General features: G+C 45.7%; 1 protein-coding gene and 2 long non-coding RNA genes across 5 annotated transcripts in view; all 3 read left to right on the top strand.

Annotated features, from left to right (window-relative positions):
• Window positions 1-23,392: 23,392 nt before the first annotated feature.
• Window positions 23,393-29,721, top strand: LOC308176902. The gene is made up of 3 exons (XR_013938720.1): window positions 23,393-24,441; window positions 25,665-25,805; window positions 29,365-29,721. It is a non-coding gene; the product is annotated as an uncharacterized lncRNA (long non-coding RNA).
• A 20,153-nt stretch (window positions 29,722-49,874) lies between these two features.
• Window positions 49,875-61,041, top strand: LOC308176972. 3 transcript variants are annotated; one of them, XR_013938754.1, is made up of 4 exons: window positions 49,875-50,058; window positions 50,467-50,756; window positions 55,537-55,679; window positions 57,113-61,041. It is a non-coding gene; the product is annotated as an uncharacterized lncRNA (long non-coding RNA). The 3 variants fall into 3 exon arrangements; XR_013938753.1 differs by having other exon boundaries at window positions 55,537-61,041; XR_013938755.1 differs by lacking the exons at window positions 55,537-55,679; window positions 57,113-61,041 and adding an exon at window positions 51,039-52,812 and having other exon boundaries at window positions 49,876-50,058.
• A 3,306-nt stretch (window positions 61,042-64,347) lies between these two features.
• Window positions 64,348-71,340, top strand: part of HS6ST2 (heparan sulfate 6-O-sulfotransferase 2) — a 130,544-nt gene continuing 123,551 nt past the window's right edge. Inside the window, exon 1 of the mRNA XM_080553587.1 lies at window positions 64,348-65,036. Coding sequence (XP_080409713.1) covers window positions 64,519-65,036 — 518 coding nt within the window. The 5' untranslated portion in view covers window positions 64,348-64,518. The remainder of the gene's footprint in view (window positions 65,037-71,340) is intronic.

Here is a 71,340-nt window from a genome sequence, read left to right on the forward strand (position 1 = left end):
GTGTGCAGGTCGCAGTTCTGCCACACAGGTGATGGTGCCAACGTAGTCTGAGCAGAGGGATAACGAAATTGGTGAAGCAGAGAGAGCACGGGCCTTGATATGAGTCAGGACTGTGAGTAATGTGCGTGCTAGCAGCTAGCCCATGTTAAGCATTTGCTGCTGCTTTTGTTGGTACTGACCAAACCGTGCTGTCATCTGAGGGTGACACAGTTCCTGGGGCAGGCAGGGCTCTGCCACCCACGTTGGAGTGCTCGGCACAGGGTGCATCTTCTCTGTAATTTGCACTTTGTTTTCTTTGCAGAGAGCCTCTGCAGCACCTCAGAGCTGTCATGCTCTGCAGGGCAGGGTCACTGCTGTGTGGGAATGCCAGCAAGGCAGAGCCGGTTCCTCTGCACTGCAGCGCAGGGCTCCCTACAGGCACTGCTGCAGGCAGCAGCAGGAAAGCTGCAAGCAAGGGAGCTGGAGCCTTGCCTCGTCTCAGGGCTTTGAACTGTAATGCCAAGTTCCCGGATCATCCTGGTTGTCCTCATGCACACGCCAGATCATATCTCTAGACTAACTACCCAAAATAACCTAATGCATTTTTTTTTCCACCTTCTAAAACCCAGTGCTGTCACTGTTGCTCAACTTTTCATCCAGGAGAAGTGCTCCTGCTGACTGATGCCTTTCAAAGCCAACACCTCTTCGAGACCACAGTGCTGTTGCTTGTATCAAACAGGACAGAAGGGACTGGAGCCTTGGCTAGGGCAGTGGGGAGCATCCTCCTGTCCTCCCATGTGCCAGTGTTTTTCCCAGGCCTATCCGATCACCGAGGAAGAGTGCCATATATTTTTGCACTGCAAGTGGTCTGACAGTTGTACAGGAACAGAGCTCTCCATAGTACGCCCCAGTGAATATTTTCAGTTGGATTTCAAATCCAAGGTGGTGGATGGGTGGCTCTTCACAGTGTTTGAACTTCTATTTCACTTGACTGAATGAACATCTGGCACCAGGTAGGTTTGGAGGAGACCACAAAAAATCACATCATGCTACGTCACAGGTGATCTTAGACCCAAAATAAACTAGGAGAGCCATCAGCAAGCCAGAGAATTATGTCTCCTTTTGTCTATGAGGAAAGCTTTTTCCTGAGTTTTCAGCACTGCCCCAGGAAGTTGTTTTACCCCTGCTCTCTATATGTTGCCTGTGGTGTGGCAGGCTTGATGTCTTGGCCTGTGCTCCACCATCCCTGGAGATCCTTATGGAGTTGCAGGAAAGTCCATGGAGGGGCTCATGTGCTTGACATCAGGGGCTGTTGAAATGCAGGTCAGGTAAGCTGAAGAACGAGGCACTTGTAAGGTAAGGTCTCTTTTAATTGAAGATCTCAAAATGCTTTAAGTGGTGTGGTTGGCTTTTGCCTGATTCTGCATGGATAGTCTGCCTACAATAGGGATGTATATAGTGCTTGAAGGACGTTATCACACATGTACAAAGCAGGCACATGAAGTTTACCTGGACCTTTCAGGCGAGAGACCGTTTGCAGAGGATGCCATTGAATTAAGCAGAAGCAGGTGGCCTTTCAGTCACTTACACAACAGTGGTTTGGTTTTTCCTCCAAACAAGTACTTAATTCTGTCTGCAAAACACTAAAATATTTACTTTTTCCTATTTTATTTTTATTTTATTTTTTTATTTTTTATTTTTTATTTTTTTTTTATTTTTATCTCTTGCCATCACTGTCTGGCTTTTGACAGGTCTCAGGGCTGTTTAATTTGGGACTTCCTTGTTTTCAAATATTGTGAGTTTATTGAGCAGCAGGCAACAAAAGACGACCTTTCCCTTGGGGACGTCCAGCCCTGAGTGCTGTGTCCTTTACAGAGGCATGTGAGACTTGGAGCGCTGTCTGTCTTGTTCTTGTGCTTGCTTTTGTGTGAGGAGCAGGAGGGCAGGTGCTGGGGAGCAGCGTGAGCTCTGGATGTGGCAGGAGCGGAGCATCAGTAGGCAAACTGACAGAGCTGGTTTATGTCACTCCTTCAGCCCTGTCTGTGAAACCAGCTTGTTTCTGCGGGCTATTTCCGGAGGAAGATGTCTTATTAGAGTGTAAAGAAATTCTGTACAGTGAGCTGAAATGGTCAGATGTCCCACACTTGCAAGTGAAATGCAGCTTCTGTATAGATCTAACAAGATGTTGTGCAATGTGATGGATAGATGTGATACATGAAATGTGACATGTATCTGTGAAAATAACGTTAAAAATCCTAATTCTTGGTTTATTGGTATGAAACAAAACTGAAGAAGAGAAAATTGGCTATTGCAGAAAGATTTCCAACAAACATAAAAAAAAGAGCCTTTGCCACGTGTTATTTCAACATCACTAACCCTTTCTTCCCCAGAAGTTTTTGGTTTCTTGGTCCTCATTCTGTGTGGAAATTATAAGATGAGCAAGGGACCTCACAAGATGTCACCTAAAAGTAATCGAGTAGCAGAGGTGGAGTAAGGTTAAAATAGGGAAAAGACATTAGTACAAATGGTCTATTAACTTTGCAGAGTGCAAGATGCTAATTTGCAGTAGATCACCATCTGAATTAGCAAAGCAGCGGGAATAGAAATGCTCCAATCCAGGTTGCAAAGGCAAGTCAGTGGCCAGGGTTATCTTATTTGTCTCTTTTCCCGACCCATTTAGATTTCTTCCTCTTAAAGGACGTTTCTCCAAATGACAATGTTTAACTAATGCAGAATTCCTATGTCTGAAGGACAGTCTGTGATCCAGTCCATTGACTCCTGATTTCATTTAAACTGCAATTCATTATTTTCTTCCTGTGCTCATTCAAGAACCCATTGTTCATTACTCTTTCATCACACTATGATTGGAACAATTTGTATCTGTCGCTCATATATTGGCCAGATAATGAAATAATCATTTGTGCATCTACACAGTATTTTACATTTATTTTTCACAGTGTAATTCACTTGGTAGGGTCATTTTATCATTCTGGAACAAATTGTGATCTTGTTTAAGCGTTTGCTAGTTGGCAACAGTCTGCAACTGCCAATGTCAGGACACATCTGAATAGACAGACAGAATGACAGTGAAGATATTGCTGATCCACCATCCAACAAGACCAGCCTTTTTGGAGGAAGGATTCTGAGCTGGCTATGGTCTTGATCCAAAGTACACTGATGTTACTGAGCAAAGAACTGAAGTCTTTCCCAGGGTTTGGGTCAGCCTTTCAGAGAGAGACATAATAAGAAGGGATAAGATTACCTTAATAAAAATGAAACCAGATGATAATGCACCCAGAGCACAATTATGACACTATTCAAATGAGCTCCTATTCTCATAGAGGTCAGTGAGGTTATGATTTCTAGAGAAGTCAAGAGATTAGGAGAATAAACTAATTATTCTGACATCAAATAGATAGAAAGGTGATTGCTGATTGGTTAATTCATTTTACTTCTGTAAATCTATTTCTGTTCAATTAATTAAAATGACACATATGTTATACTCTCCAAATATCACACACATTATTATGTAAAGGTTGAGTTAGTCATTATGTTGGAAAAGGTCAGGGCTTGAATTTAATGCTGGAGGGAGATATTGTCTTCTATTCACTCGTCATAATTACCATCCAGTTCCTGTCCCTACCTGGTGATGGGATCTCAGCTATGGCTTTCAATGGACTTGCCAACAAAGTGTTTTGGGCATCCATCCAAGATCTTCTCCAGCAAAAGCAGGATTAAATCAAATAATAGTCTTTAAATCCATTGCTTTGTTATGGGAGCTGAGCTGCGACAGTGGCAGAATGTGTAATTCTGTTTTCTACCTATCTCAAGGTAACACCAGGAGCCTCTAGGATGTATGAAGACTCCTTTGTCTGGGATGTTCTGTGTGAACAGCTCTGGGGGGTGCTTGGTTGGCTGAGGTGTCGATGCACAGAACAGACCAGTGGAAGAAGAAAAGCAGATACACAGAGGAGTGGATGACTGTGAAAGGGTGACTTTGCTTCAGCCTCAGAGTCATTGACTTCAAGATCTTGCCCAGAGAAGCTGTGGATGCCCCATTCCTGGAAGTGTTCAAATCCAGGCTGGATGGAACTTTTAGCAACCTGGTCTGGTGAGAGGTTTCCTTGACTGTGGCAGGGGAGTTGGAATTAGATGGTCTTTAAGGTCTCTTCCAACCCAAACCATTCTATGATTTTATGATCTTACTGGATCAACCCCATGTTCCTAGGCAGGTCTGATGCTTTCAAGCACTAAGACACTTCATGGTACTAAAGCTTATTAATGACCCTTTGTTGATCCCTTCAGCTCCCCAGGGCAATGTAGCAGCAGAGATTATTTTTGCTACGGGTCAGCAGGTCAGTGCTAGGTGTCAGTGATGAATGACCCATAAAAATGAGCTGTTCCCACTGTTAAACCTGGAGTGTTTCCATACACTCATGGCTGGACAGAGAGATAACGTTGAAATAGCTAGAAAAAATTCAAATGGCCACCTCCACCAATGCAGACACAAGTGAAGAAATGAAAGTAAGCAACAGTGGGTTTGGGGTGAGTATGAACAAGGCACAGAGACTGGTGTTCCTTCTTTGTCCTGGGAATGACTCACCATGTCAAATGAATCCTTTGGGAGGGTGATGCTCTTGGTGCATCTTCTATACAGGTATGTTGGGTTTGGCCTTCAGGGTCATCACTCTAGGGCACCCCCCTATTCATGGGCTCTTCCCTCAGAAAACACTAAATCTAGAAATGGAGAAGGCCAGGTGGATATTTACTGGCCTTGTAAATTACTCACAAAACATTCCAGGTTATATCAAGTAAAGAATTTAAAAATTTTCTTAGACTGAAACAAGAATAACCGAAGGGGCACATGTGGTCACGGGGTTTGCCAGAGTCTATAAACATAAATTTGTGGTTACATTTATAAATTTAATGCATAATGTGAGATGTTTTACGCTTATTTTAATGGCCTAGAAATACTCTTTTTGTAAATATATTCATTCTTCTTAGTTACACTCCATTAACTGGTGTTTAGTTAACGTGTGTATAGACTGTATCAGCCATTTTAATAGAATGAGAATGGGAAGAAAAGCTATAAGATATGAGCTGGCATCAGATTCATCTGGAGAGAGAAAATATTGGCAGAAACAAACTGTCGCAGGATGTTAAAAAAATCACCTGCTTCTTAGAGGAGATACAATTGGGTAACGATCCATGGAAACATGAATGTTTCAGATTGCATATCTTCTATTCAAATTTATGACCAGCTGTCAGAGCACTGGTGCCCCTCACTCCACGAGAGGGATTGCTCTTTGCCAAACAGTAATGAGCAGATTATGGGTGGTGCTAGAAAAAGTATGGAACTCTTTGAGAAATTGCAGTGCATCATATTAACTTCTCTCTGATGTTAGCAATTTCCCATCATATTGTATTACCAATCACTGTCACTAATATACCATGAAATTCAGATGTATAATGTAGTGTACAACTCAACCTCTCATTTCAAAGGTTTGTTACCCATAATCCTGCATGAGTCATTAGTAATGTCACTGAACAGAGTAAAACTCATTCACTTCTTGCAGTGTTTCCCCTGCTGGCAAATAACTGACATATTACACGTGGGCACAATGCTTAATTCTCCAGAGAGCCTTGATTGCAGCATTGTGAAATGTGTGTCTCTTTAATGGGCAATCAGGTTTACATGCAGCCCTTGACTATCCCAGTCTAGCGTGCCCCACCGGATGGCTGAACAGCTGTGTACTCTGATAGAGCATCCATTTTCTTTTCTTTAAATTATTTATCTATACCACAAATGTTGTTTGTGGTATTTTAAAGGCAAGATCATGCTAAAGAGTAAAAATACACCCCTGAAAATGGAAAAATATAAAGGTACGGTTAAGATTTGGGAAAGAACATAATTTTTTAGGAGTTGGTCTCACTTGCAGAAGTCACTTAAAAGCTTTTGGCCCAAGCTCAGGGAGGAAGGCAAGCACCCAGGTCCCTCAGAAACCAACAGCACAGGTCAGAAATGAGGGACACTGCCACCCTCCTGAAAATGAAGAACAAATGAAACCCAAATGTTACTGGAAATGGTCTCAGTTGTAAGTGCAAGGTGAAGCTCTCAAGGCAGACTCAGCAGAAGGTTTCACAATGAATGGGGCTGCCTGATCCTCCAAAAGGAAAAGGGACAGCTTTAGATAGTCTCAAACTACCTGTTGTGGTGTTGTATTCCACAAATAACCTCACTGAACTTCCACCATGGTGATGTTGGGCTGTATCTCCTATTTGGAGAGGTCATTTGTACCATGATCCTGTTGTCCGGCATGATGTGCCCCCTCGCAGCCATGTGCTTACAGTTTTGTAGGTGAACTGTCCATCATGCTAGCAGAAACATGGGTTACAGGACAAGGCTGCGTGTGATGGAGAGCTGCAGATAGACACTTTGAAAGTGTAGATTTGCAGTGAATTTTCATTTAGTTCCCATTTCCTCACTTTGCTTATGTGAAAGTTAAATGGGATGGTGTCAAGAGCCTTCCTGAGACAAGATAGATCACATCCACTGCTCCCCTTTGCCTCCACACTAATTATCCTGTCAAAGGAGGAAACCAGATTGGTTTGATGTGATTTGCTTGTGAAACCCGTTGGTCATTTCCCACCTTCTTACTGTTGGACTACACGTGGAGTACTCAGTTGTTTTCACTATTGTTTTCGCAGGAGATAGTTTGTCCGGTGGGTCTGTACCTCCTGAGGTGCCTCCTGCACAGCCATGAGACACCATCCTCTGTGGATCTCCAGAGGAGAGCTGGTGCTTCTGGGTTAAATTCAGAGCCTGCACTTCTAGCAGCAGAAAAGGTAGGTACGGCAACAGCACAGCAAGCTAGTGGGTCAGAGCTGGTGGCAGCCACTCATGCAGGACTACGCGCTAGATCGGCAGTCTTTGTCTGCCAAACGTGGGGGTTGTGCTTCCTTCAGATTCACTCCATTTCACAACTTTCATACAATATCTGAAAATGCCATTCTTTTCCTGACTAATTAGAAATACATTGATAGATTGATTACCTATTCAGTTCATCATTTAAATTAAGTCATTCTTTTTACTTATTTTAGTTTTGGTCTTTAATGTAAGCTATTTCTGTTGTTTGTTTTGTTTTTGTTTGTTTTTTTGGTTTGTTTGTTTTTCACCAGACTTTTATCAAGTCTAGGATCAGGGCAAGAGCTTTATGGCTGGCAGGTCATTTTGTTCAAGAAGGCACTCTGACAAGTTGATACTGCAGTGTATCTGAGGCATTTAGAGAGGAAAACAAAAACCAGAACAAAACAAAAAACACATTTAAAGTAGCAAGTGAAGCACATGGCAGGCTCAGCAGCAGGATAGCAGCAAGTCACCCACCAAGGCATGGCTGTCACTTCTTAATTTTGACTCACCTGGGCCTTGTGGAGGTGATGTTGCAGCTGTATTCCCAGCCTGCAAAGCCAGCAAAGCTGCAGTCATTAATGCTGAAGGCAGCAGGGTTCATTGTTGATTCTCCCAGCAATAGTGTGTCAAATGAAGACAGGTCCAGTGGTTCCTGCATCGTCAATTCAAGTACTTAGCCTGCCATTCCCAATTTATTTCATGAAGTGTCTGCAGTCTCCAGGTTTGCTAACGTCATGATGGTGATGTATCTATTCTTGTCTCTGAAAGGATGCAAAAGGGGGACATTAGAGCCAGCACAGCTCTGTTAAATACCTTGTTGGCAGAGTATATCAGAAAAGCAATCTGTTTTTTAAACACAACTTGCTAAAAATTATATGTCATAGAGTGCATCATTATTAGGAATGATTCTTGTGACAGTAGCATACATGGCATTTTAGCTGTTCCTCTATGTGATCCGGCTGATGGTTTATGACCTGATTGGCGTGCCAATATTTTGCCTATACTAATAACCAGACAGCTATACTCAAACTGTAATTAAAAATGAGATCCAAGCTGCTACCAGTTTAAATCAGGCTAAAGACATACCAGCCCAGGAATGATAAACTGTCAGTGACACTATCAGCAACTTACAGTAAATTAACTCTTGCAGCCTGGCCTGTGCTAGGATGGAGGCAAAGCCGCTCGGTGTCACAGGGCAGAAATGTGTTATCTGGCAAAGCTGTGAACCCACGTCAGGGCGCTGCGTGATTCAGAGAGCCAGTCAAAAACTTTCAGCAAAACAATTTCTCATCAGAAAATATTAGTTTGTACAGCCTGGCAGAAAATACTAGTTATAGCAAAGCACAAGGATTATGGCACTCACCAGTGATGACTTTGTTATCTAAACCTTGTTTTTGGAAGCCCTGTGTGAATGCTCAGACCCGGGCTCTACTGTGCTGGTTCTCTCTCATCCCTAGTTTCTCAGAATTTGATTTTGACACTTTTGAAGTCTCAAAGCTATTTCTGGCTGCCTCTACCAGTGTACCCCTGCATGATGTTTAAATGGCAGGAGGAACAGCAAGTAAGACTTCACTTCAAATCCCAGCTCAGCTCAGCGCTTCTGTAAATTTAAGAATTTGCATAAAAACACTAAGTCTCTACTGTGATTGCTAAATTGGGCTTTAGGAAAAAATGATTAAAAAAAAAAAGGGGTGGAACGGAGGGATCTTTACATGCCTGCATACATCTTGCATCTCCACGCCTGCCTTTTGGCAAAATTTTCTGGTCTACAGCACAGAGTGGGTCTAAGATGTTCAGGTAAACCAGATGTTTAAAGGCTTCTCCAAATGCAGCTGCTGAGCTGTGGGGTCTGTGAGAAAGTAAAACTTTGACTGTGCCGAGTTTTTTAGTCCTTTATATTTGCTGGTCACCCTGGGGTCCTGGTCTTGTTCTGCCTCTAATGATTATTTCTGCCCATTAGAAAGCAGCCCTGGGGCTGGAAGACACAGGTGAGACCCCAGGGCTGGGCGTACTTTGTAGCCTGGAGGCTTGAAGGCTAGCAGGCAGGTGGTGCCTTGGCTAGCTGTGGGGGCTTTGAACATGGATGTGTGAACATCAAGTGTGTCACCCAGGGTGAAAAAACAAACCTAGATGTCCCTTGGGACTTTGTCAGTGCAAACAACGCTGTTTCCTATCACAACCTGCTGTTCGACTGTGGCACTCATTGCCACAGGAGGCTGTCGTTGCCAAAAGCTTAAATGGTGCAAAAAACAATTAGGTGAGTTCATGGAAGAATGATACAGCGAGGGCTATTACACACCCAGAGACTGCCTCCAGCTCAGAAAGTCACTAAGCCCAGCTCACTGGAGACTGTCAGCGCACCCCCAGGCAATTATCGTTGTGTGTTTGTCCTGTTCTTAACCTCTTCTGCGGACATCCACGACTCCTTGGTGTCAGAGACAGGACGCTGGGTAGAGGGACTTCTGCTCTGAGCCAACCTGGCCATTCGCATGAGACAGGAGGTGACTTGTTTTCATCTCTGTTTTAGGCAGCGCTAAAAGACATTAAGTTTGTATGATCTCATTGTCAAGTGATGTGTGCTCTCAGTGTCTCTGAGAGCTGTTTCTGTTACAAAGAGCCTCAGCTCACCTTGAGGAGACAGTCCCCAGGAGGGTGGCTGTCATTTGTGCATCCTGCTGAAGAGCATGTGCTGGGGTTTGCATTGTTCAGGTTAGTAAGGAAGAGGGGGGAAAAAAAAAAAGATTTTTAAAAAAAGCAGAGGGTGATTTGACAATTTCAGTGTCAGCAGGAGCTGATCCCAGCAGTTCAACGTAATCACTGAAAGCAGAGAAAATCCAGGAGATTTCACTGGAACTGAGCAAGAGCTTGACAGCTGGCAAATGCTAATGTAAGTAGGCAACTGGGAGTGCTGGGTGGAGGAGGGTGGTGTCATTCAGCATCGCTTAGGGAAGCGCCATTTACATCTGAGGAGACCCAGGAGAAAATTTGCCCCTCTTTGCTGAGCCTGCCTCCTCTGTCACAAGTTTCCACCTGCTCGCTCCTGGGGTGCCAGGTGGGTTTCTGTGCTTGCAGAGTCATCTAACGCAGCATGGGTGCAGCTGGCACGAGGAGACCTGCCTCCTCTGCTGTCCGGGTTGTTGGCGAAGAAAGGCTTACCGGGCTTTTTGTGGAACCACCGGTTCCTGCCCCAGGGATGGGGTGGAGAAGCAGTGGCTGCAGGGGTTAGCACAGGGTAGAACTGCATGTCCAGCCCTTCTCTCCCTCTCCTCCCTAGCATATTCCTTCTCATGAGAATCTCTGCTCAGATAGCCTCTCTTTCTTTTGGAGAACTAAAGGTAAGGGTACCGGTAATGGTGGTGTGAGGCTGCTGTGGTTTTCCTGCTGGCAAAGTTTTGGTGTTTCTTGCAAGCTGCTGGGGGGCTGTGGAGCCCTGCATTCTCTGGGAGCTCAGCATCCAGCTCCATTTCTGCTTTCGTGCCTCCGTGGTCTGGAAGTGGGACTTTGTCACTAAGGAAAGCTTTTTTGGGTAGAAGCAGATATGGCCATTCTTGTTGTATTGGAGGTGAACTTCTCACACAAACATCAAAACCAAAGCAATATTCTCCTAACAGCGACTTGGTGCTGTGCATCTGCACTGCACTGCTGGCAAGACCTACCCCAGTTTGGTCCCTGTTTGCATCAGGGCAGCGTGCACGGTATTTAGGCTGTCAGTACACCAGCAGTGCTGCCCTTTGCACTTAGCAACATTTCTCTGGCTATTGTTCCTCTTTGTACAATTAACTATTTAACATTTGACAGCTCAGAAAAGCTTGACTGCGCTCCAGAGATGGCCTACGAGCCACCACAACCTAATGGTCCGAAATTGCTTCCTGGCCTCTATTTCCAACAGCCTTGTCCAATGCGTGAAATAAAAAGCTGAAGTTATGAGACCACGTGTTAGAATACATCAAAATTGATTACTTCTGCACCCAAATAATAACTTTGTTGTCTCAGGATAAGCTTTTTTGGCCTTGATATTTGTGCTTCTGTCACCTGATCACATTAAATATCTTTGGACGCTTTGCTTTCGTAAATGAAAAAAATCAGCAGGTGACATTTTAAGCCTGTAACTGCAAAGCACAATATTCTCCAATTTCCTGAATGGCATTGTGCTATTCAGTGTTTCAGAGGTATCTTTTCCTATCATAGACCATATGTAGCATGGGATACACTCCAGTAATTCTCCGTAGAGGCTGAATACTGAACAGTTATATGTAACGTGAAAGAATTAGATTTACAGGATGTGTTTTGCTTTGTTGGCCATTGTTAATAACGAAGTTCTGTAGGAAGATAAAATTTGTTTTTCTGCAATCCAGACTGCTTTTGCACGGCTTATTTCTGTTTTCCTCTGAAATGTTTAGTCTTAAGGTTCTTGCTAATTACTTCTATTTGGACATTTCTGCAGGCATACCCAACTGACTGATGATAGGCTTCAGAAGCTTGTGGGTGTGTAAATTTGAATTAATTATACCATATATGTCTTGCCTTGGCTTTAAAATTGGCTTGCCTAATTTGCCCAGTAGAAGCTGTCGCTGTTAAATCCAGAAAGCTTATGAGGATAAACATCTTGGGATTCTGATGACCCTCCAGAACACTTCGATCAGACTGCAGCTAAAATCAGTCGGACATGAGGTTCTGTGCCTGGGGTTAGGGTTGATGGGCATTCGGAAATCTAGGTGCATGCAAAACCCAAGCACTTGACAATTTGATGTTATTGTAATTCAGAAGGTGTGGAGGCGTGATCTCCTGGCAAAGTGCATTAACCGTGGATTTTCACTTTGTTTCCAAAACCGGCAATAAGTGGCGCTGGCAGCAGGGAATAGAGGTGTGTGCGACCCTTGTCTCTTCACCACGTGAAAGCCATGACGGGTATACGTTCATCAGCCAGTGTGGTGGCTTCTGGGGCCAGCGCTGCATCTGGAGATCCTGAGTCTGGCAGACCCCTGAGGACGCAAGCTATCACACGGTGAAGGACCAGCTGCTTTGGTAAATTAAAAGGTAATATCAGTTCCCACAAGATGTCTCAGCTCTTGGGATATCAGTTTCTTTGGGATGGGGGAAACAGACTTGTGCTGAGCCCTCCAGCTCAGACATGCTGGGCCACGTTTATACCCTGGCCTAAGAGCGCTGGTGTGCAGCTGCAAGGCTGGCAGGGGTCCTGCCTGTGGTCTGCCAAGGAAAAGCTTTATCAAAGGCTGTGCGTTTCTAAGGGTTATTTCTTACCTGGAGTGTTGATGTTTCCTTAAGAAAAACATTGTGATGCTGAATTTCCAGTGCTGAGCCTGCAGCCTCCTAAATCTAAAAACTAAAGGGGGTGATAATCAGTGTTCATGTGAGGAACACAGTCAAATGGAGTAACAGAAAACCAGCCGAACAAACAAAACCATAAGGAGATGTATTTTTAAAAGGAGAGAGGAAGCCATAGATGTTGAGCTCAGGCATTTGCCTGGGTCCGGAGCAGATATCCTGTGCTCCTTCCCTGGGTTGTGGTGGCAGCGTTGCAGCCTGCAGAGCCAGTTCCCTCCGCACTGGAAGTCACCCAGGTCTTACACATCACTGTAAAAAGTTTCATTTCAACCTTTCTCTTTATTTTTTTTTATTTTATTTTTTTTCCCTTATGTGAGGAATAAGGATAGCAGGAAGGAGAGAGGAAATTTTGTCAGAAATCTCTGAATGAGCCCAATTGTAAGGCTTTTTACATTTCAGTGAGAACGGGAGAATTGTATACTGCCCTACGGAGCCAGACTTCTATATCCTGTCTAACTCACATGTGTGGCTAATTTGTCTTTTTATATTGTTAACTTTAAGATGCTTTACATCAAGATTAACTCTACTGGTAATTTGACTTCATTGGTGCCTAGAACAATGCACTGCATTTTTATAGCTAGTATATGAAAGATTTTTTTTGTCTTTTTGCATGTGCTCCTGTTGGGCTTTGTCTTCATTAGCCTCCAAGCATGTCTCTGACAGGAGAAAGATCTGCTCCTGGTCACGAGCAAAGCCAGGGGATTTTCACACAGGCCACGCTATGAATTTGAGAGGAGGCTCTGCCATGGCTGAAATTTCTTGTTCAGACTTCAGTGCTGTCTGATTAATAAAATGTGTTAATTTACATCCAGTTGGAAATTAAATAGCGGCTCTGATGGGAGGCACAAACAGCAGCAGTTCTTTTCAGAATATGTAAGACAATGTCTGGGGACCCTATATAAGCTACAGGGGTTTGCAAATGTGATGAGCTGCTTGACGAGCCCTCATGGGTCACAAATGCAATCATCTCATCTTCAAAATGATTAAACAATATATGGCAGGAGTTGTGCATAGGAGAGGTGGCACAGTCTGAACTCCAACACAAAGCTGGAAACAACACAGACTATCTTATTAATTTTTCAAGCTCCTTAGCTTCTTATATGAAAATTAAGGTGTAAATAGGTTAATTACACTGACTTAAGGATTTTTCCAGCTATGCTTTCCATAAGAATCTATATGGTTTGGCCAATGTAGAGTTGAAAATTTGAAAAGATCTTGTTTTAGACAGGGTCAGCATGGAACTTAAGGATAAATATTTTATGAGGGAGTAGAATCTAAATAGAGTTTTGAAAATAAGTTCGCAAAACTTAAATGAATAAATTTAACACGAAATAACAAAACTCAGAAATTATGAGATGTGATGAATTGGAAAAGCAGTCTGTGGCAACCCAAGTGACCTCAGTGAGTAAGTGTTACATAGGAGGAAATGAGCTTCCCAGGTAATGCTGGGCTCCTGCTCCTTCGTGGCAGTGAGGGCTCAGTGCAGAAGGCTGTCTGAGGGTAACATTGCAGGAAGCTATTTGAAGTGTGATTTCTTTCCTGAAACTTGCTATACCAGGGACTAACAATTAGGAATGATTTTGTTATTAGAGTAATTCCATATTTCATTTGTTGTGTTTATTGCAAAAGATGTTGGCACACCAAAAATGAACCTGGAGCAGCTGAGTGATTTAGCTAAGTGTTTGTTCTGATGCTGAAGCCAGTTAGTGATCAATTACAGTTCTGTTGTTCAAGAAAAGTCTGGTTTTCTTGAAAAGTCCAGGAACATTAATTTCTGTGTGTCATTACAGCGGAAAGCAATATGCTCTGAGATTGTTATTCTAGCTGGTTCTGAAAGTCCCAGTATTGGACAAAAGAAACTTGAAAGTTATGCGTCCTATGGTATTTTACGTTAATTTTAATCGTATTCTTCTCCCTTTTATGACATGCCTCTCTGGTGCTCATAAACCAAGAAATGAGTATCGTCTACTAACGCTACAAGTTTACATGAGAATTAGTTAGAAGCAGAATTTGCCTGTTTCTTTTTGAGATTTAATACTTGACAGTTATGGCATCACGAACCTTTTCCACAACTTTGTACATACATTCAATACATTCCCTGCTCTGCGCATCCTTCACACCTGTCAGAAACGCACATAAAAATCAGACATCAGTTATCTCAATATCAAATCACCCCACAACCACATGAATGCAATTAAGATAAATGTTCACACACACACACACAGATTCCACCTAGCCCTGCCAACCTCCCAGCTTACAATTAGAGTGAGAGGCACATATTTGTCTATAGTATATGCTTTTCCTATAAAACTACTATCTGTTTCTTTTCCTTTAAAATTATTATCCTTTTTTTTTATTATTATTATTATTCCCCCCCCCCCAAAAAAAAAAAAAAAAAAACAAAAAAACACTATTTTAGGTATTTGGTCCCAACCAATTGTTTTTTTAATTGGTTTGGGAGTTTTCTGTTTTTGCATGTTTTTATCTGTTTCCTAGGGCTGTCTGTCCCTGAGCTCCCAAGCATGTGTGTATCCATTGCCTGATGAAGATCCTGTTTTATTTAGGCTCCCTCATCAGCTCCACCTTTGACTCACTGAGTACATTTTAATTAACCACCTCATTGGCTGCAGGAGAAATATGCCTGCAAATCCAGGCTGACAATTTGCATGAGAAAAAATAATGCGAACAAAAGCTTATTATTAGAATACAGAAAACACTGCAACTGAAATTTGGTTCACAGGAAAGAAACAGCAGTTCCACAGCTAATTGCCAAAGGAGCTACACGTGCACGAAAAAAAAAATCAATATTGTTGATGAATTCCCTTCTGTTTTGCAGTTAAAGGATATTTAATTTCTAATGGTTCTCGGTATTTGTGTGTATGAGCATCAAATAGCAGGAAGCGCAGGAACTGTGCCCAAAATTTTCCCTATAAGGAAAACCATGACCCCAATTTCTTACAGTCAGGGCCTTCTGTTTGAACTCCAGGAAAATTAACGGAGTTTAATAGAAAAATGGGATTAAGTACACTTTTGAATAGCAAAAATAAAAAAGAATATTTTCTATATTAAAAAGTGCTTCTAATGACATCTATTTTCATAATAGTGTTTTGTTGAATGAACAGCTTGGACAAAAGCACTGGTAAATTGCCTGAAACGAGACTGCCTGACACTCAAATCGTTGCTAATGGTAGGCAGCTCCTTGACTTCTCGTTATACTTCTTTCTTGGATTTAATCCTATCCTTCTCAGTCCGTTATGCAGAAGGACACTACTTTGCTTAAAGGGTTATCGATGTCACCAGGCGCTGAAAAAGATCTGGGTACATTTTTAACAGTTTTGCAGACGGGAGTCGCACGTACTGTTGAGATTCAGCAGAGCTTTTCTGAGGCTGGAAAGCTGTCAGAGAGCCTTTCCAAAGGCTGACATCTGGGAAAATCCCAGTGATAGGGACTCTGTGTAAGAGTCACTTGCTGCGCAACTGAAGAGCTAATTACCACAGATATTAATTTCTGAAGTAGAAATGGACCCTAGTTGTGGAGCAGGGCTTCCCAGAGGGGGGGCAAAGTACTACTGCTGCAGGGTTTGCCTGCAATGAGGCACCTGGAAGAGACAAAGCAGGAACTTCCCAAGTGCTTTTGCAAAGTATGCACTGGTCCTGCTTGACCCCTAGTGAGGCAGAACCAGCTTTTCTGCTGCGTTGTGGTGCTGAGTATCCCCAGAGAGAGGAGCTGTCAGCTGCTGCTCCATCTCTAACCACGCAGGACATTTTCCATTTTAAGTCTTGTTTTTGCTCCTCTTCCAGTAGAATGATACTTGGAGAGTTGTGGCTAAATCTCTTTTAGGATTAACAGTATCTTCGGGCTCCACTGCCCTAATCTCGCCCGGTCTCCATTGGGTGTTTCTATGGCAACTCCCTGGGGAGTTTTCCTGTTATCTCGGTGAAGTTAACTGGAAACAAATAAATATGTTTAGATGAAGTGGTGTTGGAGAAGACTGATGTGGTCTGGAAAAAAAAAAAATCATCTGGATGGGGCTTGAAGCTACTGTGTTCAAAGGTTTTGCCTAAATCACATTTGCCCTCCATGGTGCCAGAGCAGTCCCAGGTAGAGTCAAATTTTGCTGCGCTAATAAAAAAAAAAATAATAAAAAAAAATATTTAAAAACGAAGAGCCCAAACACACTAAGCCTGGAGATTCTTAGCCAGGGAATGGGATTTTCACACACAGTTTGAGAAGATCAATAGTCCCTGTTCGAACCAAATTATAATAAACCTGATGTCATGTCTCATTAGCTGGCATCTCTGCACAGTTTCATGCGCTGTGGCAAGGGGGGGACAGCGTGGGTGACAGCCATTTGTCATCTTGTCCTTGGGAATGCTGGGGAAGCGACACTATCGCCACCCGTCCAGGGGCGCCAGACCCAGTGCTGGTGCTCAGCAGGGGCTGTGCTCCCCAACAGGTGGGTCTGTGCTGGAAGGGCAAAGCCTGATCCCCCGGGCTGCCTGCAGCCACCTAGCCTGCGTAAATGTACCTAAATGTACGCCCTCCAGGGTGTGAAAGGATGGCGAGGGGTGTGCCTGGCTGAATGGCAGGGATGCTCTTAGGTCCAGGAAATCCTCCCTTGTATAGAGCTTGAGGGCTGTCATGGTGCAGTTTCTCCAAATGAGTAATCCAGGTTATCCCAAATTAGAAGGTTTGTGTACAGATTCAGAGCCCCCTCCCTTCCCTCTCATTTCGAGCCTATGGATCAGACCTTTCCCAGTTGGTGTCGTAATTAACCTTAATGCAATTTTCCTTTGCATTTTAGATCGCCATAGACCAAGTTATTGTTGGCCAGCGGCTGTTTGAAAGCTACCAGACCCTTCCTACTTGTTGAACATGTCTCTTTGAGACAGGAAAATGTCTCTGCTGGGGAGCTGTGACCCGCTGGTGCTGTCACCCAGGGGAATGGAAAACCTGCCTCCCTTGCGGCGCGAGCTGCAGATGCTATCCGGCTCCTTCCCTTGCTTTCATTTTTGGATACCAGCCGTGGGTTGCTTATCATTGGTCCTGATCCCCAAAGCTGAGGTGCTGATTCTAATCTGCAGCTGCAGCTGGGTTTAAATCTTGATCTGCAATCGGTGAGTCTGAGCGCTGAGTGTGCAGAGACGTTATTAGATTATTAAATCAATGACACTCAGGTTATTAGTCACACTCATCCGCATTACCTGACACTGTAATGATGTTCTATTTTTACTTCCATCCTGCTAATGTCCCAGAGGTACTGAAATTATGACCAGAAAATTAATTTCTATACATTTGAACAAGAAATAGAAGTATAGGGAATAATCCCATATTGACAGTATAAATCCTAACGGAGTTGTTTAGAAAAGCAACGGGGAGAGGGAAAGGGCTGAGAATGGTGCCTCACATGCAGCCTCCTCTCTGTGCTGCAATGCCCGGCTCTTAAGGGTTTGCTGGCTGCTAATAACTGGGCCAGGCTATTTTAGCTTGTAACTCATTTGGGGCAATTAGGACTCCTGAGCTGGCATTAATGATTTCACTCGTTCAGCCAATACTTTCTTGCAGAATCCCTCTGTTGTCTCTATGGGCTTTCTTCAGAAGTGAAATAAAACCCAGTAAACAGAAAAAGGCCAGCATGTGGCAAGATGTTGTTTATATTTTCAAAAATTACTCAAGTGCAAGCAAATTATCATCTCAGCCCCCAGACTGAGGTAAGAAGGGAGTCCCGATCTGATGGCACCTGAATTCTGCATTTGGCGTTATTCCTGCTCTGTGTGACTAACCATCTGCAGGCAGGGAGGGATCAATCCGTCACTGTGGAAAAACGCCACCAAAGCTGCTGAACGTCCATCCCACCCCTGTCTAACAGACCAGCACTGGCACCTCGCCCCTTCAGCTGGGGAGACACACAAAAATTTGGCTTGAAGGGCCTGGCTCTGCCTGTTGAAATCCCTGGGCAGGAGCTGCATGGAGACCTGAGCTCAGGGAGGGTGGCTGGAAGGGGTGAGCTCAGCAGGGTACCCGAAGCACTCAGCCCGTGCGGCTCTCCAGTGCGTGCACGACTCTTCTGGGGGAAAATGGGGAGAAGCATATGGTGAAAGATCCTGCAGGGAAAGCCATTCGCACCCTTCCCCACACCGCCCACGGCTCCCATTACTTGCAATTTCCCTTAAATTCTTAAATTCTTAAATTCTTCCCTTAAATTCTTAAATTAACTTCATTCTTAAATTCTTAATTCTTTAACTTCATTCTTAAATTCTTAATTCTTAAATTCTTAAATTCTTAATTCTTAAATTAACTTAATTCTTAAATTCTTAAATTAACTTAATTCTTAAATTCTTAAATTAACTTCAATAAATTGAGTTTATTGATTACCAGGAACAAATCTACGTATTGCTTGATACTAACTTGGTTTTAATGCAAGTCTTAATGATGCATTTGTTTCATATTTGCAATTAATGTAGAAACAAGCGTTGGTGTTCACTGTGCCAAAAAAGGAGCAGAGTGACTTTCTGAGGTCTTCAGCTGGGGAATTTCCACTTAAAAACAGAGAGATGTGTGAGCATAAGTGTGTGTACCTTGTTTGTACCTGGTAAATGCATGTGGCAGGGTGTTCTCATGAGCAAAGCCCATAGTAGAACTATAATGAGATGAGTTGTTTAGGTGTAATTAAAAGATGTGGTGAGAACTTGCATGGAAACCCTTTTCTCTAAGCTTTGGGATCCCTGCTAATAAGACATAAACATTTAGCAGCTCAGTTGGAGTACAGTGTGCTCTTTGGTTAAACATTAAAGGGGCATTGTCAAGTGGCTTTAATTAATTAGCTAGGCTTTAAATGAAATCAAATCAATTTGGAGCAGTTAGGCTCAAAATTAAAGTTGTTTTCACCTGGTGGGAAATGTCCTTCAAATTCTGAACATCTTAAAGACAATGAGAATTAAAAATGCCTTTAAAAAATTTCATCCGTATATTTTTCTTTCCTTTTCCTATTTGTGCAGAGAATGGCCAGTAGTCTGATGATCTAATGTTACTGTAATTGTCATAAGGACAGTATATGGAAATTAAGCCTCTTAGTCTGTGTACATGGCAGCCAGCATTTACGTGACATCTTCTAGATGTGCAGCACCCAGACCCATGCCAAGCCTGGATAATGGAGTCTTGAATATACGTTTTTCCCTTTTTATTACAACTTCTCATGGGGCATTATTACCCTTGTTGTCACTGTTGACGCTAACAAGTAAATAGGAAAGTTGTGGAAGTAGGTTAGCTTGCACGTCATTAATGTAATTTCTGAGCACAAGGGGGTGTAGCTTATGTTCAGCCTCCATTATCTCTGAGTTTTCTGCCCGCTTCTGGCCATGAGACAGAAGCTTCAAGAGTTACAAAATTCTTAGAGGTATTGTGAAAGTCCACAGCTGGAGAGGGAAGGGAGACCAGCCCGAATGAAGCCCTTCAGCCTGTACTGAAGGAGATGGTGCAAGACAAGATCAGGGATGGAGGTGATGACTGCAGTTCTGTTCTCTGGTCGGTGGAGGAGAGGATGCCTTCCCAGCCTCCAGGCAGGGGCTGCTTTCTATTTTTCTTGCTCTTTTCTGAAAACAAATGCTATTCTTGATATTGACTTTTTAAAAGCAAAAGAATTGAACAAAATGAGAGTGTAGGCACTTCTTATTAGGCCAGCACAATACCATATATTACCTTAGATGCTTTGAGTTAGATTTAGGGGGGAAAAATCAACACAAACTCCCTGTGACACAATAGACCATAACTGCTGGAAGCCGTTATGGGCTATTATGCGAAGCCGTTACAGTCTATTGAGTAAATAATCTACAGATTAAAGCTTTCTAAGTACACAGTAACTTGATAGGTAACCAAAGAAGCCATTACGGTATGTCATGTCAATAAGAGGAGGATTAAGGTCCCTTATGTTTTGTACAGTGACAGGGTCTATCTGCTGTAAACCAGTGTTAAACAAAAGCAATTGCCTTTTTGAAACAACAACAAAAAAACAACAAAAACAAACCAAAAAAAAAAAAACACCAAAACTGCAGTGCAGTTGTGCTCTGGGACTGGGGACCAGGGATTCAGTGCAAGGCAGCTATTAGTGCTTTAATGTATTACAGCCAAGACTGATGGTGTAAACTGGTGGCAGCTCCTAATCCGCAGCACCCTGGGTTCACCCCCTCCTGTGCTGTTTGCAACCAGAGGCATCTGCTACAGAGAAAGGAGTTCGTGGGTGCACAGCCCAGTGCTTCCCCTTTCCCTGTGCCACCCAGCTCGCCCTGGGCATCTCTCCTGCACTGCCATCCCTGGGGCCAGGCCTCCTGGCTATGTCACGTCCAGTATCATGCCTCCTCCCAGCATTTAATTACTCTGGGTTCCCAGTCTCTCTGGTGTGTTTAATATGAGCTATGTAAATTTCTCCCAAGAATGATAGGATTTTGACAGTCTGATTTGCCTCACAGGCATACTCAAGCCAGCTCATTTTCTCTTCCCTGGAATTTCTGAGTGGTTGGGTGGCATTTGATTATCATTGGTTGGCATATCTGAGCTCTGGGGTTGAGCATAAAGATATTTTAAATTTAATAGGTTTAAGATGTCATTATTTCCGTGCTGATGAATTTATACTTGTAACCAGAGAAACTTAGAGCATTTAATGAACTTATTTAGTTCATGGTGCAAGCTTTAAGCCCAATCCTGAGTATAAAATTAAATCATGTTGGATAAAAACTAACACCCAGAAGCTAAAACTGAACTGGGTAAATGAATGAATTTCAAAAGACAGAATAAATACAGACATAAGGCACCTAGGGGACAGATTTACGAAGAGTTTTTGCACTGTTTTCAATGGAGCTTGTAATAGCATAAAAGTATTAAATCTGATTTACTAGAAAGGATTTGTACAGTATTTCATCACCTGCTTCCCAGCGCCAGCAGCCCCTTCCCCATCTCTCCCACCTTTAGCAGGAGCTCTGGACACAGCTGAACCTGTGGTGGAGAAAGCTCCAGCTTTGTTGAAAAGTAAACAAGAAACCAGAGAAGGAAGTAACGCGATCCAAGAGGATCAACAACATCGTTCTATGAAAATCAATTCTAATTCTAACCTGGTCAATACAGAGCGGCCCCGCTTCACCAGACGGGAGATGAATGTTGCGTGCTTGCCCACGGGACCGTGCTGCCCTCCCTCCCCAGCGTGCTGCGGGTGTTGGTTTGCTGAAGCTGAGACAACCACAAGGTAGCTTTGAAGTCTCCTTCCCAGCTCTGTTAGGCCCAGGCTTTTCTGAATATCTCTAAAACCCTATAAACCTTCAGAAACTGTGCAAAGAAAGTAGCGCCTTCTTTGGTAACGATGGGGGACTGCAGTATTCCCCATAAAGAGTTGTCCACAGCACAAGGGGTCATGAGACATAGGCCAGGTTTGAAAATATCGTAAGACACCTATTTTATTTGAAACAATTAGAAAGACCAGGTGAGGAGAAGCAACTCTTGATTTATACCTGAGGATCTCACTGAAGATATAACCAGAAATGAGCTACTCCCTAGCAGTGGCTATTCTTATCAAATTCAGCATCCTTATGGAAAAACATCCTAGAAGAGCTGTATTTCACTTTAAAAGAATGTAATGATATGGAAGAATGAGGAAAGAGGGTGAGAAGAAATTGGAAGAAACATTAAATTAAAAAAATATATATTGCCTCAACGCTATCTGCAAACAGTTATTGCTCATTTGATGCTTACAAAAATCATACAAATACACCAGAAAGCAGGCCAGCAGGATGACAGTGGATGATGTATATTAGAACTAGAGACCTATTTTATGTATCCAAAGAGCTTCTAAAATAGAGAATCACTGAGTGGACTTAACAGGACTAGGCTCTCGCAAGATTGATCTTCTCCTGGACTGGTAAAAGGTATGAAACAAGGACTAGGAATCAAGACCTAGATCTGTTTTCACAATGGATAGAAATTTCAGTAGAAATCCTGCATGTATCTGGGCTGGACACTGCCCAAAAAAGAAAGGAACCAGAAAAAGGGATGAGTGGTGAGGTGGCAAAGTTTGTAGGTGACACAGATCCTGTGCAGAGTAGCCAGACCTACAGCAGCAGTTTGCAGAATGATTTACAGAAATAAGTGGCGGTGTGATATAAAGTGGCAGGTGAAATTCAGCACTGGTAAGTGCAAATTAATGCCCCTGTTAAAACAGGTCTACCTACATATATAGAACGATGGGCTTTAAATTAGCACTTACCCTTAGCAGGAAGGAGTTCTGGCACCTTTGCAGCTGCTCCAAGTGCTGGCACCATTCTCACAGCCATGGGGAGGGCGAAGGAAGGCTCTGAGAACAAGAAGCATTGTTATGCCATGGCTAAATCCCCACACCTCAAATCCTGCCTGCGGATCTGGTTGCCCCTTGCAGAAATACCATAGGAGAACAACAGAAGGTGTGGAGAAGGCAAGAGAGATTGTTAGACGTAAGGACTGGCCTCTGTGGAAGGAAAAGCTAAATATGTTTAGGGCTCTTGCCTGCAAAGGACAAGATTGAAGGGGAAAAGGGTAGAGGTCTGGGTCATCATGAGTGATGTGAAGGTGATGACTATCGCTTGTAATGTAAGAGGAAGAGCACCAAACTCCTAGTTTGGGGAGAAGAGGGTTTGTTGCTTGATTTATTTATTTTAAAGCACAATGTTCAGCTGTATTGCTGAAAGATCACCCGCCAATACAGCAGGTCAACAATTTTCCAGCAGAATAGTTTTCTGAGCCCCTTTCTCTTGGAAAATGCTGATTCGATGGTATCAAGATGCTCTGTGGGAACACGTCAATGCCATCAAAGCCATCAGCAGAAGCCAGACATCTGCCCAGCCTCCTTGCCTGCTGCCCAGCTGGCTGTCTCGCTGGGACAGCTGGGCTACCATGCTGCAGCCAGCAGCCTGTTTGATTTTTCTTTACTTTGTTGTTAGTCTATTTGTATTACATTTTTCCTTCATTTTAACCTTTATATTTTATATTCAATATACTTGCAGCAGTAGAAAATGCTCCCTTACCTATCGCAATATCAAGTGTCAAATCAAAGTACAAGTCACCCAATGAGTATAATTTATATTATAATTTAAATGAGTTTTTAAACCTGCATTTTAAGATATAAAAACAAACAAATGTAAAAAGTATGTGCAGTAAGAAGTAGGTACATTTTTATTTGCATATCATATCAACCATTAATATAAAGTTATATTTTATGTTGTATAAAACTTGAGTCTGTGAAGACAAAATAAAAACTATACTTGAATCTCTTTCTAACTTATTGGGCTAAATGACAATGGCAGAATGCAATTTCAGAATTTCACTCAACGGGCAATTTCAGTGTTTTGATGTGTTTTGTTGCTTCATTTTGCAGATGTTTCCATAAAGAGCAGGAAAGTTGGATTGAATGTTCTCTCTCTTTAAATGAAAATACCTATTCTTAACCTGAACCAAGGCCAGTGTATCATGCAACATGGATGAGTCAGATTTTAAAGGTAGGTGGAAAATCAACAGTATTGGGGGTAAAATGAGCAAGCAAATCACTTCTGTAGTTGGCACAACACTGGAAACAGCACCAAACGATGTTAAAAACTCATCTTTGTAATCCAATGTGGGAAGAAATCAGAAAAAATAGATAGCTTTGTGACCTGCTGGGATGATTTCCAGTATTTTTGTTTTGCCTGCAACAACTAGCAGCTAAAACAGAACAGAAACCTACAACTAGACGAATGTTGCTCATGCTATGGATGAGGTTGTCACTGGCTGCAGGTGGTACCAGTTCCTGTGAGATAACCAGCCCTTGCTCGTCACTAGATAAGCAACCCTTTGCAATTCACAGCATACCTATTTTGATTTGAAAGGTTTTAAAGTCAGGTCCATGCAGTCCTGTGGATGATTTGAAGTGCTGATTTGAAGGTTGTTTTCCTAGCAAGCTGGTGGTGCAGGAGCAAATTAACGCAATTCCCTGTGCATGATGAGCTGCAGGAGGGTCTCTACAGGGCATCACTTTGCCACCGTGGCCACCTCAGACAAAAAGTAAAGCTCAAGTGAAAGAAAAAATGTTTCCTCCAGCAGTTTCTGCAATCCCCCTGATGCTTGGAGTGATGCAGGATGAGTCCAGCACATAACATCAATGAGGCTCCTCTGTGCTCTCAGGGTATTCATGTGGTGTTCCAATTCATGCATGGTAATTCACACAGGGATCCCACCCCATCATCACCCCTAAATCCTATGGTTACTGCCATCACTTCTCTCTTTCTGGGGTGATTATTTTCAATAATCTTGAAAACTCGGCTGAGGTAACTTCAGCGCAGGGAGCTGCTGCACTACAGGCCACCATTAGCAATTAAAATTAGATAAACAAATAGCCTGTGAACTTGGCACTCAGATCACTGCTGCCTCAACAGCCACCGCAGGAGCCTCCCGAAGCCACCGTAGGGCTCAGCTGCCCACCATTCCCAGGGTCAGAGCAGTGCTGGCAGGCTGGGATGCGGTGGGGATACCCAGAGGAGGTGCACCAGCAAGGGGACTCCAGGGTATATACTGTTATTTATTACACTTTCATTTTCTTTTTCTTCCTCACTTCTTCATCAGGGCACTGGAGGGAATAGGAACATGCTATCTAATTTCCTAATTTTCCTGTCAGCTTTCTGGCTTTCAAAATGATTGCAGCAGAAATCTATAAAATGAGGACGAGGGAAGCAAACTTAATACCATTGTAAATCTCCAAAATGGATGCAGAAACACAGTACTCAAATAGAAGTAAATAAAAGCAAGGAGAGATTCATTCTGGTTTTCTTCTCTGTAAACCTACTGGCAGCTTGGAATTATTCAGAAAACAACATTTAACTGAGAAAAAGGGAACCCTGTAAAATAGTAAAGATTATACCGTAAAGCTAAGCACCCTCCATAAATCATAGCTGGGAACATTGCTAAGTTATAGGAACCTGCAGATGGCTGTCATTAAAGGGAAAGAGCCTCTCCCAGCTTGGCGGGCCACACCGTACCATGCTGTATGGCTGCAAATCGAACTGCTTTCATGGGGGAGCCACAAAAGTGGTTTTAAAATAGGAATTTCAAACAGAAGCTGCATGAGCTGTTCAGCAGGACTCAGGCTTATCGTGAAACCACAGTGGCAATTTCAGGCCTGATTTACAGGAGACTCTAATAAGCCTCTCCCATTTAAAATAATACGGCAATAGTTTATCATAGTGTTGTCCGAAGCTGGAAGAGCAGTAGTGGGGATGGGTGCTCTGGTAGCAAGCGTGTGCCTGGCATTGTCCCCATTTCAAACAGGGACAAAGGGGTGAGGGCTGCTGAATGGGGTGTGGAGTTGGTGTTGGGAGAGGTCGGGGCAGACCAGCAAGCTCCTTCTCTACTCCAGACACTTTCCTGTGTGTTCACCTCCAGTATTGCTGCTTTATCCTTTGGGATGAACTCATCTGGGGCATTGACTTCAAGAAACAGCAGGAGAGATGCTCAAAACAAGCCTGTGAAGCTGAAAATAGCACACCCCAGTTGCTGCTGCTTTCAAGATAAAGATGTCACCAGGTGAGCTCCTCTTGGATTATATATTAAGCCACACCACGATGTAGCACCATGACATATATAGCCCCCCCATGGTGTGGTGCCATCTATTAAGCTGAACACTGCAGGTGCGTGGGGATGTCTGTGCCAGCACCTGCAGCGTGTGGGGCACTGGGGTGAGCCAGGGCTGCGGCAGCTTCCCAGGAAGGGCTGTAGCATGAGGAATGGATCACACCACGCACCCTTTCCCAAGAGCCTCTGTAGAGGTTTACCCCTACATACTGCCCTGGGGTACAAGCTCTCCCTGGGGTGCCCCTGCACCAGGTGGTTCAGATGAAGCTCTGGCAGTCACAACACCCAGGGGTAGCCAGACCTCCGCAAACCTGCCTTTGTTCTCAGCTTGGAAACACTTTGCCCCGCTCAGCCATGCCTGCCAAGTACATGGCTGTTCAAGGTCACTGTTTCTAATATTGTCAGGAACCTTTCCTGGTACAAAATGGCACAGCAACTGATTGCATTGACTTTTTAAACATTTTTTGCAAACTCCCACTATCTCACCCCAACCTTCCTACGCCTATTGCACTGTTTTTGCATTTCCATAGGAGCATCCCAGTGCTTATACCTGTCAGTGCAGGTTTGCTGGGCTCACTGCTCACCAGGCCAGGGGCTTTCCCAGGTACTGACTAGGTTCCTTCAAATGCTGTACTCTCAGTGCTTTCCAAAAAAATATGGCCAGGAGGAACTGGATCTCAGAGTATTTTTCTTCTCTGTTTTTGGGTGAACTCAACTGCTCACTGCACCTCCAACAACAATGTTTAGCTTCTTGTCACAACCCCCTTCTGTGCTTTGATAGAAAAGGGCTCACCAGCAGATGCAATTTCTTTCAGTGCTGGAATTGTGTTTATTTTACTGGAATTGTACTCCATTTATCTGGTTGCAAAGGGACTAGGCAATTTATATTGGCAGTACTGAATGTACTGAGACTGGCAGTGGTCGGGTACTCACGGCTTGTTACCCAAGAAAAGTTCAGAGCATACTAATTTATCCCACCATGGAGCAGCAGTAGAAGAAATGTACAATTGATATCAATCAGTCTTACATTAGTAACACTGTAAACATTTTTTCAGATGGTAAAAGATCCAATAAATCTATTTTATTCTGTTTCATTGTAAGGTCCAGTTCCTCCTTTCCATCATACAAACAACTTCCAGGTAATGGAAAGGATATTGCATTCCCTATTCACAAATCACAGTTTGACCTATTATTTGTAATTTTCAGTGCTTGCCTTCTTGTGCGGTGTTCATAAAATGAGATTAGAGTGATTTACAATAGTGAAAGATGGAACAAGACTAAGAGGAGATGTGACTCATTAGACATCCTGTGGCTGTTGGAAGGAACCTGCATCACTCAGGAAGGCATGCTGTGATTTTCCAGGGCAGTCTGGGGGATTTAGACCTACCCTTGAGGTGTTTCAGTACCAAAGCATCTGTTCCACCCGAAAACATGACCTACCATCCCTGATTTTATCTTTTGTGAAACCAGCCAAGCAATTCAGAGCAAAGGCTCCCAAACTCCTTCCTGACCATCTAAGTCTACTTTATGATATTGCTCTGAAAAGGTTATCTTGTAAATGTTGTGTGAGATTTTAAAAAGAAAAAAAAAAAGATACTTTTATTTGAATTCAATATGAGGGAATTATACTTTGATTGTTATTTATAGTGCTTCAAAATTATCAGTATTAGTTATGGCTAGAGAGTCTAGCTCTTCTTGTACTTGGGACTTACAGAATTTGCCTTCCTGGTCGACAAACCAAAAATACATTCATCTGTTCTATTAACGGGCATGAGTTTGGCTTCTTTGAGCAAATGAAAAAGAAATAGGAAGAACACCTGAGGGGTTATTTTATTGAGCAAGGAAATGAACTCCAGAAGAAGTTGTTTCACTGTTTGGATTCATTCATGGTACTGAGAACCAGTGAGTGGATTCCTGTGTGGACGTTTGGAGGGTGGTAGTAACCTCCCTGTTTTAGTATCTCTTGCTTCTTGGTTTTCTGCTCTTGAGCATCCACATATTTCTGTCAAACTGCTTAGTGCATCTCCCTAAAAAAAAAATAATTGCTTCTCTAGAAGCAGTGCTTGCCTTTTCTCTCTCTGAGCAGACAGGATCCGTAACAAATGACTCACATGTAGTAATTACACTCTATTCCTTCCTATCCTGCATTGATTATTTAGATGTAGGAAGACTAGCTCTATCTTGAGTAAAATAAAAGATCTGGAGACCCAAATATCGAAACATTGTTTTGCTGGTGGTGTGGGTTTTTTCCCTCCTTTGTTTTTCAGGTACTGTTTACAGCCATGGTACACTGAAAAGATGAAACATTTATAAACAAAACCTCCTGTCAGACTGCTTGTAGTTTATGTTTGTTTAAAGGACAATTTTGTGTCACCTCTTTGTATTTTAATAGTCAAAATAAATTTTGCATAATAATTCAACTCTTCTCTGCTGCCTGTAATGACTTTCTGCATTTTTCTGATGGATGTTTGTATTTGTTTCCTATGATTTACATGACCTGACGTCTCATACAATGAGCTTCCCAGCGCAAATGCCATTTGTGATACTCTGTGCAGCACTAATCTATCATTAGATGACCTTACAAGAGCTGGGGTCGTAGATTCAATCAGTAAAATGTTTCAGGGCGTAATTAATTAATCCCCCCCCCAACTGTTCGCTTAAAACTTGATGAAAGAGATGTTTTTTCGTAACACTTCTTCAATACATAGGGTTTGTTTGTATAATCAATCACGCTAAGTTGGGGAGTTCTTAGTATTCACGGCTTTGTCTTTCTTGGAACTTCCAAATGTTTATTTTCCAGCATAATTTAATGGTTTAATTAGCCAAACAACTAGCTACTGTACTTGTGAAAGTATATTCAGGTTGTGATTTAATAACACGGGGACAGCTGTGTTTTTGCCTTTGCTGGGCTGGCTTGTGTTACGTGGGATGCGGAGCCGGTCCAGCTGTGGGTGGAACTTCCCAGCTGGCTGTGCCCGTCAGCCTCGCATGATGCTGGGCCGTGCTGGACTGTTGCAAAGATAACAGGTCTGCTTGTTCCCCACTGTAAGTTTCTTATCAATCAAACGAACAAAAATCCATAGTCTTCACCTTTAGCATCCTTTGCTTGTGGCTGCATAGTTTAAAAGATTATGCAAATGTCAGCAGCAAGGGCTGCGGATGAAAAGATTTTCAAGCTGCGGTTCAGACCACCCTCTGGAGGTCTGTGGTTTATTGCCAGCAGTCCAGGCAAAGCCAGGTTTAATTTCCCTTTCCTGGGATTTACATCTTCGCTAGAGAGGACCTTGGGACCTGCACACCGGAGAGCACTGACAGCCACTGCACAGCACCTGGTGCAGTTGTCCTAATGGCTGTCTGTCCTGGCAGCCTGGCTTTCTGGAGAGCGTCTCCAAAGTAAGGGCAGGAGCTTCCCGGCACCCAAAGAACATCACAAACCTCATCTCTCCCCTCTTGGCACAAAGACTTCTTTGACTCCTGATCTTACTGAAGCAAAATGTTTCACTTCTTGCAGAGTTCTCACCCAGAAGATGGGAAAGGAGAGGAAAAGAAAAAGGAAGAAAGAATTATAATTTTGCTGCTTTCTGGAACACTAATTCAAGATATGTCAGCATGAGGTGTTGTCTGAAAGACCACACTATATAGGTGAGGCACGCAAATATCCCCAGCCCTGACATGTTATAAAAGATGGGGCATTTTATCTCTCTGACTCTATGCTGGGTTGTGCACATTTTTGTTAGAAGCAGGTGTATTTTTGTGTGCATTCAGCCATCTTTTCACCTAATAATGTGAATCTCCAATTTACAGATGGCTCTGGACCCATCCTACAAAACCCTATTGGGAGAAGGAGATGAGATCTTTGCCAGCACCACTCAGGAGCAAGCCGCTGAGGCAGCTTGTAAGGAGCCGAAAGCCCTCAGCAGCTTTGCAATGAATTCCCTGAGATGATGTTATTATGTTAACAAGTTTTCTCTTATCCTGTCAAGGTCTTAGAGAATCTTTCTATTGACCATTAAGGCAAAGCAAGACAAAACAGGCTGAAATTGAGAATTGAATGTTTATGGATAGGAATCCTGTAATGTTATGATTCAATTTCACTTCAGCTAAAGATGATTGTTTCTGCAATCTAGCTGTTTGGCTCGCTGAAACCCAGGAAAAAAAAGCTCAGAGGGAAGGCAGAGATCTGGGGAAAAAATAAAGAAAATTGGGAGAATATTCCAAATCCACCAGATTAACTGAGCGTGGAAAAGGCATAGGTACGTCTTTAAGGGACAGCAGCCCTTTAGTACAGGACAGTGGAGATCAGAAATAATGCTGGTGGTGGCTCCATGAGGTGGTTGGCTTTTGTAAAGGGCATCTTGTAAGACAAAAAGCTGTTTGGAGTGAGGACTTAAACTGGTGCTGGGAACACATTAGATGGGACTGGGCTGCTAACAACCTACTTGCTGCTGCCCATTTGCAGGACCAAGGTCATCCTGCATGGAGCTGGCCCTGTCCCAGCAGGGCCCACGTAGGTGGAGGCTTTGGGAAGAAGGTGCAGTGGGGACAGAGACTGGGAGGTGATTCCCAGACATAGCTTCAGTCACTGCTCAGTGATTTGTTAGAAGGATCTTTCTCGCGAATGATGTTTTCTTTCCACCGTCTTGAACACACTGTGGGTAGTAAATCACAATGACACTCGTTAGGAATCATGGACTGATGTGAAGTGGTGTAGCAATGTGTTTTGGTCATAGTCTGTAGCCATTACTGTGATGGAAAACAGTCAGGGAATGCAGTGGTCCAATGTGCTTAGGGGTAGTATCTTAGACCCATCAAACTCCACAGTGCAGCTCAAGTCTGTAACATGTGTGTAGTCATTTGCAGAAGTAGGTCTAAATATGTTGTATCACTGGGAATTGGCTGTATCCAGCATAAGACATGGTCAACATATTGAGACTGATACCTCTGTTCTAGTACAAGTTCTGCTACATAGGTTATATCCATTGTTATAGCAGGGGAATCACTGTTGTTGTACAGACTTCTTGCAGTGGTATTTGAGTTGTGTAGGATCTGGGTTTTCCTTTGAAACGTTAGAGGTCAGGAACAACTAGTCCCAGCTAAGAACTAATTGCCTGGAGCATAATTTCTCTATAGTGAGAGTATGGAAGTAGCATCTGAAAGTACAAAAAAAAGTCACTGTGCTTTTTGCTCTATCAGCAGACTTTAATGAAATTTTGAAGGGGGAAAAAATTGCTTCTTGGCTTAAAGCATGAGCTATGTTATTAATCTCTGCAAAGGAGTTTTATAATTGAAATGCCTATGGAACAGCAGCTCTACTGGCTCAAATGATGGCCTAACAGTATCTAGCATAGGCATATATGAGGCTGCATAATGCTATGTCATGATCATAAGAGTTACCAATAATGCAGGCATATTGAAAAATATGACTTACACTCTTAGCTGAATTTAGTTCCTTTGAAGTTGTTTTTTCCTCATCCTTATGGCATCTAGTGTCTGCGTGATGTTGTAGGGACTCAGACTGTCCTGCAAGGTCACATATACTGCTTTTCTTTGGTAGGTTATTGGTGCATGCTGGCTGCCTTTGGTGGGTTATTGGTATGGATTGTACTACCTATTGGTAAAATAGCATTTCCCTGTGCTGTCGTTCTTATTAGGAGTTTTAAAAAACAAAAGTGATTAGTATGCTTGTACTGACAGGGTCTGTGGTCTCAAAACAGTAGCTGGCCATTAAGAATAGGGTCTTCTGCATACTGTTCCTTACCCTCAAACTCTCAGCCAAACTGTGCATTTGAAAGACGGTTTCTTGGCCAGGTTAGCTTATGGGTCTCTTGGCCAAGCCAGAAGCTTAGCTTTTCCCAGCACATCCTGCTCTGCGTATCTTATTTTGGGTTTTTGCTCTAGTTCTCTGTTTTTACTCTGGTTTGTGCAGCCCTAAGGATACCATGACCTCGCAGGGCTGGCACGCTCAGGGAGACCTGCTCAGATCTGCTCTCTGAAATGCAGACATCTGATGGTAATTTTTATTCAGATTTCTCTGCGTTTTCCTCTTCTTAAGGTTTCAAAAAAACTGTGAAGAAAGCAAGACATATAAATTACTAGTCTCAGCCTGTGCCTTTCCGTGTGCGTTTCTGATTAATACACGCCAACATGCCTTCATTATCGCCCTGTTTTGTACCTACCCGTCAGATATGTAAAGCAACGCTGATATCAGAAAATCTCATCTTCTGCTTCCCTTTGTTTGAAAGTAGGTGAATGTGCAAATGAGCTAGGAGGGAAAAAAATAATAGAGACTGTGAGAAATAGCCTTAGCTTTTTAAATAACAATTACCTTCCCTAAACTGGAATGCAGATGTTTAAGTGGACAAGAAATGCAGTGTGTGCTCTCTCTGTATCATCTTTTTCATCCAGGCATTGAGGAAACTTTACGAGGATGAGAGGGGAAGGAAGAGGGCATGGGGACAGAGCTCCTGGCCAGCAGGGGAGGCAGAGGAGGGCATGGGCAGCATGGCTGGAACTGCTGCATCCCAGCCCTGCAGGAACACCAACCAGGTCAGATTTGTGCCTCAGCTATTTAGGCTTTGCATTTCTTCTTAAAGTGCATGTTTCACTTGTCAAGCAGATGTTGCTCCAATTGCCCGTCTGACTTGAGGGCACCAGCTTTTAAACAGGCCCCAGCGGAGCCGCCTGTTTTGGCTCTGGGTGGCTGAGAGCTCAGGGGTGCCCCGAGAGCAGTGCTCAGCACAGCACCAGTGGATCTGGGGCTGTACGGCTGGGCAATTTCGAGGGGTTTGGTATTTTTCTTATATAACCACAGCCATTTCATGAACAAAATGTCTATCTGCAGGGAGGTCACCCTCATAACCAACTTTCTGGGGGCTCTGGAAAAAAAGTATGCAGTGAGAGCGAGCAGCACAGGGGAACCAGACCTTTCCCGGTGTCTTGGACCAGCCCCACTCTGCAGCACCATGCTGCTTTCCCCACGGAGAGCTCCACTTTGAAGTCTTTATGGGTGCCCAAAAAGCTTTTCCTTAAAACATATTGAGGAGCCATCAGTGCCACAAAGAACTACATAGGGCTGCTGTCTCTTGATCCTGAGAGCTTGAGATAATCACGTCCTGGTCGTATCGACTGGTTTAATAACCACACGTTGTATTTGTGGTGCGCACAGTTCTTTGTGCACCTATAAATGTTACATTAAAATACAGAGTGGCACCGGCTTTAAAGAGTTGAAGCGCAAAAGCTCCCTTCCTGCTCTTGTCTCCTATTGTGAAAAACTTGCAAAACTCTCAGAGAGGTTCTTGAATTACAGCTCTTCCTCTTCCTCATGATGCATGGAGAAAATAAATGTATTATTAATCTGTCCACTGTCGGAGATCTCTGCTCTCTCTCTCTCTGTACACAAGGAGACAGATTGACAGGAACAGCGGACATATGCAGAATTGCCTAGTGTGCGCTTAGGCTGGTGAATCACTGAATGCTTGGGATGATGAGATGCTGGGTTTGAACCAAGGCTGCACAGCCCTGAAGGGATTTGGTGTAGGAAGGTAGCTGGAGGAGGAGTATCTTCGTCCTGGACCACAGTGTTCTTCAGATGCTTACAGGAAGATCTTTTTAACTTTTTTTTATTATTGTCAGTTTTTGGGGGATAGCCAGCTTGAGACACAGTGATCTGCATTTTTAAAGGACTTTGGAGGGCACCCTGTGCCAGGTGCACAACGCCCACAGGGAAGGGAGAGGGAGTGGGGTAGGTGCGGACTCCAGTGCTTGGTGGGGGACACCAGGAGCAATGAAGAAGATGACATGAAGGGGACATCCCATCCCTCCCTGAGCTCCCTGGGGTGTGCAGAGCCACCAGTGCCCCTGTGTACCCAGCAGCTGCCTATCACTGCACAGCTATATTCCTGCTGTGACTCTGCCCTTCTTCTGTACCAGCTCCTACCAAAGGGCTTGGCTCTGCACCTCTAGTGATGTCTCGGAGTATGCGTGTGGTCTTGTTTTAGCTTCGGAGAGCCAGAGCTGGCAGACGTGAACAAGTCTCCGGTGTGACTCAGGCTCTGTGGGATGCATCTCTCCCCCGGGGAAGCCCAGAGCACAGCAACACATGCCTGAGCCTTGCTGAGAGAAAGGCTCCTGCTGAGCTTCTCCTTGGATCCCAAACAGTGAGATTTAGTCTGGATGTGCAAGCATGGGCTTTCCCGTGGGGGCTGTGAGGCACCTTTCCTAATGAGAGGGATTGTGTACACAAAGGAAACAGTATATGGGAAGCAGGAATGGACTCACTAATGCAAAAAGTCTGGGCTGCAAGGTAACACCCACGTTGCCATCGGCGTGGGTTGCTCTCAACATGCTCTGTGTCCCCCCCATGGAGACGACAGCCTTTGGCCATGTGATGCTCAGGCTGTCCATCCTCCTTCCAGCTCAGGGTGCTGCAGTGCCCAGCAGGAGGCTTGGGTGCTGGCCCATCCCCATGATGCCTGCAGGTGTTATGACATGGACATGTTTGCTTGCTCTGGGCTGCGCTGTTTTTCTCTGTCCCATGTAGACCAATTCCTTCACCTGTGTGTAGTTCTAGTGGGAATGCTCTCACTCTTAGATGATATTCAAAAGGCGTTGGTTTCGTATCGTATTGCACAGCTCCTTGGTGGTTTGCTTTTTGCAGCTCCCTGAGCTTAGCTGCAGAGTGCTACAGCTTCTAGAAAGCCCAGATTTATCTACAAGAAGACGGCCAGTATATCTCGCCCTCCTACTCCCTCAGACTGGGACATTTTCTAACAAAAATTCTGTTGCAGTATCTGGGCACCAAGTACTGCCATGCTACTGCAGCAGATACAGTGATGTGCAGTGCGATGGCAATGGGCATCTAGGGAACTTCAGCTTCTCCCATGCCTGTGCAGCAGAGATCCTACCCCTTTCTTCCAGTTCTACCCCTTCTCCCCTTGATCATACAATAACTTTACTTGCGGTTCTGGTGACAGGAATTTTGGCCTTCTCTGGGCCAGAGCATGAGGCTCAGAGAAGGACAGAGGTTACAGAACGTCTGTTTGCAGTGGGCTTGGGAGAGCCAGGCAGGGTGTTGCATTCTGCCAGCTGCATGCGTCCCTGACAGAGCAGAGAAAGGGTGGCAAAAAAGCTGTACTTGCCACGTGAATCAGTAATGCGTCTTTTACAGCTCAGTGTTAATGTCTTTTGCTCTGTTGTTATTCTGCTAGCGCTTTGTTAGTTCCATTTAGTGCTTATTGCAGTCCATTGCAGTCCTTACTGCATGCAAAGCGAAGCAGTTGCTTTTGCTTCCAGAAGTTCCTGTTTGCGTTTCCTCCTGTTTTCAGAGGCCCTTTGAAGAACGGTCAGGTCCTGTGCCTGTCCTGAGCACCACAGAGTGTGGAGAGGGAAGGTTATTTGGATTTGTATGAGTAAGTTAGCAGTATGGAGACATGTGTTGATGATAATTGATTTCCTGTCTCTTTTCCGTGTCCAAATGATCTGCTATATCACTGCTATAAATATCAATAACCTCCTGGCTGAAAAACCTGGCACAGTCGTCGCCTTTTTGCAGCGTGTGCAAAGGGCAAGAGAAACACCAGCTGCTGATCATCTCAGAAGCCTTCTCTCCTTGATGTCAGGCTTGTGCTCTTGTGCTTTTCCTCTCCATGAGGGACTGAGGAAGTTGCTTGCCCCCTTCTTCCCATGTAAGATTGCCCAAGGGCTGGTGTGACAGATAACAAGGTGTGTCAGTGGTCTTGCTGGAAAGGTTGCAGTTGGAAGACGCTGGTGCCCCTTCTGTAGATACAATAAACCCAGCGCAGATGTGGGGCAGGAAGATGTTCCAGGCAGCTCTGCCTGCCCAGTGAACATGGGTCCCACTGGTGGTTTTTTTTCCACTGCTGCTGTCATAAAAAGGCAAACAAAACCAACTACCTTGTGAAAGTAGAAGTTGCAAAGGAACGTAATGAATAAAGGATGTAAGGATAGTGAGACTTGATGTGAACTATCTGGAAACCATGTTCAGATGGTGGGTAAGGCTGAGCGAAGCCTGGGTTTTGCATTTGATGGGACTGCTCTGGCAGTTTGATCTGACTTAGAAATCATGGGGGGAGTGATTTCTTTTGCTGGGTCTTGCATTAAGCCAAATTTCTTGTGCTTGACTGAGGACACACCTTTGACTTGACATCTTTTGAAGTAGAAGCTCCAAGCATTAGAGAATTCACCACAGCGAAGGGTATTTAATTTCCCTTCTATAAATGAGGCTGTCTTTTATAAAAAAAGGAAATTTTGGGAAGGTATGACAATAACCTGTCCTCCTTAGTTTGGATAACTTCTGGGGAATCACATGGTAGGAGGGGAAATACAACTTTGTCATAAATTTGCTGTCCATTAGCAGAATCATTGTAACAATCCTATATGTGATATTCATCCAGTTATGTTGAACCAATTTCCTAGCAAATAACCATAATTTATAAAGTATTAAAGGAATTTTCTGCTAGGAATTGGGTAAAGGGTGTTCTGTGAGAAACAGGCAAGGTGCTGCAGGGTCTCTACAAAGACAAGTTTCATGAAAGCATTACACAACTGTCTGCGATCAATTTTGCAGTAAAAGAAAGGCCACCAGAGGCTGTTGTGTTGTGACTGTGCGGTTCCAAACCAGAGACGCTTCCACACTAACAGGTTCCAGTATGGCACTCCTCAATGCTGCAGAGTGAGCATGGGCCAAAGAAGCCGGGATGTGTGGAAGCTACGTCCCTCTCTGATGCACCCAAGAAAGACCTAAAATGAACTGTATTTTGCAACCAAGTTCAATCAACTTGTTCAAAGTCTGTCCTGATTCGTTAGACCAGACAAACGTTTGATATGAGAAAGCAGGGACAGTTCAGAGAGCCTGGAGAAAAGACATCAGGGAAAGTGAGGGACAGGGGCTGGGTGGTGATGCTGGGTCAGGTAATAAAAGGGCAGATTTTAGTGAATAAAGTGCTGAAGGAAAGTGAGATAATTCATGTCAGGGAATGCAAGGCTACAAGAACTAGACCTTGTCACATTAACATGATGTTTTTTCATTAGATTACACCCAGGGTCAATAAAAGCAATAGTATTGACCTAATATATGTAGATGTCTGTAAGCATTTATGATTTTGTAAATTCTTGCTATCGATCAAAAATGATATTTAATCACTAAATAGTTTAAACAGTGGCCAACCTATGTTCAGAATGAAATCTCTTTTTGTTGTTGTTGTTCCTAAGAATCAGTTCTTGTTCGTATGCTTATTGTTACATTTTTACCTAGAGAATGGAAGAAAGTATTTTGAAAGTACTGATAAGCTTTCCAAGTGATTTCAAGATTGGAAATACAGTGCACAAGGAGATGTTCACTGATACACAACCTGGGCAGCTAGCTAAGCCAAGTGCAAGCAGACAAATAAGCATTTCAAGGCATGCAAATGCAAGGTCAAGCATTTAGAAAGAAAGAATGTGGGTCAGGCTGAGGAGGAGGAGGCTGTCTCAGTAAGCAGTAGCTCAGTAAGGGAATGGTGGAAAACTAAATGCGTGTGACTTCCCACTTGTGGTTGCCCCTGAAAGACCAGTAAGTTTCCCGGGCATATGGCTAAGTATAGTAGGCAGTAGGAGCAGGGAGTTGTATTACGTCTGGGTTTGGCACTGGTGCACAGCTGCTGGGTATTGTGCTTGTTTCTGGTGTCCACATTTCTGAAAGTATGGAGAGAAATTGCAAAATGTCAGAGGAGAGACACAAGAATGATCCAAGTGTTGAGAAACTGCCTCGCAGAGTTTGTGAGAGTTGTCTCTTGATTTTTCAAAGTGGAGGTTAAGTAGTACTTTGAGTGGCGAACGTGTGGAGGGAAAGGCAGCTGGGTGGTGCAGCCGAGCTCTTCCATCTCTTAGCTAAATTCAGATGGAAACTACACTGCAAAACAATGAACAGCCAGGGCAAAGACCTGCTCCAGTGGCTGCAGATTCTCCACCACTGGAGATCTATACAACCGAATTGATCTTCTTGAAGACACTTATGTATATTGCCCTCACAGGCCTGCTCCTAACATCTGCAACAAAGGTGGGGTGCTGTACATCCACACAGGACGGAGCGGGGCTGTGGAGGCAGGCAGAGGGGCACAAGCTGCTCGTCTGTGCAGGGGGTGCTGCAGCCAGCATCACTGCTTGCCACGCGCTCCTGTAAGCGCATGTTTGCCCACCCCGCTTTGTCTTGCAGTGTTTGAAACCTCTTTGGTTGCTTCATTACCTAATTTGGTGGCTAGGTACTGTCTGTTAAAACATCTGTTTGTATGCAATTTGTTTTCTCTTATCAACTTGTCCCAGGCCCCCCTTACACTTTTGCAAGAGTTATTTATATAAAGCACGTCATTTTCCCATAGGTCTCTCTGCCTAAAGTAATATTGTAACCTAATTCCCTCTAGTAAGCAATCTTATCCGGACTTTCTGTGTTCATCTAGAATCCAGCAGCATAGTTTTTTAGAGATCTGAGGCCCCAAGATATCATGCTGGAGCAGCTGAAGCCAGCACATGAGATCAAATATTAAAGCAGACGGGTCAGGGTAAGGTACAGTGCTCCATGAGGACTTCTGAAGCTCTTCTGCTGACTTCTGCAGTGACTTTTTTTTTTTTATCAGATCCCATTTGCTGCATGTTTGTTTTGTTCATTTTTACTGTCATTATTGTGTCTTGGATTTTTAGTTTGCCGTTCCCTCACAGTGCTTCTGCACTAAAGCCATGTAAGCAACATTGCCAATAATAAATAACCCCTGGATTTAACATACTGTTATTTCAAAGGTTGGGTTGTCTCCTTGACAGCTTGACATTCAAGGATCACAAAGCATCCCCACAACAACAATGCATGGAATGATCTAATTATGCTTTGACAGGTCATCCCACAAAACAATTAGATGGGACTGGAGGTATTTTATCTTGCTGCTGCATGTGCTACACGTCAAAGACATGAAGGTAGGAAAACTTTAAAATAAACAGTGCTTTCAGAGCTAGTGGTTGCTGCTTGGTAGCCTGTCCAATTCCCTTCCATTCCTCATCCCACTCCCTGGGTGGAGGCTGACTGGCACCAGCTGAGGTTGTGGCTCTTAACTTTATCTGCCTGCTTTTCACTACGGCAAATTGTTTAGGAAATTCATTTTAATGACAGGAGGATTTGAACCAAGTGCATCTGGCATCTGGGGCTGCAAAATGCAGCAAATGACTTTTCTGAAATATTTGATTGAATTTGCCTTGATGTCTTCCTTTGGTACGTTGCTGTGCTCAAGCCTCGCTAAAGTGACACTGGTTCTCTCCCTGCTAGCACACCCTGTGCTCACTTGCAATGTAAGTAAAATGATGCATTTCCACCTTCATAGCAATGTTTTGTTCAAGGGTGCTGCTGGACAAAGCAGGTAGTGTGAGTCGAGAGGAAAGGAGTTTCACACAGAAGTAGTAGCTAATAGTGCTCACCACCATACATCATACATTCATTACCCAGCTGCAAACCAGATAAATGCCTACAAGTGAGGCATACCTCCTCTGTGTCCCCTGTATCAGGTTTCTTTCAGGCACAAGCTCATTTCCACTAGCAGGAATAAAGAAAAAGAGCTATGTCCCTGGGTAAGGTCCTTTCCAATAGGGTGGTTCCAGGGAGGGCTGCCTTGCAGCATCTTAACTGCTCCATGCAGGTTCCACCTCAGTGCCCTTGCAGGCATGTCTTCTTTTGTCTTGGAGCTAGTCACACTTTATGCTAACTCCTGACTAAATGCTCCAGAAAAGTACCAGCAAGACCAAGCTGTTAGTTTTTCCATGAACTGCGCCTTTTGGCTCGTTGCTGCCTCCTCTATTGTAATTTAGAATGAGATATTGTCGTGTTCTTGGCAGTAATTACACATGCATTATTATAAAGGTTTTGTTGATTAAAAAAGTAGAATGCATTATTTAAAACAGTCCAAATATTGTTTCCATTAAGATAAAGGGATTATTTAGTATAATAGAATGGTGTTGAGCACTTATATGGCATTTTTCCTCTTCAAAGCACTTTAGCAATGTTTGTCTAGGTGAAAAAAGTCTTCTGTAAAAACTGAAAGAGTGTACTGAGGTCAAGGGGACAGCTCTCAGAATTTAAAACATTTCAACATTTTCTGCTGAAGGGCTCAAGCTCACCAAACTCATTTTGTGTAGTAGAGAAGAGCCAAACCAGTTTCATATGCCTTGTATGTGCGAGAATGGGCCAATCCTATGATCAGAGCTCCAGGAGGAAGCATTTCCTATTTTAGAGAGACTGTGCCAAAGTTTGGCCCCAAGCACTGGGCTCTGAGAAGCTCTGAGCATTTGGAAATGTGCTACGGAAGGACAAACACTGAGTCGTCCAGAGCAAGGGGTCCATAGTCTCTGCAGCATCTTAAAGAGGCACTGGGAAACTTGAAAAACAAAAACAAAAAACACAAAACAAACAAAAAATAACACCACCAACAAAAAGTACCTTTAATTGCTTTTCAAATGATTATCCCATTGTCCTTGGTAAATGTCAGGTTAGAAGATGCTTCATACAACTAGTTATCTTCCTCTTTAAAATAAAGGTTAGTTTAAGCTCATCGAGAGAATTAATTGCCATTGCAATGTACCATGGAAAAAATGCTTTCACTCTATCCTGAAGACAGCTGTGAGGCCGTAACTCTCCTTCTGGATACAAGAAAAAGTTCTTTGCCAGGATAGTAATTATCTCAGCATCTGTCTCTTCCTTTCTCTGTTCTGAGAGAATCAAAAGCCTCTGACAGAGTTTGCAGATCAGAAGACACAAGGGAATGATCAGCTGCTCTCCCCAAGGACTGATATTTATGTCCTCACCTTCCCGTGTACTCTCCCCGCTTTCTTTGCTCCAGAAATAGGAGTGGCACCGGTGTTCCCTGCTCACAGCCGAGGCGCGTTCCCCATCGCTACTGGGCCTGGCACCAATGGGGACAGTGTTTGCCAGGGCCCCTTCTCCATCACCACGGGCTCAGCTGGCAACCTGACAGCGTCACCCATGTATAAGCGCTGGCAGCAGCCATGCTTCCCCTCAGTGTAAGCAAGAAAGGGGAAAAAAAGAATTAATTTATCAGAATCTTGCCCAAAGTCTTCTCTGAAATTGATTTAACCAGCATCAGCCCGTCTCTGAGAGAGCTCTGCTACAGCTCCTGTACAGAGTGGTGCAGTCACAGCCAATACACGGTCAGTGCTTTTAGCTTGAATCGTGCTCCCCAGTCGCCTGCAGGCTGAAACGCAGGATGCTCTCGGACCCGAAGGAGGAGCACGAAGCCCGGTTCTGCTCGCCTCCCCTCTGACAGCGCCTTCCCATGTCAGAGACCTGCTGCCTTACGGGGTCTGCTTGCTGCTGTGCTGGTCCTGGGGCAGCTAAACCCCTCTGCTTGGTTTCTGCTCTATGAAGATGTCTCTACATTCGTGAGCTCTCTGCACCTTCAGCGTGTAATTTATGCTCTTCCACATACAAAGAAATCAAAGCCCCCACCTCTGCTGGATTTGCCCAGTTCCCTGCTGACGCCAATGTACCCTCCCTACTTCTGGCCTAGGCCCTCGTGGCACACCCATGTGATGTCCCTCTTGCTCTTGTGGTCGAGTGCTGCACTTGAGGGCTAAGCTTTGCTCCTGTGTAGTCCCTGTTTTGCTGCGTGAGATCACTGAGATGAATCCTGTCTTTGCTGTCTGTCCCTACTGACGTTTCTCGTGCTCTTTGCATGCACGTTGCTTTTCCTGGTCTGAGCCGGAGGCATCGCCCTGCATGTTGACAGCTCTGCCATGATTGTTTTGTATTGTGAACAAATTGCATTGCTGGTCTGTGCCTTCCTCTTTCTAGGTTATTGATCATACAAATTAATTAAACTGATTCCAATATTGATCTCAATGGCAGTCTATGCTTTGCAACCCAAACTGCTTTCATTTAACTACTCGTTCTCATCGATAACGCAGCCAGTTCTTTCTCCGCTCAGGCAGCTCCATCTATACAACAGCCAATATCCACATAATGACCTTCCAGAACAGCTCTTGCCAATTTTTCCTTTTGTCCAAACCCTTCTCTACAGTTTTCCAGAGTGTGATCACTTTTTCTTATGCTCCTGGCAGGAAAAAAAAAAAAAAAAAGAGGCAATGTATGCAATGTATGCCTTACAAAGGATTTAGATATGAAAATAATTATCTCTGGAAAGAATGAAATCATCCTCCATGTGCACAGCAGCTTTCACTTTAAAAGAAAGCGCTTGCCAATGCTGCTGATGGAGCAGCTTCCCAGGGCAGAGCTCCCTACTCCAGCCCAGCAACACGCAGAGCCTCTAGAGATGCTGCGCTTGCTCCTCCTCAGAGGGTAAGGCAATATCTGTTGCCTCTCCAATCACACTGACCTTTTATTGGCAATCGCCACGTTTGTGTTCAGCAGAGGTGTCGGTTTGAATTTGTGTAGCTCCCAGGGGTCTGATATGTCTCTCTTCCCCCCTCTGTAACTTAGAGAGCCTCTCTGCCTGTTTCCAGTTTATCATGATCCTCTGCCTTGGGACTGACACTGTAAGATCTATTAATTTCTCATTGCTCCAAGTTTAAAGTGAAGACCCTCTTGTAACCCACTCATAACCTTCACGGGAGAGTGGAGTATCCTTGCCAATTATCTCAGAGATAGCTTTATAAAACTCATTCCCTCCAAATATATTTTACAGCAGGAATAACTCATATGAAAAAAGATTCACCTTCCTTTCAGCAATGTCAGTGGAGTCATGGCACATTCAGAAAAAGTGGAGGCACTAGCAGGAGTCATAGGAAACCACATGTGCTTCCTCCTTGCTCCTTGTTTTCCCTCCGCCATCCCTCCTGGCTCTCAGAGCTACCAGTCAGCTCTCCAGCAAAAGAATCTGCATTTCTAAATCCTCACGCCCTTTGACATAGTCAATTTGTCCTTACCTCCCTTAGGACCAAAAAATAAATGGGAGACTTCTTCATTATCGTCCAAATGAGATGTGAAACTGAGGTCCTGACCACCTGTGATCGTTTGAAAAATCCCATGGCACTTTTGCAAGAGCAAGACCATTAGCCCTGATGTCCTGGCAGAACTCCAGCTTGGGTGATTATAATTACATTTTGCCTGCTATTGTAGCTTCAGATGGATAACATGACCTCCCTCCCTTGCTGTCCGAGCTTGTTGTACAGGGCAGAGTGGTCAGCTGCCCTGCTCCCCTAGGTGCGTGTATCGCTGGTGCCTCTGAGAGGGCAGGTTGAATCCAGTGTTGATTCACCCAGGCAGGTTCAAGCAGTGACAGGTCATGGGTTGCTTCTCTCCCAACTCCATTTTATTATTTGGGTCTCTAGAAGAGCCTTGTGTCTCCATAGCAGAAGACCCCCGCCTGTGCACTGGATGTGTCCCCAGAAACTCTGCTGCTCGTTTGAAAAGAGCCCTTGATGTGGTGGCATCTCACGGTAGTTTCTTGCTCCTAGACATGTCTCCACTATAAAAATCTTCTGCTTGGTTTTCCATTCAGCTCATGACTACTTGTATTATGTGGGACTGAATAATAGGTGTCTTCCTGTTATTGCACATTTATTTTTGTTGTGTTTAGAGTTTTTACAGACATGCAATCAACCCAAATAAGATGCCTATCTGCTCCAGGTGCAGAAGCACAAATTTTTCCCAATCTTTTGCATGTTTTTCTCTTGCACCTGTATCTATCCATGCCTGTCTGGTCACAGGAACCTTTAGGAGCTGTCCGAGGAGAACAGAGAAGTGTACTTTTAAATGCAAATTATGAGTCAGGACCCAACATCCCCTGAAGGTGATGGAAAGAATCCCACTGCCATAGCTGCTGGGCAAAACTCTAAGCCTATAAATAACAGCCTGAGCTTGAACCATGCTGAAGGAGAGGAAACAAATTGGGATGAATTATTCTTCAAAGCTGCTACAATGGGAACTAGGCATCTCAGTCTCTTTGAGGCTGTGTTTCAAAAGCATTCATGGGGCACTGTGAGTAAAACATCAGGAAAATGGGTAATGCAGCTGACACTGTTTGCTGGCTGTGTCACAGTCTTGGGGGAGCTTTAGGAAACTCAGGACATCTTGGCTAGCTATTTCAGATGCACTTGTGGAAAAATGGTCCCAGTGCTAAAAACTGTCTCTGATCATTTGCATTTAATGCAAGCTGAGTTATGCAGTTGTTCTATTAATAACCCCTGTGGCCTTTATCCTAAAATAGGTGTTTTCTGTGAAACACAGGCATTTTCTTCAGTAAGAAAATGCACTTTTAATGTGTCCATGGGCTCAATCCCAGGTCGTGGCCATGCCAGGGACACAGCTCAGGTTCTGGGCTTGCTGTCTGACCTTCTTGGAACTGCAGATTTGCTGCCCTCTGGACGTTCTGGGAAGCTGCCCAGCTCTTTAAGACCCTTTTAATTCCCATTTTAAATCCGGAGTTTTGGTCTGAGTTCATTTGATCAGAAGCTCTAGCTTTTTTGCCTGTGTTTATTTGCCCATTTGGCTGGCTCAGTATGTGTTTCATTTCCCTGGCTCCTTTGGTGTTTCTTTGAAGTCTGATGAGAGCAAATATGCTAGCTGCCTTGCCTAGTGGGAAATTCCTTCTGTAACCATGTGGATGCCAGCCTGGCTCTGCAGAAGTCAGCCCAGCTCATTGAGTGGACCTGAGGGGGCCATTGCTGCTGTCCCACAGAGTTGTGCACCCACCAGCATCCACAACACCCATCGGCATCATATGTGGATGCCCCATGCTGAGCTGAGTCCCTCTCTGTGCCACGCATGCTTCCCAACAGTATCGTCTTTGCCATTGAGCAGTGTGGGGACAAGCGGTGGCTGTGCCAGAGGCTGCAGCCTGGGCATTCCCAGCAAAGGTGTGTTTGTGCAATGTGACCAGGAATCCTTCCCCAAACTGTAAAAAGCCGCTGCTCAGTGCCACATTTTGCCTAGACATGTTTTGGCATTATTTTTCCTTGATGTATCCTGGAGCGGCCAAATACTGCGACAAAGAACTTGTAGAAACAAAAGATATTTCTCCCTAAGCCAAGTGTCTCTGGAAAGGGTTCAGGCTGCAGTAAGCTTTTACTCCCCTATCTGTATTTGTAATTAAGCTTTGCATTAATATCAGATGAAATTAAGGCTCAAAGCTCTTTCCCTATTAATCGAGAGGGTGGTTGCTGCTGTGCATATGTGTTTAAAGCAGAATTGTACCTGCCGATCTTGATGAATGGGTCATTTGTGCTCTGAGTTTCCTCTGAAATGAGGAAGAGAGTACACAGCCCCAGTGCTGATAAGGGATGCTGTTATTTTGTTTTCTGTAGCCATTTCTCCAGGAAGCCATTGCTTCATTTGCATTGCTTTTTTAACCTTATATGCTCAGTGGGCCCAGGCGAGGCTTCTTTCTTCTTGAATTAAATGTAATCAGGCTGAGCAGCGAGGAAGAAATGATGAATGAGGACATCATTTTGGAAAACACATATCTCCTGACTGCTTATCTCAATGACATAAGAGGACTTGAATACAGTATGGAAAATAAATGCAGATGGGGGCTCAGCATATCATGCTGGAGAATAATAGCTCAGAGGGCTAGACCTGGCCAGAAACTATTTATTATTTAGAGCATTGCTGTTATAATTTATAAAGGTTAATCATTAAAACTTTAATTCTCCTAGAGGAAAATAGCTGAAGAGTTCTGGCATTTGTCATACTTGCATCAGGAAGGGACCGCGGGCAATGAAAAAAGCAACCTTGCGGGGAGAACCGGTGCCTGTGGTCTGCACAACTGGTGTCACTGGGGAGGGAAATGCGTCTTTGCTGATCTGCCTGAGAGTGTGGCACGGTCCTTCCCACCTGTGGCCGGATCTCGTGCTGGCTGGCCTCGCCACGGGGGAGCACTGGGGGCATCAGTGGGTGTGTGCGAGGAAGCGAGGTGTAAGTGGTGCACAAGGAGGCTGGCAACACCGCGCTTACAGCAACGAGCAGGCACCAGGAAAGCCCCCTGTCTTGTGAGGAGCTCGTTGCCTGTCCGCCCTCCTGGGCTGGCAGCAGCGACTCGCAAGATGTTGCAGCGCATGAGGTCTCTAGAGGGCACGAGGAGGAAGGGACTCAAAATAAAACTTCATGAAGTGGAAGAGCGGTAAGGTTGTCTATTCGTCTCTAAATCTGCTCTTTTAGCTCAGGCTGCGTTCGTTAATGGCCCTATAAACTGGCTGAATAAGGAGGAGAAGAAAGGGGAATGCTCGCCAAATAACTTGCTTTTAAAACACTCCCATGTACCACTGAAGTTATTTATTTGTGATGCGACTTCCTCTAGATAGAATAAATCTGATAATGTCTGGCCCCACAGAACTAAAACAGCATTTGAGCAGGCTTATTCAACACAGATCAGTGTGTAATTATGGAATCATCCACATTTTCATTTGGAGTGGAGTGGGCCACTCTGCCATGAACAAGAAGGGGAATTTCTGCACTGATAATATGAATTCTATAAGAAAAATAAAATGGCCTTTGCAAATCCAAGTCATCAAGACATGTCTGCGTTTTGGTGGGCAAACACTACTCAGCACAAGAACAAGGAGTACAGCACATCCCAGAACAGGTCCAGGGAGAGTCCGCATTATGGGAGTATTAATTATGGTAAATAAAGATGGCAGACAAGCCAGTGTTTAAAAAATAAATGGAGGGCTAGGCCCTAGCTGAAGCCGTGCTCGACCTCGAACAACCCTCAGACTTTCAATATTTGAACTGAGACCGCAGACAGTCTTCAGTGCTAATTGAAGAATGCTTATGAATGCAACACAGCGCAGTTTGCTTGACCTCCACGTCAGGCGTATTTCATTGCAGAAAAGGCCTTGAACGTTGCGTGAATCCCAGCCCAGCCGCCGGCAGAGCGACAGTAAATCAGCTCACATTGCAGCTCGCTGCCCAGGGAGCAGCCAGAAAACATCCAGCCCTGCTCGAAGGTCTGCAACAGCCGGATGCGGGGGGAGAAGAGCTTTGGTTAGCAATCTGAGTCCTAAATGAATTGAATTATGAGCGGGTATTAATTAGTGTCTCTGTTTATTGGCATTGCCATAAGATCTGCCATTAATTCACGGCGTGGCTGTTTTGACTTGCTCATGAAATGCAGGTACCCTGGGACACAGCCGAGTGCACTCCTCACAACCCTTGTGTGCAGACACACCTAAATGTAACTGTTGGGAACAAGGTGAAAGCAGCAAAAAAAAACCCATTGCATTTATGTTTATTCTTGTTGACCTCCCTCACTCCTGGGAGGCGTAAGTTAGAGCCGGCCCAGCCTGGTGATGTCTCGCACTTGCCTGCAATGCTGTGGGGCTGCTGCAGCCCAGGCATTGAGAGAGCCTGGATATAACGCAGCAATGCGGCCGTGCGTGGCCTCGGAGCAACATGCAGCTTTGCTTCTCCCAGGGAAAGTGGGGGGGTGAGTGGGGTTAAGCTGGGGAAGGGCCAGGAGTGGCTCCTGCCCAAGGCAGCAGCGGCAGCAGCCTCCGGAGCAGGTGTTGGCATCCCTCCTGCCTGCAGTCCATGATGGAGGGCTGGAGGATTTCTTTCAGAAAGCTTGCGGGTCCCTGAGGAATGGATGCTTAGGCTCATTCCAAAATGATGGATCAAGGTTTAACAGAGCAAACTGAGGACTGGGACTGAACTGTTTTTGGAAAATTCTTCAATGGCCTCCTTACTGAAAAATGCAATTATCCTTTTAGTATTTCTTCCCCCCCCCCTTTTTTTTATTTCAATTTTAAAGCATACGATTTCCAGTTTTTATTAGGTTCCCCCTTGTTTCTGATTTACTTTGGCAATTATCTTTAAGTAGGACTGCAGTGCCATGAACCCAAAGAGTTCTGCCTGCTGAAAAGCCACTAAATCTTGGAAACTAACCATGAAATCTAGTAACGGGACAGGAACGACGGCTGGAGCAACACTTCCTCGAAACAGGGAAGGCAGAAACCTCAGACACAAATGAGCTCTTGGCACATTAGAGAGCGGGTGATGAAGGCAAGGCCACTGCATGGGGTCTCAGTGTCCCGGGCTCAGTGGTGGCCCACAGGCTGCCAGCACTGTGGTTCAGCCTGCACGTAGAGCTGCGCTGAGGAAGATGCTGCCCTTTCATTCCTTCCCTCTCCATCTGTAAACTGGGACCAGAGAGAGCACCAGCTAATTGAAGTCAGGCAGGGAAAGCTTCCAGCAACGCTCATTTTGAAGACCACTGTGTGATTATCTCGTGGATCCCACAATAAATGTCAAAGTGTTATATATGACAAGGAGAACCTCTGGCTTGTAAAACAACCCTTTTCGGGAGTACCGCAGAAACCTGTCAAGTGTTCATCCTTCAAAGGATTCTGCTGTGCAGGCCAAGGGCTCCTCACTTGCATGCAGAACAAAAACAATGTCTGTGAGGTAAGAAAGTGTGAAGGGGAAATAGTCTTCCCCTCATATTTGCACACTGGTCCTTAGATTGCATTATATAAATCAACCCTACCAACTAAATGTGGAGTGTTCTGAAATATTGTATTTGCTTTGGATCAGTTCACAACCAGATTGCTTTTATTTTGTTTCATAAGAAGTTGAGATTGGAGATGTATGGACATGTTACTCTTTATGTTTGCATCTGCCACGCTGGCAGGAGAAAAATGGTTGCTTGGGTTTTGCGAACGTTCTCCAATTATTTTCCTAAAATGGTTTAGATGAAATACTGTTGGTTCATATAATTAGCTGAAATAATAAACTGGTGAGAGTTTGTTTTTGTTTCCTTTCAGAAGGAAAAATACTGCAATGAGCTCAACACCCTATAGTGTAGCTTGGCGTGAACTGTAATGCCGTGATGAGATCAATTTGGGGCGGATCACGGGCTGCACCCAGCCACAGTGGTGGGCCTGGGTGGAGGAGTGTGGCAGAGGCATCAGCATGGGCAGATGAGCGCCATGAACCCCCCACACACCTGCAGCAGAGAGAGACCCTCCCTGTTGTGTGGTACTGGAGGAAACCCAAGATCTGGGAGTGGGACCTGATGTGGTGCTTTCACCCTGATGGGTGGCTAAACTCCACCACAAGCGCTCCCTTACTCCTGCTCCCCAAAGGAGGGGCTGCAGCGTGGAGATCTGCTCCATGTGGGACCCATGGGTGCAGGGGGACAGCCTGCTCCACCAGGGGCCTCTCCACAGGCCGCAGGGGAACTGCTGCTGCCTGCCTGGAACACCTCCTGCCTCCTGCTGCACTCACCTTGGGGTCTGCAGGGCTGCTTCTCACTCCTCTCTCTGGGACAGAAATTCTTGGCATTTCTTCCTTCAGCCCTTGAAGCAATTTGGTGATGTTATCACTCTCCTGGGACAGAAGCAGCAGTGCACTGGGCATATTTGAGTCTATTCCTTGGGGCATCTGCAGTCTCTGCATTGCAGCTTCCGCTGGTCTTGGGAAACCAGGCACAGCAATTGCCCTGTGATGCACACAGACCTCTTCTGCTTCCATTGCCCATGTTAAATATAGGAAAGCAAGAAACAGCCTAAGTGGCAAATGCTGCAGACTAGTAAAATGATCTAATTTTGAGTCCTCTTTGGAAAAGAAGTGTGTGGGGTTTTTTAAAACCCTTTGAATGTGACAGTGCCAATTTTTATCCCTGACCTCTACAACAACCCTGCCTTCCTTCCCAGCTCTCAGAACACGCTTCCTGTGCATCATCCTCTGCTCCTCTATCCTGCAGGAGTTGTGTACACTTGGATAGTGGATCAATCACCATAATTGCTGTTGTCTTCAAGGTTTATTAATGCTTTCCAACTGAATTCCTGTTTTCCTGCTAATAATCCTACCAGTGGAACACTTTTGTGGCCATGCAATTATTCATGTGGCAAACTTGCCACCCGAATACTGCTGGGTAATTAGTAAGCCTTGCATCCAACTAAAAGCAAGTCATTTTTAATTTCTGCAACAGACTTGAAGCTGGGATTATTTCACTGCAGGACTGTTGCTCAAAGCAGCACTTAGGAAGGAGGAGCAGCTGTTGTCTGTTGAGGAAACGAGAGGGGCACAGGTGCTCCCTGTAGAGATTCATTTGGCCCCACAGTCCATATTAGCAGGCTGGTCACTACACTTACATTGACAGAGCTGCAATTGGAAGGAGCAGAGGTCTGAAACAGAGAGGACAGAGAGCCAGGGTGTTCTTTTTTTATAGCTACTTCTCTTGTTTAAGCAAAATTGCAGGTATCATTTTACCAGCTCAGCTGATAGTCACTATCTGTCCCCAGCAGTTCTCTCTAGTTTTTGGTAGATAGGCTGTGCTCAGGACTAGATACATCAGCTGCACACAGCTCCAGTTCCCTGTGGTGGACGTAGATATAGGGCTGTATACGGACTAAAAATAGTGCATGCTCTTCTGCATTGTAATCCTTTGTCACTTTAATGCATGTTATGTTTGGTGGCTGAAATAGTTGGTCAAGCTAGGAGGCATCTCTCTGCTTCAAAATACCTCAACTCTATTTGTCCTTTACTAATTCATTTTGGTCAAAGTTAGGCTTTGAGAAGGTTGAAAATTAAAAGGATGAGCCTGATTGCTGTAAAGTACAGGTTTGACTTGTGGCTTTCTCTCTTTCCTTATGCTTTCTTTACCAGCCTGAGGCACGATAGCAGAGCTATCCATACACAGTGTCAGTATTTTTATGCCAACGACAAAAATCTCCTGAACTATTTACTCTTGAGAAGCCAACACCTCTCCCAAATACAGCATTGCTGTGGTCGATGTATTCGTCTTCCAGACACCTGAATATGGAGAGGAATGCAAAACACACAAGAAAAAGCAGAACCTGTCAGTCACCCCTCGGCGGCTGTCGACATCTGAAAGGATGGGTGCAGAATTCAAGCGCAGCCATCTTCATCCAGTCGCTCGTGTGCACCATTTAGAGGTAACTCCTCAGGAGGTGGGGTGCATGCTCTTCTTTGGGACGTGTCTTAAATCTGTGCTTTGCAGTGGAGTCAATGTACCGCTCTTCTGCAGGGCAGAGCACGGTCGTAGCCAGTGTTAGCTCAACAAGAGGCTGGGGCAGGACGCATTGGAGCTGGGGGTCCTGTGAACCCTACCAGGGCTCCTCGGCAGCAATGGGGCACCTTCAGCCAGTGCAGTGGTTATCTGTGGGGAGCCAGGTGCTCCTGGTGCTACAGTGAATCCCTGACCGTTGTTTTTTCAGGAGCTGCATGCTGGACCTGACCTGGCCCTACACAGGGACTTGGGGCTTGCTGGCTCTGGCTCTCCACAAGCAGGGCTGATGCTGAGCAGGGTGTGCCCTGGTGGCAAGGGGCTGCTAGCAATGCTTCTCACCTGTCTGTCCCCAGCTTGTCACACAAAGGTCTTGCAGGCCCCCTGTGACCCTACTAGCACCCTCTTCCCCACCTGTCTCCTTCATAGTGAGCAATGCATTGCCCTGCATACACTGTCGTGGTCCTGACCCATACCACAGACAGCAGCAAGCACCCATCAATCCACTGGAGTCATTTTAGACTGCTTATATTCATTTGTTTCATTATGCTGTTATGGCTCTCATCAGACACAGTGCTAATTAACTCAATCCCATCCTACCAAGTCCTGGCTTCCACATCATCTCCAGGGTTTCTAGTCCAGGGAGCTGTAACAGATCATTTATCCCAGGGGGCTTAAATGGATGCTTTTCCATGGTGGAGCTTTAGGCAGAGAGACTCGTGATTGCAGGGGTGTGTTCAAGTCTAATTCTGTGTGTAGCATCAAAATTTGTATAGATTTTAAATAATTCATCACTGGGCTTCAGTATATTTAGTCACTCAAATTAGGAATCAGGAATTTTGCTCTGCGGTGAGCTAGCGTATGTGTCATTGTCAGAGGTTAGCTCTGCTGCCTCTCTCCATGCAGAAGAGTTCAGAGAAATTAAGTCAGAGGAAGTGACTGCCAGTAGAAGATGCAGGAAAATGTGTGCTATGCAGTGCTGTGAGAGCCTCAGCAGCAGTGCAGCGGGTGATACTGGTACATGGTCTAGTGGTACGTGCGTTGCTGAGGTACTGGGAGACCATAAGCGTGGTTTAGGTGAGGTCTTTGGGCTTCAACCCATGAGCCGCCGGCATATGGGGACTGTCCCCATCCATTGCCCCTTGTTTTGTCTGTGGATTGCAAACCATGGGGGGCAGAGAGATGCTCTTGTGCTTTTCTGTGTTCTGCCTGTGACTGTAAAACAGGCAGCACGGATGCTCGTACCCGTTAGCAGACGCGGCAGCTGTGGCGGGCTCTCAGTCACAGCTGGTAGGGGCCCGAAGTTTGGCGGATTCCCAAACCCCCTGCAGCAGTGCTGACTTTCATTGCAAAGGGATGGCTTAGAAATACAGACCCACAGCTTCATTTAGTAGGGTTTCTGGAGCTGTCTCTCCCCCTTTCTTGACCCAAAGGAAATACTTGACAAAGTGCTCCAGCCCCGGTGAATTGGGAGGGGTCTGTGCACAGCATCTCCCAGGTGATGAGATCTGCCTAACGTGTCAAAAGCTATCCCAGCTGTGAAGTGTGCTGGAGACTCTTGTCCAAGTGACAGTCTATTGATGGGAAACACTGCTGTTCGGGAGGGGGTTGATTCTGCAAGGCCTCAACACCTATCCACCTCGACAGGAGCAGAAAGCTCTCAGCACCTCTCCTGGGATCGCAGATCGCTGCACAGGGTTGAAGCCCTTTGTCTCCCTCTTGTTTTTATGCATTACAGTCACATTATAAAGAAGTCCTGCAGAACATTCAATTACTTACTGCACAATTATAATCATATTTGTATACCTATAAGTAGGTCACCAGTCTCTTAGGTTAATCAATTATAATGGCATTCACACCGGTTTCTTTCATAAATCACTGGCTTTTAGTGTATCCACTGAGATAATGGAGGAAAACCATCTAATTTTGATCTAACTAGAATGAAATGTGAACGTGCATAATTTGCTCTTACAAAGTGTATCTAATGTTCTCTACATCTGTATTTATTTGTGCTGTTTCATGCTGCATATCGCTTAAGTGGCAAAAAAAATACAGAGACTGTTGCACTTAAAGCTAAATGACCCAGAGTAATACAATTTATCTGCATTTATTTTACATTGTTCATCATGACAGATATTTTAATAACCCACTTCTGATGGCTGATGCACTGATTACAAATCACACTGAAATCTGAGGCAAGCTTGTTTGGTGTGATGCAGAGACATTTGGCAGAGCTGTCTTGCCATGTAAACCGAGCAGTTAAATGGGTAGGGAGGACTTTACTCAGGCTGGAGGCTGCGAATGCTTTAGGACATGGTGGGATGCCATCACACAGCGAGCATCTGCTGAGCCCCGGACACTGTAGCTGCTTTAATGTCTACCCAAGCCGCAGCTTTCTGACAGCTCAGTGAATGGGCAAATCATAACTGCGTGGTCTCTGTTTTATGCCTGCCTCGTTTGGATGCCTCAGTGCTGCTGTCAGAGAAGATCTGGGAGGTCCCTGTGCCACCCTTGGTGGTGGCCTTGGATAGTTCTTGCTTGACCGCCTGTAAGGGAGTGGGTTTTGTGTTGTGAAGCACAGAGCAAGATCTAGGCCTGTACTGCCGTATCTGTCTGATCCCAGTTTAACTGGAGACTTGTTCAGGGGCTTAGATGCCTGGCCTGCAAGGATCTGGCTGATGGGCTGGGCTCGGTTAGACTGGTGAAGGGGCGAGTTAGTAGCAGCCTACAGCTACTTACAGGGAAGACGCAGAAAAAATGGAGCTGGACTCTTCTTGGTAATGGTAAATGACGTTATAAGGGGCAGCTCAGGAGGCTCAGTCTGGGTGTTAGGAAAGGCTTTTTTTCCTTTGATAGAGGTGCATCCTTGGTTATCTGCTGAAGTTGTGGCATCTGCATCTTGGGAGGTTTTCACACCCTGGCAAGACAAAGCTGTGGCCAAGGTCGTTTAGTGCTGGCTGTAGCCCTGCTTGGGGTGTGGAGGGGTGGATTAGAGGCTCTGGAGGTCCCTCCCCACCAACAGTGCTGTGATCCCATGCTTCAGTGGCCCTGAAAGGGTATTCAAAAGGGTGATACAATGGGGTATGAACCTTTTGCTTCATAACAGATGCATGTTGTGTATCGACTGTCAAGAATGTACAGACAGATCCATCAGCACCTTACTGAGAGGCACACCTATAGAGGCAATGCTGGCAGGAAGGTGGTGGGATTGGTGTCAGCTGAGACTGTTCCCTTCCACAAGCATGGTGGTACACTCATTGCAAACAAATGGCATTTGCCAGAAAGTGCAAACAAACTCTCAGTGCCTGAGTGATGTATTGGCTCAGACCCCTTGCCTACATGCAAGCCACTGCTCTCCATCCAGCCTCTCTTGGAGCAAGTGTAATGCAAACCAGATTTAGCTTTCTGTCTGCATGGATGTCTGCCTAAGCATCCCTTTGGCTGCCAGCCTGGAAAATGCCAGTGTTGGAGAGGTGGCAATGCAGGGACCGCGTCCTGAACAAAACCAGTGTGCAAATCAAACAGGGAGGGCTGCTGGGACTCACCTTGTGCAGAGTTACTGACTACTCTGGAAATGAGTTATTGGTTAGAAAAGCGATCCTGCTTCAGCACTATCTGTTTGGAGCGGTGGAGCAATATTGTGCCTATTTCCAAACAAGATCTGAATGAGCAGGTGAGCACGCAAGCTCAGCTTGGTGAGATGGGAGGACGCTTCCAACAATGCCGCAAGCTTTCTCTGGGCATGCTGTGCCTTACAGCTTGCTTCCATGGTGTGAGCGTGTCCCTGCAATCTCAAATGCAGCCGGGCATCCCTGCACAGGCGGCTGCTGCACAGGAGACCCTGCTGGAAATGTGCAGGGTGTGAACCAGCTGGTGTTGTACTGTTCATCCCAAACAAGCTCCTGAAGGGGAGCTGGGTGGAAACTGCTCTTTTTCTGTGTTTTTTTTTTTCCTTTTTTTTTTTAATATTCATTGCAACCTTCTGCTAAAAATATTCATGTTTTCAGAAGCAGCTGCTACCTGAGAAATGAACAAATAGCGCTTTCAAATACTCTTGTAAGTTTTCATGTATGTTTTTGTAGAAAACCAAGAATTTTTATGCTTGAATTAGTTTGTTTTCATTGCAGGGGGGGGAAATGGCAATTCTTATCCAAGGGATTCTTGCTGCGTGGAACTGTTTTTGACAAAAAGCTACTTTTTTTTTTTTTTCAGTAAATTGTTTACTGACAAAAAGTTCTCCAGCTAGTGTGTCTTGGCCGACTGGAAGGCCAGGCTCCTTACTAGCATTGCTATTCGCTGTTTGTGTTCTGGTAGCCACGAGAGCCCTTAGCTCATCTGCTGGCCCTGTTGGTCTCAGCCATTGTGCAGGTTCCTGTGCAGGTTTTGTTGGCTGTGCCCAGGGGTGGTGACACCACGCAGGGGGAAAAGGCTAGGGGTGGTACCCCGCTTTCAACAAGCATCGCTTGTGCCCCACGTGCACACTGTGGGCTATGGAAGGACGTCGGCCCAGCCCTCCGTGTCGGCTCTGCTGCTGCATGGCTCCGCTCTGGAGGAGCGTTTGTGAAGATTTACGTGTGTTGGGCTCCAATTTTAGGAGGGAAATCTGTCAGTAGATCATAAATGTTCCAAGTGATTTATGTTAACCGTTTTGGGTGCCTTAGTCCCGGGAGTAGATAAATTGTGGTTTAATGTTTTATTTACACTTTCAGGGAATTTAGTGTCTTTGGAAAGCACCAGATCGATAGCCCCAGAGGAAAATTCTCTCCCAGCGGGATGACAGCCCATGGGAAGGACTCTCGCCGTGCCCTGGGCAGCTCCCGACACCCTCTCCATGCAGGGCACTGCTGCAAGTGTACGAAGGCATTTTATTTTTGAAATTGTTTTATATCTGAGTAGAGATCATTAATCTGTTTATATTTCTATGGGAGTTTGAAAGTCCTACATGTCTGAAATGACAGCAGATGGCACAGTAGAGGGTTTAGCTGAGTTTTAGGTATGCAGATGAGTTTAATTAATTAACAGTAATCTCTTTAAAATGTATGGCGGAGTAATGCCAGTCTAGTCTATAGAAGGATTCTTTGGGACTTAAAAAAGCTCTGGGAGTAATTAATTATACAATAACCCATGGTTAAGAAGATATTATCATCCAGTCAGTGGGCAGAGTTTGTGTTTGTCATTTACCAAAGAGGATCATTAGTGTTTGCTACAGAGTCAGTCTGCAGCGGTGCATAGGAGGGGTGCCCTCAGTCCCCGAAATGCCCAGGTTGTAATGGGTGTAATCACCTATGCTTTGCTAAGGGAAAACTGTTCTGGTGTAAAGCACGTGGGGTCAGAGCAGGTACAGTTGCTTGGGAAAATGAAGTTATTTGTTAAAAGCAGATAGTTAGCTTATTACCTTACAAGCACCTATCTAAGCTCCGTTCAATTAACGAAACACAATTTGAAGTAAAAAGGATGGGTACCAACCAAACTACTGCACTATAAGCTCTCCTCTAATTATGCCATAAGATAATGTCTACCAGATTAAAATTTTAATTAGCTTAATTTAGGAATAGAAAAAGCATTAGACTTACAGTTCTGAAACACATAAATGATATCAAGGGGGAGGGGAACGAAGTGAAAGTCAGTTGAGCTTTGTGCACGGCCTCATGTTTTCTGTAAGACCTCAGCAAATCCCAGCAGGTTTGGGTATGGCTGCATGAGGCTGCCTGGGCTTCAGGGGGCTCGGTGCAGATGCCCGGGCACGGGGGTGCCTTGGTTTTCTCCAGCACTTATTTGTAACCCCAGCTGCCCACAGTCCCTCTGGCTCTGCCTTCAGAAGGGAGAAACAGGCTGGCTATAATAGAGACTTTTGTTCTTTATTTTGTTTTTCTTTTTCCTTTTCTCTATTCATAGATTTAAAGGCCAAAACAGACCATTAAGTCCAACTAATCCTACATCCTGCATGACAAAGGCCATCCCGCCCATCCCCTAATTCCTCAATACCCGGGCTGACCATGACCGTGTGATTAAATACAGTTAGGAAAATGCACTGCGAGAGCCTCTGTGTGCTCCAGACATGGAGCAGGACCCCACTGAAAACACCCAGTCTTGATTTAAAGACTTTAAGTGGCGGATGATTTATTTCATCCCTCATGAAACCATTCCACTGCTTAATTACACTTACAGTAAAATAAGTCATTCGGGCGGAAAGCATGGGGAGCTGTAACATGCAAAGTGCACGGTATATAGTTGTGTTTGGTTATGAGGTAAGGAATCCAACAAATCTCTTTTATGTCTTTTCAGGGAAGAAACAAAGGCATTTGAACCATTTGCACAACATAGAAGCTCTCCAGCGCAAGTTTTTAAAGGGCTGGAGGCTTGCTGGGGAAGCTTTGAGGAGAGGGAGTAATAAAGAAAAGAGGGTTTTATGATGCAAGGTCGAATGGGAAACTTTTATTGGAGGGGTTTGGCCAGCTCCTCATCCCATGGGGGAAAGGAGGAGGAATTTGAATGTGGTGTTTTCGCTTTTGGAAGGTCAAAGCCATTCCATGCAACTGCAAAGCAGCATAAGAGAAATATGCGTATTCCTCTGTCATGTCTGTCAGAAATGGAGGAGGGGAGGAAGTCCCAAACACTACATTTCAACAAAGCCCTGAAGGTAAAAATGATCTGCTGGCTTGAAATTTATCTTAATGAGCAAAATCCAGCCAATGGAACAGGGTGCAGATGAAAGTGACAGATGGGATCATTTAAAGTTTGATTCTTTGCATAAAAGAAAGTAATATTTTCAGTAAGTTATTTTTCTTCTGTTTGTTACAGTGTTCTGTTTAGTGTCACAGCCTCCAATTGGCAGTCCCAGCTCTTTGGCCGATTAATTTATCCAGGGTCATATCCTCAGCTTTTGAAAATTCAGAGTTTGAGGGAGCTCCTGGGACTCCTCAGCTCACGTAAGCGCGTGGAGCTGGTCCAACAGTCAGTGGCAAGTCTCCTCAGCCAAGAGATTTTTGCTAGATAGGGACTGAGACCCCGAGTCTGAAGCTGTCCAAGAACAGTCTGCTAAGAATATGAACAGTCATCAATCAGGTAGTCTGGAAGAGTATACAGAAGTGTATCAATTTGTTCCCAAGTATTTTCAGACACAAACAACTACAAGAATTTACCACTGCTATATAAAAATATAGTCTGGGACCTAGTCAGGTTCATAAAAGTTCTGTGAAGCTGGAGGATGCATTTCCTTGTAGGAATTGTGCTGAATTTTGATGCCGAGAGGTGCTGTCGCACACCCCTTAGTGCACAGCATCATACTGTCACATGTCACTTATCCCTAACAGGGGAAGATAGGCAGGAGAAGGAATGGAATCAGTCCCATGCAATAAAATAATTGCTGTCTTCACCATTTCCTCGCACAGGTAATTCATGCTACTGTAATGTACTGTAATGCAGCGTCTGTGTGTAGCATGGTGCATACGCAACATCAGCAGACCCTGCCACCCACGGCTGAGCAGGAACAAAAGCATTAACCCTCTCTCCTCTGTCCAGTTATTTCCCCGATGAGATCAATTAGCAGTTAACAAACGTCCAAGACAAGGAAGAGGTCATCTGTTAGCTCCTCTTATTTAAGCCTTCTTGTTAAGATTTTACAAACCACGTGGCAAATGCTCGATTGTGCAGCCCCCCAGGCTGGAGGACAAATTGCTCAGGTTGGCACCAGGGGGAAGAGGGGAAGCTGGGGCTGTGGTGGGGCTGCTGCTGGTCCCCAGCCACCCCTCCTTGGGGGCCTACAGCATCCCAAACCTACCTCAAAATGCTGAGCAGGAGGCTCAGACAGAGAAGGGGGCAGTCTGCACTGCTCGCTGGCCAGAGGGGTGACTGCAGCACAGAGTGGATACCATCTCTAGCAGCTCCTCAAAATACAACTCTCTTGTCCGGGGCAAGGATGGACCTGGCCAGGGGTTGCTAACTGCATGTGCCCTCCCTGCTGTGCTGCTCAGTCAGCTAGGAAGAGAAGAAAGTCCTTGCAAGGAATTTCTTCAGCTGTATTCCAACAGCAGATTAAAATAGCTGCTACTATTTTAATCTGGAGAAGCGGCAGCTACCGCACATGCAGGACTGGCAGCAAGCGTGTCTCCCACAAAGCCGGGATTCAAAGAGTGTCCTGTGCCTCTGGTAATGCAACCACAGGCTGTAGCCAGCGGACCAGCCCTCGTAAAACATGGCCCTGGGACCATCTGAACCAACTGGCTAGAATCTGGGATCAGGAGGAATAAATTCAAGCTTCCCGTTTTTTTGTTTATTTGTTTTTTTCCCTTGAGTTATTGCAAAGTGTTGCAATGCTGTGAACCCTAAACATTCTCAGGAAGCAACAAGACAGTGTTGTGCTCAATATTCTGTATTTGCGTACAGTCCAGCTGGGGTTTGTCTGCTGAAATCTGTGTGGTAACATCCAGATTTTAAATACTAATTTTTATTTTATTCCAGAAGTTTCAGTGTAATATGGCATGAATATTCTCTTTCCTTGTGGATTTGTGATGGCAGAGGAGAAAGACAGCGAGAAAGGTGACTTTTTTTTTTTGTTTTAGGAATACTTTTACATATCTGGAAAGAAGTGGAAGTCTTGCCTCATCCCTCATTTTTATTTGGAGGGGAATGTTTGCTGTACACGCTCTTGCAACTTGCAGGACTAGCTTTGAAATAAAAGAAAGAAAATTTATCTTCACATCTTCATAAATTGTGAATTATTTATTTGCTCTCCCTGGTAAATCTGCTTTTGCAAAGCCTCACTGTGAAATGAGCATTTCTTTGTTTCACTGGACTATGAGATCGCTCCCTGAAGTTGCGTCAGTGCTGCTGCTTGGGAGGCTCCATGTAGGAAGCTGGCCCTGAAGCTTCCTTTCTTTTTTTAATTTGATTATGTTCAGGATTCTTTTTACTTTGCATTCATTTATTTTTTTTCATTCATTTTGCAAATTAGGTAACTGCAAGAACCCATCTGTGGAAGTTTAAGACCTTCCTGTGATTTTTTGCTTTTGCATGTTGTGATCCCCTCTCACGTAGGTTAATCCCCCAAGACTGTGGTGCCTGAATTCAGGATCAGTTTCAAGAAGCAAATATTTATCCCGCATCTTAGGTGCAATCTGTACACAGAATGACTCCAAATTAAGTTAAATTGATATTAACTACTCTTAGATTGAAGAGTGTCCAGGCAAAAGGGTGGTACTGCTTTAACTAAATCATTTTCAAAGCCAATGTAATTAATTGGTATATTTTTCACTGTGAAGGACAGATTTCATACACTGTTTAGATTTCTTGAATGCCTTTGGATTAAATCCCACTGTATTTACTCCACACAGGACTGTCTATTGAAATAATATTCGGTGATATTGTCCCTTTTCCCACTGCTCCTTTCAGAGCCACACAAAATGATTTCCCTCTTGGTTCTAGAAAGATGCAACAAATATTGTGAGTGCTTTATAGCTTTTCTCTCCAGCGCGAAACTGCTGCTGAAGACCACTCTATGTTATCTGATTTAGACTCTTAGCTACCTTAACTGGGCAAATGCTGCGGGTTTTGATCTGAAGTAGGCCAGAGCCGCCAGGTTTGTATTACCCACTAGATGGTGGGGACCTCAGGGTTTGTGTGCGCAGTTTTCAGTCCATCCCCTCGCAGCCCTGTGCCGGCACACAAGTCCATGCTGAGAATGAATGAAGGGGCGGGGGATATTTGAAAGGAGGAGCGTTTTGCAAAACTGCCATTGCAGAGCAGCCCCAATATGTTCGTGGGAGAGGGCACAAAATGTCGCTTGGGCCATATGGTCTGCAGCCCTGTGCTTTGCTGGCTCACACCCTTTCTAATGCCTGCTAATCTGCTCATAAGCACCTCTGAAGAGAGTGCTTCACACACCTCTACCAGTAATCTCTTTCAGTGCCTGGTTGCTCTTTGGCGCTGATGCCAGATGGAATTAATATACCCATCACTGTAATTATTCAGACAAGCAAACAGTGGCAGGAGTAGTAGTGCAGCCATCCCAACTTCTCACTTTTCCCACTGATTCAGAGGCATACTTGAAAGAATCCTTTCATCCCCATGGATCCTGTTCCCTGGAGTTGTCCCAGGCTGTCCTCATCAAAAGGGAACTAGATGTTTCAGCAGTTTCTCAGCCAATTTCATGCTGGGATAAGAATCAGTGGTGATGAGATGGTATCGTTCATTCAGCGTCTGACTGCTGCCCGGAAGCTTGGTACACGTCCAGCCCCTCATCAGGTCCTCCTATGAAATCTTTCACAGGACTAAGTCCTGTGTGTAAAACTGAAAATCTGCTTATACCTCAAAACTTGAAAGGCAGCCTGCCTTTTGGCCTGCTCCAATTGCTGGTACATGGAAATGAGCAGCCTGGATGGATGGTTTCTGAGGCCATGTGTTGGGAAAGAGATACCTCTGAAAGCTTCATGCACGCAGCAAATACTATGCACGTACCTCCTACCAAGCCCATTGTCCCAAGCGTGATTTCTACAAAGTTTATTTAATTGTCAGTCAGCAGCAAAATGAAACTGTAAAGGATTATCTTTCAATTTCACGTAGGTCTCTTGTTTCTAGGCCTTTGGCTCCAGCCTTTAAAGGCTGTCCAGTTTCCCATATATCCAAAGAGCTTAGAGCGATGTTTGTATTTGTCAAGGTAAGATCTATAGGGAGAGGTAACTGCTGGATGAGTTCAATAGCTGGAAAGAAAAGACGTGCTTTTGGACACTCCAAGCTCTCCTAGATGCATCGTGTGATCCGGAGTGAGACGTTACGCTCTCATTGAGTGTGCTTGGTTTTAGGAATGAGCAGTGGTGATGCCATAGTGACAAGAAGAGAGGCTTTGAGGGCTTTGATGCCCACGTTACAAAGAATATGCAAACTTGTATTATTCCTTTGATTAGCTGCTCTCTGATATGTCAAGTCCATGAATAATCAAGCCTCATTTTCTAATTAGTTTTACTCATCACCCTGCTGCTCCGTGCCTTTACTTATTTGCATACCTTTTTTCTAGATAAGGGCCTTATTCTGTGAGGCACCGGCGAAGCTTCTATCCAGCTCCCATGATTGCATTTCTTTGGTTCTTTGCTGGGCATTTCCTTGCTCTCGTCTCTGCTTCTCCTCCCACGTGATGCCGGTGCCCTGCCTGCAGAAGATCTCATTGCTCTGTGCTTTTCTACTCTTTCTAAACCTTGTTTCCTCAGGAAACAGGGTGGTGTGTTCATGCTGCCTAGCTGACCCCACTAGCATCTTTTGACCCTGGTATCCAATTTCACCCAGCCTCGACAGCCAAGAAAATCTACCTGTTTCTACAAATCTTGTGGAAGCAGGACGGGGACAGCTCCTTCTGGGTTAGTGGAGGACAAGGCTGGGGCATGTGCCCCATCACTTTGAGGACCCACTTTGGAAAGAGAGGTTTTGAACGCGCTCACCACAAACCCATTTAGCCATCAGCTGCTCCAGCTGAGAGAGACCATTCTCCGAGAGAAAGCAGTAGCCGTTGGGCTGGTGGCAGGTGGGTTTGTGGCTGGAATACATATGCTATTTTCATGACACAGGAGGCAGCTGCGGGTTCCCCAGCAGTCGGGGTGTCCCCAGCCCAGTCCTGCCCCTCTGCCCGCAGGGCTCACAGCTGCCTGCAGGCCCTGCCCGGGCCTCTGCAGTGCGGCTGATGCTGGGGGACGGGAAACCGTGATCCTTCCTATGAGCTAGAGGTGTTAGTGCCTAATAAAGCTCCGGTTTGCACTCTGGCAGCCTGCTTGCCGCAGAGCTGGTGGGTCTTTTCTCTTTGCTAGGGCTAAGCAGTCACCGTTTGTCAACCAAAAGCGGAAGTGAAATTCAGATGCTGTGAAGGTCTTTAAAAAAGCGACAAAAAAAAGCGATGTGATAATCTGTCCCACATGAAAAGTTAACAAGAGTTTCCAAAAGCTGCAACCATCGATCTAGGGCCTGAGGCAGAAGGCTTTGTACTCATCTGTCTCTGGGCAAATACCTGGTGCCTCTACATACAAGCCACTGCCTTTCAGAAAGTTTCTGCAGGTAAACAGGGGTCAGCTCAAGAGGAGATCCTGCACCAGCTTGGCTCGACCCTGCTTTCATATTGTCTTTGTCCCTTCAACTCCTTTTTTAAAGCAGCTCCTTGCTTTGTACCAGCAGCAGCATGCCCCTGCCTGACCAGGGAGCGCATTACCCACGGGGGACCGCAGACTTTTATCTCATTCGGGGTGAATTTCGCTTCTGTAGTGCCCAAGCTAATGTTTTGTGCCCCCTGGATCAAAGCTAGGGAGCATCATTTGCATACCGTGGGTGAGGAGGCAGCAGACTGGAGACCATCACTCATCAGTGAAAGGATGATCATTGTTTGTTTAGCCCATTCCAGAATAATGGCTCTGCTGGGAACACCAACCCAGTATGCATCATATCTTTTATAGTATATATTAATTTAGTGTAGACATTAGGCCGTCATTATTCCCTCCTTTTAATTCTCACGTATTAGCATTCAGGAGCAGTTTTAACCCAGCACACATCTTTGTTATTTTGTAATGTAAAATAAATAAAGCTGGAGGCAAATGTATTTTTTTTAAAATAAATGACTGTGAGAGACTGATGGATATAAAGCACAGCAACATCTTTATAATTTTAAAGCTCGAATTTCAGAACACAGCATTTTCATTAAATGGTGCAATCCATTCATTTTGGAGAGACAGATATAAACAGAAGCAAATTAACTCAGTAGTTCTCATGCCTAGAATCTTTGTGATAAAATTGCCTATTATTGTGAGTGTAAATGTTTTCAAAAATAGTTGAGACAACTGGAAAAAAAAAATAGGAAAGGCAGGGTAGGTTGCTCAAGGATAAAAAACCATAAAGACATCCCCTCCGAACATCACACGTAGCCGGTGAAATTACTTAAAGTGGACTGCAGGAGCCCTTTGAGAGGAGGAGAAAGGAGGCAGGCCATTTCTTTTTTTTTTTTTCTTTTGATGATGGATGAAGGTCCGGGCGAGTGGCATCAAATTATTTTCTGTGCTGGCTGCTGTGTGTATTAGAAAATTCAGCCCTTGGCTGACAGGGACGGGGGCGGCGGAAGCAACAGGAGGGGGAGAGAGCCGGGCGCAAGGCGTCGGGGTGCGAACCGGGCCGCCGGGCCTGAGCGGCGAGCCGGTGGGTGCGGGAGGGCTGGACAGGGGTGTACACGGGACGCCGGCCCGCCACATGCCCGCGGAGCCCTCGTGTTTGTTTTCAGAACGTGTAATTGCCACCGGATCGCCTGCAGCCACCCCGGGGCGTCGAGCAACCGCTGCCCCGGCACCCGAACGGGCGGGCAGGGCCCGGGGCAGGCCGGCAGGGCCCGGGGCAAGGCCGGCAGGGCCCGGGGCAGCGGTGCTGCCGTGCCTCCCCCGCCGGGGCACCGCGCTGCGTGGCGGCGCTGCCAGACCCCCGCTGAGGCGGCGGCAGCGCGTGCCCGGACCCGGGGCGGAGCCGAGCCCGGGGCGGAGCCGTGCCGGGAGTGGGGGGGGGGGGGGGAGGAACGGAGGCGGCGCGGGGGCTGCCGGGAAGGGCCGGTGGCGGCGGCGGCGGAGGGGCGATGGCGGCGGAGCGCGGCCGGGGCTGCCCCCCGAGGCGGCGGCGGCTGTGAGCGAGCGGCGGCGGCTGTGAGCGAGGGGCGGCGATGTGCGGCGCGTCCGGCGACGATGGAGGACCGGTCGCACAAGGTGCTGCTGGCGCTGGTGATGCTCTTCCTGTTCGCGGTGATCGTGCTGCAGTACGTGTGCCCCGGCACCGAGTGCCAGCTCCTGCGGCTCCGCGCCCTCAGCCCCGGCGCCGCCGCCGCCGCCGACCCGTACCGGGCGGAGGACGAGACGCCGGCTCGCTTCGTGCCGCGCTTCAATTTCTCCGCCGGCGACCTGCTGCGGCGGGTGGACTTCAACATCAAGGGGGACGACCTGATCGTCTTCCTGCACATCCAGAAGACCGGCGGCACCACCTTCGGCCGCCACCTGGTCCGCAACATCCAGCTGGAGCAGCCGTGCGAGTGCCGCGCCGGGCAGAAGAAGTGCACCTGCCACCGGCCCGGTAAGCGGGAGACCTGGCTCTTCTCGCGCTTCTCCACCGGCTGGAGCTGCGGGCTGCACGCCGACTGGACCGAGCTCACCAACTGCGTGCCCTCCGTGGTGGACAGCAAGAAGGAGGTGCGGCTCCGGCCCTCCAGGTGAGCCGAGCCCACGCACCCCTCCTCCGGGGGCCCGCCGCCCCTCCGTGCCGCGAGCCGGCCGCCCGTAAGGGATAGCCCGCGGGCTGCCGCCGTCCTAAAGGGTCCCTGCGGGCCGCCCGAAGCTGCGAGCCCCTCGCACGGTGCTGCCCGGCCCCGGCCCGGCTGCCCCGGGGCTCCCCGAGTGCCTTGAGCAGCCCCCGTGCCCCGGGGCTTTTCAGCCTCAGCGCGCTGAGCCTGGTGCCCAGAGAGAAACGCTGGCGGTGGGAGGAACTGGGAGCCGCCGGGTGCTGTTAGGGCTGAAGTTTAGGTTGCACGAACGTCAGCCTTGCGAATCAGAGGTTATTCTTAGGGCTGAATATCACCCGCAAGCGTTGCCGTTGCCCTCCAGCCCTAACCTCGTTTTATTTCGGGCTCTCCTTTTCGGATTTTAGTGGCTCTGCTTTTCTTCAGCCCTGCTCTTCCCGCAGAAGTTGCTGACCTAACCTGACCGTAGCCGCCTGGCTGCCTGAAGGCTGCCCCTGCGTTTCCAGAGCCCAGCTGGCCGGTGCTCCGAGCGGCGAGGGCCTCCGTGCCGCGCGCTCCCGGAGCGGTGCGGTGACAGCACACCTGCGGTTGTAACCCACCTCGGAGCTTGTCCGCGGCCGTGCGTGCGGCCGAACGGCTCGGGGTTTCAGCGTCTTTTCGCATTGCTTTGCTGGGAAATCAGAAACTAGGGTATCGCTCCTCTTGCGCTGTTAGATTAATGGCAGGTCCCCTTACAACGAGGGTACTGTTATATATCATGCTGTCTGAAGTCAAGTCTAAGCACAGATTCAGTTGAAATAGAGTGCAATTTCTTTATAGAATTCCTTTTATATAGCGTGACACCACACTGCCATCTAGTAGAAAAACGGTTAGCGTCATTATCTTCCTGTAGCCTAGATGAAGCTCTTCATGAGGCTTAGCTATTGTGATTCTCGCTCTTTTGTTTTCCCCGCTGCCTTAAAATTTAATTGTCTCGTTTTTGTGGCACTCCATTTGCAAACATCAGGAACTAATTCTTTGCCCTCTGGGCACATTATCTTCCCAGTTTCCCAGGCTGTGTAGTTTATTTTACCTGTCATGTAAATGCATTGTTTGCCGGCAGAAATGGAAACGCGGAACGTGACGTCTCTTTCGCTAAACATCTTCAAGTGATCTTTCTTTCTCTCCCCCTAGAGATGGGCCTGCTCTGCAGAGTTGTAGCTGTGGGGCACGGATTCCTTTCGCTGCCCAGAGGCGCAGGGTCCCCTCTGTGCTCAGGGTTAGTCCTGCCCTCCGGAAAAATGGGACAGTCCTCGTCCTGGGCCAGCCACCTTAGGCAGAAGGAAATGCCAGGCTTGCAGAGCTGAGTTGTTTGTGGCTTTTGGCTTTGGCTGATTCCCCCCCCCCCCCCCCTTTTTGGATTACCAAACATGCTTTTCTGAGTCAAAACAGAACTGTTGCATGTACCTTCCCAGGAGCTCACAGCGACGGTTCCTCGTCCAGCAATGCCGTGGGTGTCATCACAACCGACGTAGAGAGGTCCTGAGGCCTCGTGACTTGGGATGGAAGCTGAAAAGGATGAAAATGAAGCTGTGATGGTTTTGTGTTACGTATAGGTCTACTCTATAAAAGCCTGCTTTGAAATCATGTTGCATTTTTAATAACCTAATTACGCAGGTTGCTTAGTAGCTACAGTTGTTCTCCCAAATAATGTTTTGACAAGCGATTATTTGGACTGCAACTTCTAGATGTTTAAAAATACAGCAGGAGACGTTCTGAAACGAACAATAGTCCCTTCAAGTCTTCCTACACATTGTAACGTCTCGTGCTTAATTTTATTTTGCATTCTCGATTTAGCAACATTCGGTTGACAACTAGTTAAGTAGCACCTATTCCTAGTGCCAGTAACAGACGGTCATCTAAGCACTTTCTGGGCAGATAATGACTTCTTTCAGAGTAGTGGTAGGTGTGGGATGAGGGTGTCTGGGCAGAGGAGCCGTGCTGGCTGGCTGGGGCTCTGAGCAGGGCCAGCCTGGCTGTTCCTGTGCTGTGGTCACTGGGGGAAGCCTGAACGGTACTGGCAGGGAGGGAAGGGAAAAATCCCTCTCTGCTTGAGTCCTGAGTGAAGGGCGCAGCTTGGAGGAGGAAGGAGGGGTGCAAGGCCTGGCTGGGGTCCATCGTCAGGGCAGGGAACGGGGTTCAGTCAGGAGCAGAGGACCATAGCTTCCTCACGTGAAGCTTGGCTAGGCAAGGATGGGAATTCCTGTGTTTATAGTCAAGGTGATTAAAAAACAGGTACCTGCTCTAAGGGTGGTTTGAATGACTTGGTAGCTTTATAACGCAGTCTGTAGTTACCACGTTTGGGCTGCTTAGCCTTGTTTGGGAGTAGCCGAGTGAGAGGTGGTTGTTCCAGCAAACTTCTTAGCTTGCATCTATGCATAATTACTTTGCGTGGAGGTTTGTGATGAGGAGCATGGGGAGTCTACTTGTCTTGAGGCTGGTTGGATTGGTGATTAGCTGGACCATTCCCGAGGAGCCTCTGCATTTGTTTAAAAGTTGAGCCTTTGTTTAGGAAGTCCAGAAGATGCCCAGTCTGGGATCTCTGTGGCTCAGCACCAGGTACCTGAGCATCACCACGATATGATGTGATGGGATCAGCCTTGGGGCTGTGCCCGTGAGGAATCTGGTTGCCTGGAGCATTCCTTCTTCAGCCTCTGCCCTTCTCTCATCAGTAGTCTGCCTGTGTTTTCTTTAGGAACTGCAGGGTTGAAGGGCACGTTGCTGCTCTGGGGTAGAAGTGCTCAGGGTGGCTGTTTGTGATAGTTTTTTATTTTGGATTTAACACAATGGTATTTTCCTGTCTCTAAGCATGTAGATTCCCCAAATTTGCTTTTCTTTTTAGTGGTGCCTGCGCTGCTTAATATGAAGTAAGTAGATAAACAGAGCTCCCTTTTTTTACTTCAGCCCTTCCTTGCCATAGAGGAACATAAGTCTGTGTGTGTGGGGAAAGGGATTTTTTTTTTTCCTCCCCTATCCCATCAGGGTGCGTATTCTGTCGGCCTCCTTCCTGCTTGTCGCTTGTTCCATCAGTGCTGAAGGCTGTTCACCTCTTCCTCGTCCTCCTGGCTGCCTCTCCCTGCAGCTGGCTTTGCCTTCAGCTGATGGGGATGGGAACGGAGCAGCAGCACCGCAGCCTCCGGAAATGTTGGGAGAGGGAAGGGGGAAGGTACAGGCGGGGCTGATGCTTTGGGCTCTCTGGATTTGCTGCCTGGGAGGTTGGTGGAGTGGGCTGATGGTGGTGGCAGAAAGGAGTGGGTTGTCTCAGCCGCTTGGCATCAGTGGTGAGAAAGGAGAAATGTGCCTTTTCCTAGTCAGGAGTGACTGACTTGGGTCACTTGATTGATTGTGGAAGCCTCAAAGCTTTTGGCACGCCAGACTGAAGCAGCATCCAAAGTAACTGTGCGTGAGAGCATCACACAACAGATTTCACTCAGCTCTGGCTAATTATTATGGGAGGTATCTACCAAACTTGTCTATAGCAATAAATCCAATGGCACCGTTGTAAGAAACAAAAGGGCTTGGGGTTAGGCTGGCAAATGTAATGAGACATAGGAGCAAATACTGATACCTGCACGCTTAAGTGGTGTCGTGGCTTCGTACCCTCATCGGGTGAGAGATGTGGCTGCGGGCGAAGGTCAGGCTAACGCAGTGTCCCTCCTGGCTGGTGTTGGAGGGAAGAGATTCTCTCTGTTGGGAGGAGAGCAAGCCTGGAGCCAGGAAGTCTGCGACTGGAAGAAAAGTTACGTTGCTGGTAGAAGCCTGTTGGACCAGGAGCAGGGATGCAAGTTACTGGTTTTTGGGAAGCCTGACGCTGGCACCGTGTCATTGTGATGTGTGGCAAAAGCCCCTGGCAGCGTGTGGATGTTCTTGCCTTGTCCCTTGATGTTAGTTAAACTCTTCCAAATTACGTCTTATGAAAATCTAAAGAAAAGATGCATTAAAACGTTTTCCAGCACACTGGAAGCATTTACTGTGTTCGGCTCCTTTGGCTGAGCAGATTAATCCCTGCGTTCTTGGAAATGTGGCGGGATTTGCATTTGCAAATCTGAGGTCCTTTGCCGTGTGTGTGGCTCCTTGCGAGCCGGCCCTCTGGCAGAGCCCCTGGAAGGAGGTGGCTTGGCTGCAGCGAGCGTTACCATCAGCAGCGGCAGTGCTGGTGGCGTCTCCGCTCCTCCCGGAGCAGGGTGGGCCCTGTGCTTGGGTTTTCCCAGCAGGCCGCTTCTGCCTGGAGCGGGGGAAGTCGTGTAGCAGAAATTGTTTTGGGGGTTTTGCAACCTAGGGAGAGGCTCGCTCAACAGCGGCTGCTGGACAGCCGTGCGAGGGACTGAGCTCCACCAGCTCACCTGCGCTGGTGCTAACCCGAGTGGGATTTGGGAAATAGTTAAGCCTTGCAAATTGGCGCCGTATCTCCTCATCCTGCAAGGGGTTCAGTGAAGTCCCAAGGTGCTCCGAGGCATGGGGCCGATGCTAATGACCAGCTTCCTTCCAGCTTTGGCAGGAGGTGGGCAATTTAAAACCTCTGGATGCTGATGGAGCAGAAACTCTTTCCAAGGATGCGCCTTCCAGCCAGAGAGCAGTAAAACCCCTGCTTGCTGGTGCTTGGTCTGTGCCAGGGCTGGCTTCTCACCGCTGCTTTTCTTGTGGGGCCAGCTGAGCTTTCCTCCTGCCCGGTGGCACTCCTCCGTCTGGTTGTGTGTGAATGAGACGATTTGGTGGTTGTCGCTTATCCGCAGAATTGGCAGTTGAAAGGCTGGAAATAAAGAAAAGGAGAAGGGCTGGAAGCGAGGTGTGAGGGTCCCGCAGAAAACAGCGTGCAGGGGAGCACGCCTGCCCTTGAAACGCTCCTGGGTGAGGCTCCCAGGAAACCTCTGCAGCAGCTGTGACACCGCAGAAATAACCACGCGGTCGCGGCGGTGCTGCGAGGCCTGGGTGATGCCACGCCGCTTGGTTTATCGGCGGGGATCCTGAATGACCTGGCTTCTTTCGGTTCGGAGCCGCGAGATGAGATGCGGGTGGCGCAGCGGGCATCGCCTGGTGAGCTGCTAACGTGCTGCTGTGGCTGGTGGTTCCCCTTCTGTCACCTGGTTTCGTGGTGTTGGCATCAGCAGCCTGGCCAAAAAGGGGCCTGGAGGGAAGGGCAGGAGATTGCTTCCACAAATAAGTCATTCCTTAGCCTAATCCTGTTGCAGGGCCCTGTCTTGAAGGTCCTGATTGTGAACTTAAACTCACGTTTTTTAAGTTTGGACGGCAGGGCCTAGCTCTCCAAATTGATACTGCTGGTTTTGCAGGTAGCGTTGGACTTCTTAAAGGCCACCTTAAAAGGATTAAAAAAAAATCATTTTCCCTATTAGGTCTCTTCATTTCTGCTGTAAATCTTTATTAAAGTGCAAATTGACTTTTTGTTATTTAAAAGTATGTTTCCTACTGTCTTTTATTTTAACTTCGGAAAACGTGTGTGTGGGTGGGTGGAGAGTCGATGCTATTTAACGCACAAATAAATGCCAGTGATTGCAGCAGAGCAAGAGGCGAGGCAGAGATGCTCTTCCCTGCATTGTTTGTTCCGTTTGTTATCCAGGTCAGTCCTCCCTAAAGAGCAGAGTGGGAATGTGAACACCATGGCGCGGTGCTGTTGTACTAAGACACACGAGCGCTCCTCGTTGAAAAGGTGCCTTTCTGCTAATTTTTCTGGGAATTTATAAATATTAAAAGGAAACTATAAATACACGCTTCAACTGTATTAAAATAGACACAGATTGTGCCACGTGATTCCTCTTCATAACTTGATAACCTTTGATAAAGGTTATCAAAGGCACTTTGAAGTCGAGCATCACCAATAGGTTATTTATTTTTATTAAAAGACAGATTTTTTAAGTTTAACGAGTTGAACATTGGTTCTGAGGTATATTAACTGATATTAATTTGTCCCTCATTTATTTAATCTGAATTGTCAGGAATCATGTTCTCTACTGATGTAAATGTCGGCAAAAAGGACTTATTAGTAGACTTGATTGCTTTTTAAATTTAACTAGCAGAGATGCACTGGCATGCCTAAGAGTATTGGTCTGTTTCTTGTGAACAGTTCAGTGCCTAATGAATCACTTCAATGTACTTTTCTGAAGGAAAGCAGAGCAATTTAAATGTGCAATGCATTGATTTACCTCAAATGGATTAGGCCTCTGTGTGCAATCCTTTGCATTAATTTACTTTCTCCACAACCATAATAATAAAGGTAGCGTTT

This window comes from Anser brachyrhynchus, assembly GCF_964034855.1.
Source record: "Anser brachyrhynchus genome assembly, chromosome: 13".
NCBI lineage: Eukaryota > Metazoa > Chordata > Aves > Anseriformes > Anatidae > Anser > Anser brachyrhynchus.